This window comes from Falco rusticolus, chromosome 6 (assembly GCF_015220075.1).
Source record: "Falco rusticolus isolate bFalRus1 chromosome 6, bFalRus1.pri, whole genome shotgun sequence".
In the NCBI taxonomy this organism is placed as follows: Eukaryota; Metazoa; Chordata; class Aves; order Falconiformes; family Falconidae; genus Falco; species Falco rusticolus.
The window spans coordinates 63,698,840-63,770,928 of NC_051192.1; the positions used below are offsets into that span (position 1 = coordinate 63,698,840).

Sequence of the window (72,089 nt, forward strand, 5' to 3'; positions counted from 1 at the left end):
GAGGGGTGATTGGGTTTCAGAAGCAGACTAGAGGATGGTAGCACCACTTGCTTAGCAGCACCCCATGCGGCAACACAATTCAGGACCTGCAAAATGGGTGCAGCCCAGCTGCAGGTGCAAGGGGCTCAGAGTCCAGGGAAAACAAAATCCCCCTTGCTCTTCTGGAGCTGTTGCTCAGGGTTTATCCTTTTTAGTATTTGTCCTGGAGGGTTGCTTAAGGCATTACTCTAACATAAACAATTATTAATAATGATTCAGCAGCTATGTTACTCTGTGTAAAAGAAAACAAAACCAAATAAGGCTAATCTTTTGCAATACTAGCAGTTTCCTATAGGGACTGGTATATATCTTCCAGCCATAAAATAATTAAATCTCACTGCTTTTCAGTGGTGAAGGAGCTTGAATACACACAGAGGCTTTGATCCTCACATGTCTGATATCTTTGGGGATCTGGGTCCAAATATTAGGATAATATTTTACAAAAATGGCTTTTGATTTTTTTTTTGTTTGAATACTAAAACAAAATAATATCAAAGCCTGTTCAGTGTCAGTGCAGTGAACAACGCTCATAAACCTGGACTCTGCTGCATTTGTTCATCACATTTGTGGAGTGAAACAGTGACCATTTTCTTCCTCTGGGATATGAAGCTTACGACTGAGCAGTGTGTCCAAGCAGCTGCTGACCAGCACCTATCTCTCTGTGGAGCCCATCTGCAGACCGTGCTGTATCCGTGTCTGCTGTCTCTTAGGGGGCTCACATGGAAAAGACCTCATGTGCAGTTTCCTGCTGGGGTTTCTCCCCCAGCACTTGATGTTTGCCCCAGGAGCATTCTTTTGTAGTAATGCAGGCACAGTATTGCCGTGGGTGACAAATGAACTATTTGCTCCTTCCCTGATGGATATCGCGCTGTAATGTATAGAGCTGTTCAATTATAGCAGACACTGCTCATCAGTAGGTTCACCAAGATGGTCCAGGGAAGCATTCCACTTCTGCGCTTGGGAATAGGAGGGAAAGTTAAGTCTGGATGGATAGTGGGGGAGGGTTATAGGAGATGTAGGGTTGTGTGGCTGTGTCTTTTTTACCCTTGACAGTGTTCTGCTACCACAGACATACCTCTAACTCTAAAAAATTTCCTAGTGTAGCTGTCTGGCCAACAAAGGCTTTTCATTTTGCTTCTGTCAGAAAACAAGAAGGAGTTAACCCAAGTGCTGTCATCATCATAAATACAGCTTGGAGAGTGAGGCAGCTAAGTCACTAATCCGTTCTGAATTCAGTCTGGTGATGCAGAGAGGAGAGAGTGTGTGTCCAAGAAGAAAAATATTGTGTATATCAAAACACACATGAAGAAAATTAGCTTGAGAATGGGAGATGCTGAACATAAAGAGAGGAAAGCAAGAGAATAGAACCCAAGATAATAAAAATAAAAAGCCACAGCCAGACTCAGATGCTCTCTCTGCCATTAGAGATGACTGAACCAACATGCATTGCCTCACTGGAAAAGTATGCAGGCAGGTGTGACTCAGGATCAGTCCAAATGTGGCCTGTTGTTCTATCTAAGGTGAACATTAAAATATAGAAATGAATAACTGTATTTTGTACCTGAATTAGTAATTGTAAGGGACTGATTCCAACATGCCTTAGGGATTTAGCCATGGAAATCCCACTGACCTTCAGTAGTGCTTATGCACCTACATTCCTTAGGCGCTTTAGAAAATCTGTGTGTATGTACTGGGCTCAAGGGAAAAGTCCACTGCTATTATTATAATGTGACTCTGATTTTAAGATGTTGTAATGTACTCAAATTTATACAAATTTACCAAAGAAGTATTTTTCAGGTTGAGTTTGTTACCATCAAAGCATAAATTTCAAATGGGCGTGAATTACTGAGACTTAACATTGTACTTTGAATTATGCCTTTTTATATTTACATGAGAGTGTGCTTTCTGAGTCACACCTGGGTTTTGTGCTGTTTACAAACTGCTCTAAAAAGCTGAGCTGAGAATATTTGCAGTCAGTTCAGTATGTCAAACAGAGGAATAGAATTTAGCTCTATTCTTAAACCATGATTATTTATGTAGCAGGCATGTTGGCCAACAAAAAGAATGAAAGCTGACGGGCATGAAAATAACCAGTCTGCTCGTACATGAGTCTTGCTTACAGTGGTCCCAGCAGGAGCTTGAAGAAGACTGTGTAAATTGTGAAACAAATGCATAGTTAACGCATGCCAGAGATGACCATTTGTGGGCCTACTTAACGCTACAAATCCCACATGGTGGTGAGGCTGTGAAAGGACAGAAAGAGCTCAGGATGCTACAGGAGTGTGTGTGTGTCTGTGCTCTGGGGACATAGGGCTGTTGACACTGAGTGTACCTTGGTGCATCAAGTTGCCAGTTTAACCTAAAAGTGTAGCATAAGTATAAAAAGACATGTAGCTGTTTGGAATATGCACACCCAAAGTTAAATTAAGGGAAGACTAAATTTAAAACAAATTACGGTTGTGAAATGAGGTAATCAGAAGTGGGAATGCATTGGTATTGCAACAGCCACATGCCTTATCTGATGCCTACAGGCATACATACCCACCGGTACCTGTACTGTGAGAACTATTACTTGATCACATGTAATGGTTTTCCATGAGATGCCTACCTTGTTTATCAAAAGGCATAGACAGAGATTTCTGGATGAGACATGATAAATACTTAGTTTTAGCCTTGTTTTCCTAAGAACTGAGTCTTCTGTTGTTTTCTGCTGGCCAGTCCTCTCTCCAATGACTTTAAGTCTATTGGACAACCTAATCTAAACTTGACATGGGGAAGGGGGGATAATGCGTGTCCTCAGAACCTCAGCATATTAGACATCAGAGAATCACTCAGAGTGAATCAGGTTCAGTTAATACTGCATTTCACAGTCTGTTTGGGTTTGTCACTCATAGCACTCCTCATATGCAGTCCCAGCAGCAGGCATACCCAGATAAGGAATTTTCACAGTGCCATGGACTTTCTTCTGGCAACTGCTACTCTATCAGCTGAGTACCTTGCAAACACAAAGTAAGCTTTACAGCTGTAAAGGGGAGGATAAATGTTATTATCTGCATGCTATGGAAGAGTATCTAAAAAAAGAGTATCTAAAAAACAGTGCCACCAGTTTTGGGTGCTTCAATGGACATTTGTGTAAAATGGGACACAGCTAGATTTTTCTGATGTGCCAAGCAGGGGTTGTTCTCAGACAGAGCTGAGACAAGTTAGAACCACTGACAGGACCATCCATCCTGTGGATTCAGGGATACACATCTTGCAGTGCTGCGCTTTTGCACTGCTGTGTTGTATCTCTGCTAGAACCACATGCTCTTTGGTGTGACTTGCCTCACTCCTTGTAAATCTACCTGACTCTACATAATGCAGCCTCAGCTGTGGCTAGAAACTGAAGAAATAGGGAATATATTATTGCATTTTCAACACAGAGTGAAAATTGTGGAAAGGTGAGAGTCTTGGCACTGAGAGCGTGAAGAACAGCTTACTCAATAGCAAGCTATTATGAAAAGCAGTTTGTCTGCTGTCAGTATCTTGAAGTGTCTCTTGCTCTCCCTCCATTCACCTTTCCGAAACTCACATTCCTGAAGCCCTGCAAACTCCTCATCTTCCAAGATCCACCTCACAATGTCAAGGCAGGCTGATGGAGTAAAGCAGAACTTTATCTTTTGGCACCTTTTTTTCTTATATCTTCCTTTCTTTTTCTTTCTCTTTCCTTTTTTTTTTTTTTTTTTCTCTTTCTTTTTCCTTTTCCCCATGGGAAGGACTCTTTGCAGCAAATATTTATCAGGCCTCTCTAATGGGCCTTTCAAAAGGGGAAAGGAAAAAGGAATAAACCAGACAAAGCGTGAAAACTTTTGCAAAGATGAAACCAGGAGGGCCTTTATTACAGTAAAAATGTGATAGAATGGACGAAAGGATCACTGTGGTTCATACCTTGCTAGTATGGCCATCTCCTTGATGTCAGAGGTTATTCATTTGTGGAAGATTGTATGGAATTGGGATAGAGAAAATTTTTCATATTTTGGCTACTTCTATTAAGCCTGTCAGCTCAAACTTACCAGGGTTTATGAAGTGATTTCTAATTGGTCTAATTCACTTACATATACCATAGGGTCATCTATAAAATCTACTAAAAGGTATATTATATATAAAATCTTGTTCTAAATAGGCAGTTGGAAGCTGCAGTATGAAGCTTATCTGCCCTGTTTCTTATACAGGAAACCTTCTGGTACATGATTCTTTTAATTGCCTATATAGCATTCTGTCCCATACAGACTCAAATGAGCAACCTTGTAAGAAGTATAACTGTATAAAGTAGAAAAAAGGAGAAAGAACACTGCAAATATTTTGCTAATATGATGATGAAACTGAAACTCCTCTTGCAAAGCTTACACTGAGCTATTTCAGGGTTTAGATATACATAACATTGTGCAGTCAAAATGAAGGTGCCTCATCCCATATTGCGCGTCTCTTGTTATAAATAAAATTTATCTGCGATATTTTATTTAATTTTGTAAAATTAATCCAAAAGCAAAACTGCATGATCTTGTATGGCAACATGACTTTGTATTCATGGCTGATTTTTTCCCCCTTAACACAGAAAAATAGTGTGGGTTGATGCAGTGTCCTAACACAATAGGGGCTAATGAATAGAGCTTGCTGCACTCAAGAGACTGCAGTTCAATTACTAGTGGTGCCAATCAAGTCAGAAATATTAACCATGGTAACAGCAGATTCGAGTTTTGTGGAATGAGGCAGTGGCTTCTTGGGGAAGATCGCCTCTTGGGAGGGAAGGGGATGCTCACAGCAAGAGCTGCAGAAGGTTGGAGACTGCTTCTTTGTGGCAAAGGAGAGCAATGCTCTGCTCATGCTACAGGGAACTTTGTACCGTTTGTGAATGTTTTCATTACAAGTGTGCCTGAAAGGTTGTAACTAGTAAGCACGACTAACTACGGGGCCCATGTTATGTGCATAACCTGTGGAGCTGTATTTCCTACATATAAGTGCACAATGTATTAGTTAATGACACGAAAGATACATTTCAGTGCAGGTTAGGTCCTAAGCAGGAGTAAAATGTTGCTGAAGTCAGTGTGGGCTGAATTACACCAGTCGAAGCTGTAGCCTTTTATGAGGATTTTCTTAATATAGTGCATTTGTTCTGCTGGCTGATGATCAGAGTGAGGATCCCTTGATTTGATACAATGGCAGTGTTATGTATTAGCAGCATGAACAGGAAGCAGCTGGCGTCCTGTTCAGAAAACAATCTCAGTTTTTATTCCAGAGAACAATATTGAAAAAACAGTGTGTGTGTGAGGGGCCTAATCCTTAAAAATGTGGGAGTTTGGATACTGTCCCTTTTCATTGACTAGTCACTTCTGGACTAAATCTAGATTTGTCTCTTTTCACAGAAAGCTGTTCTGATGTCGGTTCTTTGGAATACAGAGAAAACCAGCTAGAGCCCCAAAATGGCTATTTTGCACCTGCCTGCTGCCTCTCCTCCTCTTCCAGCTGGTGAGTATGCTCAGTTGTGGAGTGCTTTTCCCTTTCTCTTATTCATGAAGAGATGGCACATCTTTTTGGTCAGCATCACTGAAATATTTCCTATTCTTTGTCTTGGATGCCATTAAAAAAGCCAGCTGTTAGGGATGGTTACTATGTTGTGGGAGCTTAGCTCTGTCGTTAACTCAAACTTCTGTGAAAATATAGGATGGGTTTCTTAATAACTGAAGAGTACTAGCAGCCTGTAAGTTAATTTGAATGTGTCTGCAGAGCTGATGAAAATAATTTGTATGTAATACCTCTTTCTGAGGACTGTGGGATGTGCAGTAACTATCATGATGTCTCTGTAGGGCAAACAGGTGTAGCGCTCAGACAGGGCGGGTGAATCATAGAGGTTCCTCTTGTATAGTTCAGGCATCAGAAATGTAGTCATCCCAGTCTTCTCACCCTAGGGCCCTCTTATAGTCAGACACCATGCAATCTGGGCGGATGTTTCACCTCAGCCATTTCAAAACCTGTCCCAGACTGAGAGGAAGAAAGGTCTCCACTGCCCAGAAATGGAGCTTGGGTACACTTTGTCAACACATGTTTGGACCCTAAAGCCAGCGTACATGGACTGACTTGAACACGTCCTGACAAGTTAGGAAAACTAGCCACAAATGAAGTGAGGGCAGGCAAGGCCATCTAGTAACTGAGGCTGTGTCCTGGCTGCCAGGAGGTTGAATTTTAATTGCACTTTTAACACTATGGTCTATTTGATCTGAGACAGGGTCACTTTCCATCATTACCTCCTTTTTACCCCTCTTCCTCCTCCTATGCTTTGTCTGTCTTCAGTATTGGAACATTTATTCAGTGTGGGAGACAGTCCCCCTTTTCTCCTAATGAAGACTGAATCCTGATGTCTTACTCATAGTAGAAAATGTGAGCCATCTGGTTAAGATACCCTGGTAAGACTGCTCTTAAGCCATTTCTGTTTCAGTTGCATAAGTGACTTAATCAGTGGAGGAGGTTGAGAAGCCACGTGTCATGTTTCTTAGAGCGATGCCCTAACCAGTGGGCTAAACTGTAATTTACTCACTGGACTGACGAATAACCAATTATTGTGAAAGACCACCAGAAACAGGTTGAGGAAGCTAGTGCTTAGGTTGATTGACAGTCTGTTGTTAAGACATGTGCTTAAAAAATGCAAGAACCACATTCAGGTCATGTTATGACTGATTCAGAACGGTCCCTGAAGCCAAGGTCACCTACAGGCTCAGCAGCCATTAGGCTACTGGGCTATTTTCTTGTCAACTCAAGGAATGTTAAAATAGTGGTAAAGAGTGGCTGAATACTCTGAATGCCTAGTTCAATGTCTAGGGCATTCTCTTTAGAGAAAAGTGGTTTGCGTTTGAATTGTGTTTAGTGAAGGGCAAAACTGAACCAGGCTCATGTAACTGGGCAGAGTTCTAATTCCTGGAAGAGAGTATGAAAACAGAGTGATAGATAACTGTAGAGGAATGAAGCTGGGTTAATTAGCATTGATAATGTACAACCGTGGGCTGGCTTCAGGGGCGGTGGGTTGGCTGATGTAGGTAAGGTGCAGCTGTGGCTGGTTCTGGTAAGGGGTTGAGAGCCAATGAAGGGAGGGCAGCAGAGGAAGAAGGAGAGGGAGGAAAAAGGAAGAGAAGAGAGAGTGGGCCCTGGATGAGGTGAGATGAGGAGAAGGCAGCAGAGGGACTGTATGAAGATTATGCTGGTATGAGATGGTAAAAGACCTTGTTACAGCTTGATAGTTTGGAGGGTGCTGTGACAGATAACAGCATTATCAGTATCCAGCTCTTAAACCCTTAGTCCGCTTGTTTGGTGCAAATCCAGAAATAATTCTGGGATTACTGAAATTATACATTCTGGCAAATGCTGCATGTTATTTCACCTGATCTTTATTTGTCATGTATCAGCCCACAGCACCTATTGACTTGAAATAAATGACTGATTGCATAGCAATGTGTGAAATACAGGAAACAAAATTGGAAACTATGCACCTGAAACTGCATCCTTGGCTCTGTTGGCTTCAGTGGGAACATGCTGGATTATCCAAGATGTAATTCCTTTACTTCTACTTTTCTCCTTCTCTAATGAATCTTTATCAAATAGTATCAGCCATTTTGGCAGGCCTATAATCGCACTGTTCTCTACAGTAAATGTGGCTAATAATCTGTAAATGAAAAGGGCACCATCTCCAAATTGTTCTTCTTTTCTCTCCAAGAAATGCAGTTAAAATAACTTTTTTTGGAATCCTTCCCCCTCACCTGAGTGGAAGTGTAGGAAAGGGAATCTGTTTAATCTTCATTCTCATGCTTTCCTGATTCACCTGGCTGCTCTTGGTAATTTAAAGGAAAACAGTTCAATAAGGCAGAGGAAAATTACAACCTAAGTTTTATGCAACGTTTTAGGATAAATGAGGTTCCACTGTTATTATCCCTTTACCATTGCCATGCCTCAGCTCCTGTCTGCCATATGAAGAAATGTGCTCTTTTACTTGCAAAGTATTTGTGGTAGAATATGGATTTAATAACAGGGTAAGTTTTATTTCTGACCTAATAACTAACGTTAGTTGAATGATATTTGGGCCAGATCTACTAATAACAGTATATCCTTTGTTTTTAACAATATTGAACTCTCTATAAAGAAAGAAAATATCTCCGTAACAAACAAAAAGTCCCAACAGGCCAACCAAAACAAATAAAATTGAGGGCCATGAGTCTAGTATAAGCCTCATAAATTATTCTGCATGGGTTTTTTCTTATTTAGAAAGGTTAAGACAATAGTTTCCCTTCCAAAAATGTTTGCCATCAAAGAATATGAGCTACTTAGTTATTTCCTTGTCTGAAACCGCAACTCACGATGTCCAATATGATTTTGCTGGGCCTTTTAAATGATTGCAGATTATGAGCTATCGATAACGCGCACCCTTGTAATAGGCACAGACCCACTTCAGCTTTTTTTGCATGTCGATACGAGGTTTCTCACTGTGTTGTGTCTGAGTAGTCATTTACAGTAGAGTCATCTTAGGATGGCAGCAATGTGCTGTGCTTGGTGGAAATACGCAAGATGGTCCTGGGTATGGAGCCAAGTCATTCTTTCAACAGGTGAAAGTGAATTCTGTGGTACAAACGAAAAAGAACATGAACTTCACAGAGATTATAAACCATAAGCTCAGAAGCTGGTGGACTCTTGCCCTCAGCTGGCATAAAAAGGAAAGAAATTGTCTTGAAACCAGCATGAAGAGCTGAAATGAACTTGAGGCAGATTAGAAGAATGTGGAAATGGGAATTACCTTACTGCTGTGACAGTAATTTACCTGTGTTGTAGGTACCCTAGGAAAATAGGATGGCAGAGCCCCATGGGAAGCTGCACAAATTTAAGAGGGCAAAGCAGGGTCTATTTGAGACAGGAGTGGGGCAAACTACAGGTTGCCTTTACCTTATCCCTCGGCTTTCACAGCTGAAATGCCTTGCCCCTCGCCTTAGCGTGCTTAGTGTTTTCTCATGTCTTTATCTGACCAGTTGCGGATGTGACATAGATTTATGTCCAGTCTACTGCAGAGGAACTGGGAACAGAAGAGGTGACATTGTAGCCAAGAGGAGGAAAACAGTACAGAAGACAAAGAGCGGCCAAGACGTATCAGGAATTTGAAAAAGAAGAAGATACCAAATTCTTCCATTACCATGGTAATCATCGTGTACATTAACACAAATTTCAACACCATAGTCTTTCCTATTTAATAGCTAAGATTGGAATATGGAATGGTAAAGAAGGTGATGAATTGGATAGTGGAGAGCAGATCCCAATAGAAAGAGTAAATGCAGAGATTTGTGTGCACATAGATCTTCCTCAAATAGACTATAACCTGGTTAGCAATGAGAAGATTCCTCAGTGCTATTATCCTGCTGAATATGAGGAGTTAGTTCAGGCTGTTATTTTGTTATGTGCCTGAATAGTTGTTGATCTTTCCAAAACAACAGAAACATGATCTAGTCCTCAGAATCACTCAGGAAGAGTGGTTTGAAGACTTGTGGAGGTGTCTAAATTCTAAGCTGTTGTAAATGGCAAGAGATTATTCTATTTTTAGAAATGTGGCTGCCATTATTATTGTTTGTATAACAATCCTGCATTTTTTTCACAATTTGTACAGATGTGTTCAGTTTCAGTCGTTTGCCCTATCAGTTTTTCCAATACATGCTACATAATTTTTTTAAGATGCCTAAGTAGTGTTGATTAGTGGTGTGTGATGAATGGAAAAGGAAACTTTGCTTTAAAAGGAAGAACTCTGTATCTGTTCTATATGTGAAAGTAAAACATAGACTCTCCACTGTAAATTATATGTTGCTGTCTAGTTCCTGCTTCATGTTATGCTGAAGCACCACAGCCCAAACAACATTCAACATGTGCAATGGCCATAAGATATTGAAGTAGGAGAGTCATATATCAGTGTCAACATCAGTAACACCTAGTCAGTTAATCTCTAGGAGCTTCTGGTACAAGCCAGATTACTCTGGAAGTATGTGTGCAGTCTCTCTCTTTTAGCAGGAAGTTGATGTAAGCATGACCTTTCTGATGTGAAAACAGGGATTGTACTTTAAAAGCACTAGCAATGATGTTGGAATGCTTCAGCTCATTTGGTTTACTGAGTTTAAAGCGATGACTGTTGAAATGTTTAGCTCTGCCATCTCTTAGTGACTCTGCAAAGGAAGAGTAAACCATGATATGGTTTTCATGTCCTTCAGGGTGCAAGGATCTTGCTGTGAAGAGCAGCTGATCACTGATCTACTCAGACTGGAATATCAGAAGGTTAGGGGGACACTGGCATTAGCTTCTCAGTCAGTACAACAGAGCTGGTCTAGGGATGTAAATAGCTGCTAGGTGCACACGATTTGCAATTTATCATTTCCATTCAGAAAGGTCTTCTATAGTAGCAAGTACTATGAGAACAGCTATAGCTTGTAAATTTTGGTGGTGATGCAGCTGTAGGTTAACAGGTTGAAATATTTCTGCATTGTGCCTGTGAAACTGCAAAAGTGACACATGGTATGGATAAATAAAGAGAAAAGCCAAGCTTTGACAAACTGTATCCAGTAATGAAAGGTGGATAAGTTCCATTAAGAATTCTGCAGATTCATACAATTCACCTTGATTTGCTTTTCTTCCCACCAAGAAATCAAGTAATTTAGCAGAGGGTGGAATCACAAGATCTAGACAAATCACAGAAAAAAAAAAAAATGAGTGAAAGATGTACCTGTATGCATACTGCTGGACTAAAATTTATTTCATTAAATGAGGCAGGCTCAGAAGTTGAGAGAAGATGACAAGAAGGCACCTTCTCACTTCTACCTCTCCTAGGAAATTTCAATGTCTTGAAATAAATGGAGAAGCATCCCAGGACATATAAGCAGCCAGCTTGGTGCTCCCTAAACACAGAAAAATCTAATGTTGCTTCTCCTTAGATTAAGTTAGTGAAAAATAAAGCAATATGACGTGCTATTAGCTACATGGCTGCTTCCTCTGGCATAGCTGTTTCCAGGATGTAGATGATGATGAGCAAACATCACCAGTATAATAATAAATAATTCACTAGTTTTGTAGTCGCCAATGACTAGTGGTCAATCAATGAAGTCATGGGTGGTGGTCTGCAGATGAAATTTGGAACTATATTAAGAATTATTTTGAGTGTTACCTTCAAGTAGAAGTTAGATTAGAAGAGTGCAGAGTAATTTTGATTAATTTGAGTGACAACAATGATCCATTGACTTTAAATGTTTGGGAAGCAGCTGCTGAAAGGCTGTCCGCATGTAGAAAATGACTGAGGTAGTTAAGAGTTTGTGATGATTTGGGTTAAAAAGCTTATGAATGATGAGGAAATTGGAAGAAGGGAAGTCTCTGTATCAGAATTTCTGGTTGTGGAAGTAAAGCTAAAGAGAGTTAGAAATGTGGCAAACAAGGATGAAATCCACTGGTTGAGGGACTGAATACTACTACTAATAGTACTGTGTCATCTTGGAAAAATGATGTCACCTTTGGAATCCAGGCAATTAGTCAGCTTTTCTGGCACTGCGATATTATTTCAGTCTCATTACATTTTGGGAATGAGCTAGATTTATGGTGTCTGCATCCATTTTCTCGAATAACTAGCAGAATACTCAATATGTCACTTCGTTTTCTCCTTTTCTTTCTCAGAAATGTCAACATTTCCCTAGATAAAGTTGTTTATGCATGATGAAACTTGTTCAGTATTCTTCTATCTCTTTGTGCTTGAGACAGAAACCACTGTGAAGCTCTGCTGTGATAGTAGGTACATGTGTGGAGTTAGATAGTACTGGAAAACACCCACAATTACAGCTACCTGGGCTTCACACTTAAGAACAGAGACATCCACCAGGAAGGAAGAGATGGCACTGCAGAAAAAACCTCTCCAACTTTCTTGTCCTCTTTTCTAAAAAAAAAAATGGGTAGATGATAGAAATCATGTTGGCAAGCAGTTCCTTCAACAGCTTTATTAATAAGTGGTTTTTGTCCTTGTAACCATGAAGAAAGGTTAAACAACCAAGTCATTAGAGATGGAGGTTTTCACTACAGCAGTGAATAAGGATTGTGTGCCCCTTTCCTTCAGCCTTTTAAAACTATCAATAGCTTTCCTAATAAGAAGAAAAAATAAATTTAATGCATTCAGTGTTTGTGATAAGCCAAGTTTAAGTTTAAAATGAGGTATTCCTTGCAATCAGAGACAATAAAAAGGTATGTAGAACGGTAAAAGTACCACGCACACCACTTTAATATGGCTTTGTGAAAGAGATGTTTGCCTTGCGAAACACTTAACTATATTGACAGTGGAGCTGAGATGCCTTGCAATCAGGCATTATTTGATCAGGCAGTTCTTGTTGTACTGTACATAGCTACAGAGTTGCTTTAAATACAATAAATAAAAGTAAAATCTTACACAAGGCAGCACAGCTTAGTAATTGCTGTTTTGGAGCTCACGTCGCTGCAGTTATTTAGCTCAGCATTTCATCTCCAGCTGCAGCACAATTTTTGCCAAATATAGATAAATGAAGTTAAAGTTATTGGCAATGACTAGTTCTGTATCCCTGTTTTGAGTTCATAGATTTCATAGGAAAGGCCTTCCTTTATTTTTGTAGCAAGCAATTGTTTTGAACTCCGAACTTCTTCACGTTCCAGTACAGCAGTGTTTTCAGTTCTACTTTATCAGACAGATACTGGTAAACAGTGCGAATGAGCAGGTTCCCTGTTTGAGAAATATACCACATGAAATGTGAGGGAGGAACAAGCTCAGAAACTGAACCTCACTCAGCATATTTTAGTGCTTTAATGTAATCTTGATACTGAATTTGCAAACAGTTCCTTTCAGCATGCAATGGCTAACTTCACAGAGTGCCAATTTCATTCTTTCTATGTAGCATGAGGTGACCTAGCAGCATGGTCTGTTGCAAACCGCCCTCCTCACTACAAACTACATACAGATGACTTTCTGGTTCCTTCAGACCTTCTGCAGAGAACAACTCCTTCCATCCAAATTTAACAAGTGAGGCAATACAAATACACATATATGATGGATACGTACTATTGAACATGTTCTAAATAACTGTAGAAACTTTTATTATTAAATATTCTCAAGAACTGTAATTTTAGAAATATGCTATGTCTTCAGATTTGTTCAATTTTATTTCCTTCTCACTCGTGCAAACATATTACACTGTTACTTTTACAGCTATCTTGTGTTTATCTGTAAACAAGTAAGGGGGCTCAGGAAATGCTGGTGTTTCCCTCTGACCCACCTGGCTGCTTTTCCTTTGATCTATGATCCCTTCTGCTAAAAGGCAAGCAGAAATGACTACTCTCCAGAAAGCAAACTCACTCGTGGAGCTTTTATTTTGAATGGATATGCATGGCAAAACACGTCTTAAGAACTGCTGTGAACCGGTCTAGATATGGAAAGGAGAAAGCACTTCCTTCTTTATGTCCAAACACTGGCCTAGAGTTTCTTTCCACAGAGTTTCCATATTAAAAGCATGTGCAAATTTTTTGTCATATGCTACTTCTGCTGTGATAACTTCACTTGGGACCATAGCTGCAGAAGTAGTAAACTCTAAAATTACATTGGGAAGATGCCTGAAGTTTGCCAGTGAGATTTTAAAGGAAAAACATATTTTCTGAATTAGTAGAGCAAGCAATTTTTTTTATTTATTTTTTTTGCCTGTGAAATTTGCCTGATTCATGCAGAGTGACTGGTTTCAGCCAAAGAAAAAGCTTCTCCTTTTTGTGATTTCTCACTAGCTTTACCAACACTGTGAGTTTCACTTCATAGATCCTATGTCACCCTTTTTTTCCAAATAAAACTTAGGAGGTTCAATGAAGTTACAGGCTTTTAACTGAAAAAAAACCCCAAACAACAAAGCCACAAAACACCCAAAACTACCTAACAAAATAGTTGCTGCTGATAACACAGCAGCAAATGAAAAACAGATATTTGAATTTGCTTGCATATTATGGAAGAGGACAAATATGTTTCATTAGCTAACACAATGCTTTTCAACAGAAATTATAAAGTGATCCATTTTTCAGATTGCACTCATTTTAATATTACTTTAGAAGAGTTCAGCTAAGAACATCTCTTAGCTTTTTTGAAATTCAGGGGGTCTCACTATATAGGGTGTACAACTTCTTCCTACGGTATAAATATAGCATTTGCTCTTATACTGGGCTTTTTCATTGAAACAGCTGAAGCATATTACAAGTAGAGTGAATTAGGAATAATGGGGGGGTTCATATAAGAAATGTTGGTGAAAATATTTTTATTACAAGAATAAAACTTTATTTAAAGACATCTTTTTCCTTGAAGGCTGTCTTATGGGGAAAAAAAGATACCATTGCCCATGGAGAAAATGAAAAACATTTCTGCTTCACTGAATGCCTATAGCACAGCAATAAATTTCCAACACCAAATTCAGGATTATCTTAATAAGGACCACTATTTAAGCCTCATGTTCTCCCTGTAATGGGAGAATTACACATATTTGGCAAAGGAGTAGACAGAGATGTTGCTAATTCTTTGGGTTTGTAAGGTGAATTGGTGCAGTCACAACAGAACCATACATTTTACATCCCCATCTCCTGTTCACAGTACTAAACCAGCCAAAAATAATACTTTGCGATATGAAGAGGAGAAACCGGAGCTTTCTCCAGTAAGATTCTCCTTTCTCCCTATGAGAGCAACAGGTAATGGCAAATAACAGTTTTGATGTTCCAGCCAGTTTCTATAGGTTTGTTATTCCTGTTATTAGTATTGTTGAAACTTTTCACTTGTGGGCTCAATGGGCATTTTTCTGAACATTTTGTGTGGAACTCTAACAAATGCAGGTATCCCTAATTTATAGCAATAAATGAGGTAGGTAGGGAACAGGCTCATTACTCTATACTGAAGAGATTTCTTAGAGCTGGATGAGTATCTCTGGTTCCTACTGTCTCTTATGGGTTGAAGTCATCTCCCTGATAACTGTACTTTCTAGTGGCTGCTTGTACATGCCTTTTCCTGTGGGGTCCAGAGTGTGTTTTGGAACATCTGAGTCTAGCTGGCTTTTGCTGAGAAGTGCATCAGGCCATGCTCCCCACATCTCTGCAGACACCCACATATGGCCAGGCCCATTTTGGTGCCACATGGTCCGAGGGTGAAGTTTCATAGTCAAATGTAACCATTTCTCATTTTGCTTATTTAATTTATAATTAATCAACTTGACTGGAAGGCTGATCCTGTCTCATCAGCTACATAGCTGGAAAGCAGAGAGAAACACCAGAGCCTTTCTGATACCATGGCTACATTCCTTTGGCATATATCTCCTGGAGAGAGGTTTACCACAGGGTCCCCTGTTTGTACATACAGGGCTGCCCTCCCCCTCCGAGTGACTAACAACAACACGATGTGAAAATAAAGCGAGAAACTCCCAGGAATGTTCCTCTCCAAAGCACATGTGCACGTACAAATGCACACGAGTGAGCTCATTTACACACTGGGGCAAATGCAGGCGCCTGCACGCGTGCAGGCTCGCGCCCTGTCACATTTGGCTCGATAGCCAGTGTGGTTAAATAATGTCAATAGCAGAAAGTCTTACAGCGCTGACACTTCCTCTGGCTGTAAAATATTTACTGTTCCTTTAAAACTGTGAATAAAAAAAAGGTCAGTCTGTATACTGAACAAGGAGTAAAAAAAAATAAAATAAAAAAAAATCCTTTTTTTATTAGAAAACACTTGAAACTTATCATGTGCAGCAGATGGGAGTAGAAAATGCAGCTTGAAGACAGTTATATAAATATATCCTTGATGTCTGTTTTGCTTTTCAATTTGCAGTGAAAAGTACAAAGGTAGAGTAGTGCGCCAGTCAGGGCTGCACTGTGTCTCTTGATATCCATTCCAGATGTTGGCTAGACTTTGTGGAGCCAGGCTTATGGCACTGAGGCTGGAGCTAGTTGTCTTTTCCTCCAGGTGTGATGCTTCATGCTGATCCCCCCACATGCTAGCCTGTCTTATCCAAACACACTAAGCTCTGTGACAGGCATCTACCACCTTTTTGACCAAAATTCACCTCCCTTCCCCCCCCACCTCCACGCTTTCCACCCACCCCAACTTCTTTCAGCTTGATGGGCTCTGCAGACAAGCCCACTTGTCCCTGCCTATCATTCTGTCACTTCAAAAGCAAGTCCCCCTAAAAAAATGAGCTCTGACGTGGTTCTCAAATAATGCTAGTCAGTTAGTAGCTGCTTTGAATATTCCTCTTTGTGTTTTGAGAGTGTCTGGAGGTACTATTTGACACCGAGTATGTCTGCCAAGCCTCTAATGGTAGTTCTCTGTTTGTGCATGCTTGTAAAGGATTTTACACTGTAATATTTTAACTCCCTGATTAAACATTGCTAAGCACAGAAGTATATCATAAATCTCGCAGGCGCCAACTCCATTTATCTGAATGTTAGTTACTGTCTACGGTGGGTAAACAAATTACAGCACAGTTTATTACAATATATGGGGCCACGATGTAGCTCTATTAATATCTTGTACCCCCTGGAAATATATTGTTGGCTCACAGTCTGAATTTTCTCTCCTGAACAATTAAAAACAAATTCTGAATGGAGGGTGGGAGGGTGTGTGTGAGAGGGAGGGGGAAGCATCAGGCACTTTCAAGGGGAAACTTGCTGGGAGTAACAATAATGAGCTGCAATATCAAATTACTACTATCCTGGGTTTGAGGTCAGTACATATTGAGCTAGTTGTAAGATATTAAAGTAGAAACTTTTCTAGTTTGGAATGCATTAATGCTGCTAAAGCTGCCAGCAAAACAGCTAGAAAGTGTTTGAATCAGAGAGGGCAGAAACAAAAGAGAACGTTAACAAGCAAGAGCATCGGAACCTCTTCCTTTCCCAGCTACAAGCAGGACGTTTGCAGGGATCATTTTCATTAACACTAGCAGGTCTGAGGTGCACAGATCCTCCACTTGTTGATAGGAGGTGAACACTAGAGAAATTTGAATATTTCTGAAGCCATCTACAGAAAGAGTCACTTTTCTTATCAGTTTTCTTAGCCTACCTACCCAAATAATCCCAGTTATGTGAATTTATTGCAGTCGGTGGAAGCTCTGTCTTCCGAAAGTGCAGAATAAGTGACTGATTAAAGCAGGAAATTCAACCTTTGTCAGTTCTACCAGGAGACTTTTGGGAGGACTAGTTTAACCCCATTTAAGATGGTGTGTGATACATTTCAATACAGAAGTAGGGGCAAAGAAAGAAGTGCAGTAAGTTTTTAGAAAATTAATGGCAGCGCTTAAAAATAAACTGCTAAAAAAAATGGAACAGGATCAAGATCAAAATAGTATGTGTAAATCCATGTTTACTTTCAACGTTGTAAAAGCATCACTGCTACTTGTCCTGGTACATGGAGTGGTGGCTAACAGGCTGACTATTAATGGAGCTATACCAGTTGGAGATTACTTACAGTGGTGCGGTCATGATGGTGAAGTAAAAGAATGGTTGCTGCCCTAATTCTGCGCTAATGCCTGCAGCAGGGCTGGCAGTGCAATCTCTGATACAAACTGAGAACCCTGACATCATTTTCGGTGGGAGCAGGCACAGCGAGTTGCTATCTCCCTTCCAGGAAACCACAAAACACCAACTTTTTACAGACTGGAAAAGAGTTCATTACTTGCAGGGGCAGGGCAGGATAATGTTCCAATGTTCTTAGCTGGGCTCCAGTGGCCAATAACACAAATACCATCCTTCATAAAAGCAATCAGGACTTGGTAAAAATAGAAATCCAAATATTTTTAAAGTTTGTGCGTATTGTCAATACTGTAAATCATCACGTAAGATTGTATAGCAACTGGTGAAATTGCGCCTGTAACTAATAAAAGTAGAGCCATGGACTCTTACCTAAGCAGTTTGTCTTTACATCAAAAAAAGAAGTAAGGCTAAATTAATTGCTAGCCTTTTCCTACTAAAGCCAATGCATTTAGGCCAGGGCTGAATTCAGTTACAAGATGCGTAAAGAAACGCAAGTGCTATGTTTGTGTCAGTTTGTAAAGATCTTGTTTATATACACACTCATTGCTTGATTCAACAATGTGTTCGGCATTCTGGCCTGATCCACCAAAGCATTTAATCACGTGTGCAGGCATGTAGGCGATTTCTTTCACATCAGTTAAACTATTTATGTGCTTAACGCTAAGCACATTGAGGGGCCAAGCTTGCAGTGGAATGATTTTTTTAAAAAATGCCGTGCAGGAGAACCGATGCAGTTTGCAAAGGTGCTGTCAGGGCACGTACCATCTCATCACTGCAAAAAGAGCCTGAAGGTGCCGAGCCCTACTTGCTCATGCTCTAATTGACTCCATGCAAGTAAGGATCTCCAAGTATCTCCCACAAGGTGTTTAGGACACATCTCTTGATCACTGAGGTGGAAGGTTCAAATAAAGTATGTCCTGACTTCTAAAAGAATAGGAACCTTTTAGGAATAAAATTTGATTCTGTACCCTGAAATATTTTGGGTAATCAAACCAAGACTTTGGAAAGTGTTCTGATCCTGGGAGGACTCACCCTGTACAATCCTGTGAAGTAGAGGAGTGTTTGTCAGAGGGACGCCAAATAAACCAAAGTGTAATTTCCTGTGGTTGAGCATTTGCACCTCAACTGGAACTGATTAGGAAGGTTTGAATCTAATAACTGGAAAAAGAGGGGCAGGAGGGGTCACAGGCTTGCAGAGGTTCTTTGGAGAAGTCAGTTAACTGGTGAGGGGTGAGGGGACCCTATGGGGACAAGAGAAGATATTTTATCTTCTGGGAGAGCAGGATGGGAAAGAGGGGAGGAGATATGAACCTTCTAAAGCTGAACTAGAGAGAACAGCAGAACTGAACAGCTGAGTGCAGGAAAAGGCTTGGGGCAGAAGAGTAAGAGGAGGGTTTGCCTGCAGGCTTCTCACTGGAGGAATGGAAAAGCAGAAGATAGACTAGTTGGTGTATTAGCCTCCCCAAGAAGCTCCCCATAGCAGGCTATGAAGAGCCACCAAAGAACTTGCATCTTAACTGGTCCTGGAGAAAGGAGGGAAAATGTCATGGTGGAGACTGAGGTGAGCAGGCAAAGGTAATCAAGGGGTGCAGTCCATCTTAAAATATGAAAGCTTGAAAAGAACTATGGGAACCAACAGAAAGAGCTGGTACTTGGGATATTGTATTGAAGAATATGCTGGAGCATATATGCGCAAAGGTTGTAGACATAGGAAATGGCTTTGTGTTGAGACTTCAATAGCCATCTGTTAGAGAAAATGAAAAGGCTCCCAGTAAGGATGGCTTTATCCTATGGTATCTGATAAAGACATTTTGGAGAAAATGAAGAAGGGGTACGACAAATGGCAGACCTGCCAGACTGATCAGTTGTGACATGGATTGTTTGTCCTTTCCACCCCACCTTCAAAGAAGAGAAAGAGACTGATCTGTCTGGTGAATTTCAAGTTTGGGTGTCACCCATGGTATGAAATGCCGATCTCTCGATTTCATATTTGCAGACTCAATGACAAGAGATGAGTTTATCAAACATCAAAAGAGGTTTGAATGACTTTTTGGGCCTTCAGTGATTCTGCTACTTTTTGCACGATATTCAGTGGCATAATCATGCACTGGTGAGGATGATGTAGGTTGTCAAAAGGGAGTGTAATGTTTATCAGTATGATAATACAAAACTGTTCTGACTACGTACTGGATTTCTGTGAATATTCACCGAGCATGTTAACAGCAAAAGTATTTTGATGCACATTGTGTAATAACCATTCCAAATGTCATCAAATTCACAACTATTTGGATTTGCAATGAAAATACAATTATTTTAATTAAATCAGGGAACAAACCTCAGTAATATAGGATCTAATGTTCAATCCCAATTTATATGACTTTTGAGTTTTCAGGTGCCCTGAGACTTTCTGGCATCTCTCAAAACAAAATCACATTTGAGCTAGTGAGTATCAGTTGGTTTTTGCTTAGTCAGCAATGGGGGTTTGGATCAAGCTTTAGAGCACATGCACAATTTGAAAGATACATTAATTAATCTTTTCATTACCACTTTCCCAGGGGTTTTCTGGAGCAATGCTGAGTTTTAAGATGGGGAGAATCAAATGAAGTAATAAGTAAAAGTTACTTCAAGTGTGGTGGCCTGCATGGTAGAAAGCATGGAAATGCTCATGAGAGAAGGAAATGAAATGAGCCCATGGTCTGAACCACAGATGTAGTGACCAGTGAAAATCATGAGCAGAAAATCAGTCAAACAGTACTAACCACAAAGTTACAACATCTGGCTTATGAAGTCACTTATCTACATTGCACTAGAAGCTGGAATGATACAGTAGACAAAATATCACATTGTTTTCCTAGCACTTACACTTTCTTTAACCATCTACTTTTCACTGTGCTAGACGGACCTTTGGTTTGACCTTTGTGCTGCTGTTCTCAAGGTCAGTTATGGGATCTCAGTGTCACACAGATCTCTTCACAGCATTTGGTGACCAACATATTGGTAGGTGATCCTCACCACTCAAGAAACTCAGCACTAGCTTAAAAAAAAAAAAAGTTAAAGATTAGTTTATGTAGATTAATTGTGTGCTTGGAATACTTTCTTCAGCTCTGTGTTTAACTGTAAACTCATTCTGTGTCTTTGTGATGAATTTTCTACAAATGAATTTCTCTTATGGCTTTTATTGCTTAAGCCTCTCCTGTACTTTCCAGGGGCTGTGTTTGTAGTCTTTCCCACTGGATATGATTAAACTGACATCCCTTTTTTATTATTTCAGGAATTTAAGTAAGGTTTCTGTGTTACAAGCTATGTCACCTAAGTTCTGCTCATGCTGAATGCTGAAAGATAGACATGTTGACTGCGTGGTGCAGATCTTCAGTGATTTCATTAAGTCTCCAGAGGGAACTGTCTTTCTCCACAAAGATACAGGGAACCCCCAGGGATACTGAGGGAAAATACCTCAGCCAGCACTGGTGAAGAAAGGCACAAAATGCTGTTCCACTGATGCTATGGTGAGAAGAGTCCCCAGTGCCTGCAGCCAGTCTGAGAGAGGGACATTGTCTGCACCCCTCATCCATCTGGTCATGCTTCCACGTGGTCATGAAATGTGAAAAGGTGCACTAGATGGTTTTCCTGCTGCACTCAGGGAGTCCACAGGCTGCGTGAGTCCCTAAGGGATGCTTAGAGAAGGTTAAAAAGGCCCCTCCATATATTGTACCTTGGCATGATCGACATAAGCAGCCAAAATTCAGGGCTGTGTGAAGACTGACTGTTGTGAAAGGGAGAGCGTGTGACAGAATTACTCTCGTGACTATAACAAGAGGAGCCAGTGTGCTAAGAAAAGGAACACATAGCTGCAGGCTAGATGAATTAATTTTTCTAGGACCGTGTGTGCCACAGCCTTGATAAAACTCGTTCTCTTTGTACAATCCAAGCTGCTGTGTTTGGGTAATATTACAAGAAATCTAAATGTTTTAAGCTTTCTTATGTCTCAGTAAGATTTAGCTTCTCTTTCTGCAGACGACTTTGGTATGGTTTTTATCTACTATTGTTTTAGAAAAGCAAGACTCCTACAGCCCATTACCTCCTCCACTACTTCTCCACACATATCTTTTCCCAGAACTCCACGTTATGGTCAACATAAACTTGCAGTTTCTCCTCTCAAAGATATAGGATAGCTGAGGTGAACAGACAGGTAGCATCATGTCCTACTTCAGCTAGAGTTAGAAGTACACGTCTGTGGACAAAACATTTCCACATTCAGACTTCTGCTTCAGTGTTCTCTTTACCTTGGATTGTTTCTGTCCTTGGGTCAGTTTTCTGGGTTGTCCGTGGCGTTTCTCCGGTTCCTGGTCTGAACACTGAGTTTCGCTCTGTCCTGTCTGCTCCATTTTTCTTTCCTCTGAAGTGATCTCAGAGGAAACGACTTCCTTGTCCCTTTCCTATACCTCAGATGGTCTTTAAATAAGGTGTATCAGATGATCTGTTTCTCAGTAACTAATCTGTAGTTCAATTGCTATCTTTCCTGGGAATCAGACTTGAAATAACCGTTTTCTCTGAATAGTTGCCGTCTTTTATCCAAGTGTGCACCATTTAAATGGGGGATCATCAAAATTTAATAGCTCACTGTTTTTAGCCATGAACCAGGTGCAAGCAACTTTTCTACCACCTACGGTGGGTTTTATGTCAATATGGAAGCAAAGGATTGGAAGAAGGAGCTGAGTGTGCCACATTCCTGCTGGAATTTGCATCTTGACAGATGTCCATAAGAAAGATTCCAGTGTCAAGAAGAAATCATAGGTAGAGAAATTCCCCAAACTGTCTCAATCTGAAGTGCTGTTTCACCATATGTCTTGTTATAATTAGCACCTGTAGGATGCATATATTCAAGATCCGAGTTGATAAAATATATTCATTTTGATAGGATGATTTTATAGAAATCTAAAATATTTTCTGCCTGAGTGTGGAATGCAACTGTCCTTGCCAGTGATATGAAGTCAGTCTCTTTGAGATGTAAGCACAGCCGCAGAAAATGGTGCCTAACTTCACTGAACACAGTGCTCTCCTGTGGCTCCACCATATCCCCATCCCTGCCAGCAGTCTGCAGGACTCTTTAGCTCAACGTCCATCAGCCAAGAACAGGTCCAGTTCACTCCTACCATCAGTATGAGGGATCCTGTCTGTGGTAGAACTGATTATCGCTTGCTTCACAGGAACATGCCTGTTCTTTATTTATCAGTGATATGAATACATATCAAACAAAAATTATTTTTGGGTGAGATAGGAACAGTTTCCAAATTAAATTATGAATTACCTAATCATTATATATGCCTCACACTTGAAAGTGTGCAAAGCATAGGTGCAAGCTTGATGGGTAGTCCATGGCCTCAGAGGGACTGGAATTCACATCTCTTTTACATACAAGGTTTGGGAGGAACGAACTTCAGAAATTCTAGTTCAGCAGGTCCAAATCCTGAAAAATATTTTGTCTGGGATTATAGTGGAAACATATTGAGTGAGAAGACCAGCTAATTGTTATCGCTGTCATTCTTATGTAAGAAGTGCCTTTGGCTGCCTATGTGAAAGGAATTAGAACATAAATTCTTGACAACTTTAACACATGCTACCTGAATACCCATCTGCTTAGCTTAAGAACAAAAAAGGGGTTCATTAATGTAGTATTGAATAAATTAGACGCGCTGCTATATGTGTTGAAATTTATGTGTTACAATATTTAGCACTGCTTTCTTTTTTTTTTTAAAAAAAAACCTGTATCTTAAAAAGCCTGCTGTATTTTTCATATGAAAACCAAACAGCAAATTGGATCTGCATCTAACAAAAGAAATTCATGTTTTGAAGTTGCAGAGTGGTGGCTGACCACTCATACACATGGGCTGACTAGAAATGTTGCTTAGAAACACCACGTTATCAAAGAGAACCCAACATTAGGTTGGAGTGTTTCCCAGACAGCCGGTTAGTGGTGATAATTTGCAATGGAAAATTCTAATATCTATTCCAACAATTCTTTATTTTCTAGATCTTCTTATTTTTCCCTGTTCAGATTATTTGTCATTTCACTTCACAATTTTCTTCCAAACTCTGATTTGGAAGATAGCATAGAGGTATGTGAACTATGTTTTTGGATCGGAAAGTGCTTCAGTAAGTATTAAGAAAATGTTGTTCAGCAGAGTGAAATATATGGAAACTCCATGATGAAGGAACTGGAGTGCAAGTTAACATTATTGACATGAGGACTGACTTAGCTAGATTTAAATGTGTTCTTTTTTCTGCATACCTTAATAGTAACCACTTATCGTGTTTTTTTGGTTGTAAAGATTATAAAAGAATTTACAAATTCTGTACAAATACAGAAATTATTTATCCAAACATTGCAATCATCTCCTGGATAGAATAAGAGGATGATTTTATATTTTCAAACAGAAAAGTTATGCAAGCAGAGCAACTAAAGAACAGTGTTTGTCTCATCCTGTGAAAGAAGATTTAACAGGCTCCTCTCATACTCCAAGGCAATTTCATATTGCAATAACCTGTTGCTGTGACCCACAGCAAATGTCACTCGAACACCATGGCTGGAGTTAGGAGGAAATGGGTTGCACTGGGGTATATGGAGAAAGGTAGTCTCCAGGCAAGTTGGGTTCTAGGTTGTTTAAGATTTATACTTATTTACAACGTGAATATATAAGTTTGTGTGTATGTATATACATTTTGAATCCTATGTCTTATAGAAGAGATTTCAACCCATCCCCCTTAGAACAGCTTCCAAACCAAAGCTGAGCCCCTGTGTTGACTCAGGGGCAGGAGTGCCATCTACTGAGTCTCCCATGTGAGTTCACACTTCATCTGCCAGGGTTTCTTTCAAGGTCCTTAGGGGAAGTACCCAACCAGAGTACAGCTAATTCTCTTTTTCTTAAGAAGAAAACGTTTTATTAAGCATGCACTGTAAGTTGCAGCCCTTCTTACTGCCAAACCCAAGTCTTTTAAGTCTTTCCCTACTTGCTGCTTTTTTTTTTTTTTTTTTTTTTAAATTTGAAGGGAAACATGAAAAGTGGTGCCACAGTGGTATTAAAGTGGGTTCCCTGATCAAAACAGGTGGCAAGACTCAGATACTTCTTTGCTTCTCTCCTATCTTAAAATAAGACAGTTCTTTTCCTTGAAGCCAACATTGAATCACGTGCAGACAGACCTCAGCCCTCTTCTGGCCCTTCATTTGCATTTCAAGTTTGTTCTGAGGAACAAAATAGAAGTTTAGGTTTTATGGGCAAACAGGAATGGAGAGAATGGCAGGAGTGTGTACGTGGGGAGTTTAAGGGACCATAGGTCCTGTGTACAATACATTGTGTTTTCAAGGCCACACAGGGGCATGCATTTCCCCATCACTCCAAGACTACTGCAGTTTCAGTATAGTAAGCACAAAACAAAATGTTTAGGTTACTTACAATATAAATGTCCTCTGCCAGAGATATCCTTCATGTGGGAAGGTGAAAATGAGTTGTGAAAACAGAGCGTAGAAAACGTATATGACAACAGAATGTGAGTGAGAGAGATGCCACAGATAAATAGTAGGAAAATGCAGATCCACATTTAAGATTTCCATATAGTCTAGAGTACTAAAATGCAATTGGTACAGTCTATACCATAGATTAAGGTATATTAATGTTCCCAAAGGAAGTAAGGGGAGGTGAGTTACCCTGAAGGAAAACAATCAAAAAGCCTGTGTTCCACACATGGCAGGAGCCCACATGTCTTTCCGTACAGCTCACACATTGTCTTAGTGTCCAAGTGCTGAGTCCCATGGCTGCAGAGGAAAATGAACTACCTGTAGATCTTTTATTGCTCTTGCTGCCCACATGAGCAGTAGCCGCCCTGGGACCGCATCCTGTCCTTGTGGTGCTCAGCTGTAGAGTTAAGAGCAACACTGGCATCATACAGCCACCACTGGCCAGCAGCCAGGCTGAATCTGCTCCTGTAGTTGTCACAGAAAGAGATGGAAATTGCAATGGTGATGGTAGTTTTAATTTTCTCGAAGAAAACAGCTGGGTGATACCTGAGTGGAGAAGATTTCACATGAAACGGCAAGGTCTGGGGTAGCTTCACGATTGCATGTGGTACAGCAAAGTCAGTGATAAATTGGTCTGGGATTAGCAGGTATGCCAGTCAGTGTGGTACTGATTCTGTTTTGCTTCCTTCACATGAAGCACGGATCCCTTCATGGTGCTGTGCTGCACTGAAGGACATTTCATCTTAGAGCAGTATTAGTTCAGGCAACTTTGTCCTGCCTTGATGCATAGTGTAACTATGTCTTTGGTCTTATTAAAGAGAGGTTATCCAACCAGGGAAGAAACACCATCATATGCACTTCAGATCACCATGTATCCAGCTCAGGTTCTGGCTCTTACCACCGACCTCAAGACATTTCCAGTGAATCTTCGGATCCAAAACTTTAAGTTGAAAGAAACAAACCCCAAGCATTTAAAAAAATGGACAAATGCCAGGGGAATAATTGAGATCTATGTACAGGAAGATGCCAGACAGAAATAAAGAGACAAAAAGTCAAACTGATGACAGCCTTGCTCACAAGAAATAGGGTGCGCGACTCAGCCCTGAGCATGGGAATGCAGTACTGAGGATGTGACAGCTACAGTCCTGCACTTGCCATGGCTCTGGCCCCATCCGCTGGCCTTAAATAGCTTCCTGCCACTGCTGCAGATTGATTTATCTCTGATGAGGGTTAGAACTGCTGGTAAGGAGAAGCAGGGTTTAGGCATTTCTGTTTTTTAAAAAGGATAATGTAATTATTTTTTATGCTTTTTTAGCACATTGTGACAACTGCATAACTTTGGAGAAGCAAAGGACCCCATTGTACAGTCATCATCACAGCATTCTTAGGGCACCCATTTTACTCTAAGGTCAATCTACACTTACATATACATACACATGGAAATAAAAATACATATGCACATGTAGGGATACACACACACACATACATATGTGCATTTTTTTAACTTGGTTTGGTTAATGAAAGTTTTCCATTGGCTTCAGCAGGAAAGGTTAAGGACTTAGAGCCTATCTAATCTTTGTGTTCATTGATGCTAACCTTTCTTTTGAAATTTAAATTCTATGTGTTCTATATACGCTCAAGTTTTGGTCCATCTGAAGTATTTATGTCCATAACGCCACATTCAAATTTAGTCATGTATTGAGCAAAAGCTTCTTGTACAGACAGCAATAAAATACTGAAGGAATAGCTAAGATATTTCAGTGCTTGGGATTGTGACATATTAAAAAAATGTGTGGGTTTTTTGGAGGGGGAATTTATTCCCGGCAATATTTGCCAACGTGGGGACTTTGTGTTGTGTGCAATCCTACCAGTTTTTTACATTCAAAGAATACACATCATTAAAAATACCGTTTTGATCAGAAGCAAGCCCAATTACTCTTAAAACATGTATGTTTTTTCAATTAAATCAGAGTCTTTTTGCTGCAAGGGATTTTAATTTAAACAATAATGGTATGTTTTCAAGTAAGCAATTAAAAAATATCTTCCCTTTAAAAGGTTAAGTATTGGTGAATTTCTTAGTCATGCAAAAACCTTCTTTCTAGTACTTTCAATCCTGTTTCAAAAAAGTCTTCATCTCCTGTGAGCTTGCTCATGAATCATTGAAAGAACACATTATTCTAAGAATAACTCTCTTTGAAACAATTTGCAAATAATTTAAGGTGTAGAATAGATTATGTAGATTAGCATCACTTTCTCAGTATTTTAAAATGCTTCTGTCTCATATAATTTTAATTTTAAAATGCCGAGGCTGGAATAGTACGTGGTTCTTGCAGGAAATCACTAGGTGGTGCTATTATATATGGTCTGCCAAGGTCTTTCTCTGTGTTCGAGCAAATGTTCAGTCTCGAGAAGAAATGCATAACACATGATACTCTGTTGGAGGGGCTTACAGGAGAGAGGCATTTGCTTTATGCCGCTCTGATGCCCTAAAGGTTTCGGACAAAGTTGCTTGCTGCCAGCCAGGCTTTTGTATTGGACAAAGAATTCTGAAGCAAGAGATATGCAGTACCTATATTCCATTCGGCCTTTACTTTTTCAGTGTTTGTGCACGTATGGAAGTAAATATGTAAACTAGAATATTCCCAGACTGTCCCTGACTTTTTAATTCTTATTCACTAGGAAGATGACCTATAAAGCCCTAAGACATTAGTGCTTAGAAAAGGGAAACATCAGCATCACAGTGAGACACCAATAGCCGTTCTTAAACAGAATGATGTAATGTAGACGTACTTGCTCCAAGTGAACCTGGACTATACACATCAGCAAGACCTATATGTCCCTTCTCTAAAAGGAAATAAAATCCAGCACATAGGACATGTCAGGCATGTCCAGCTACCTTTCTTTTCCCCAGAAAAAAACCTCAGTGCTGTTGCAGGAACCACAGGTACAAGAAGACTGCAAGAATGACCCAGGGTTCAGTGGCTGGACAGAACAAGAGTGATGGTGCTTAGGAGCATGGTTTAGTGGTGGACTTGGCAGTGTTAGGTTTATGGTTGAACTCTATGAACTTTAAGGTTTTTTCTGACCTAAATGATTCTGTGATTATATGAGAGAAATGAGACATTTTCCTCCAAAAGTTTGATCCTAGCTCAGTTTTGCTGAAAATACATATTTCTTTGCTCTGCAATGCCCTTGTACAATGTGTATAACATTTAAATAGAAAATATTTTTTTAACTGTAATGCTCGGTTGCCTCTTTGGCCTAAATGAATGAAGTTGGTACTGTGGATTCGCCAAAGACCACACTGGTAACCAGTTCAGTTCTGTATGACAGTAGTATTGGTTGTAATTTTATCTGTGGAGCATGGGAGAGAGAGGAAGAATTTTAGCATAATGAATAGAAGGTTGAAAAAGGAAGAAAATACCATTTTTAAGTTTTTTTCTACGTAACTTTAATTCAATCTCTTTCTATTTGTAAATTATGACAGCCTGTAACACAGCTAACTAGAAACCAGTGGTCTGTCTCTTACAAAGCTTAAAATTTTCCAATAGAAATTTTGGTTCTAGTCTTCAAAAATATTACAGTTTCAGAATATTATAAAAGAAATGTTTACAGATGCAACATGCCTCCATACCAGTGGATTTTTTTCCCCAAAATTGAAAAGGTATGATAGACCATGTTTAATTACAGAATATTTGTATCTTTTATTTTAAAAACACCATCACCTCTGCTCTTTATTTAAGCAAGTATGTAATTTTTTTCTTTCATTTTTGCTTCAGAATCAGTGTTTTATTTAGTGCACCAGACAGGGTATGAACTTTCTTGAAGGGTGTTAAAGAACATTCTCTGAAGAACCTCGTCCTACAGGTGTGCATGGACAAAGAGCATGGGAGCTGCAGGAAAGACGAACACCTTTCTGGCTCAAGAGGTGCAGTGTCATGCAATTTTACTCTGTGACTACAGTTCCCCACAGAGTTCTTTTGTGACTAAGAAAACATTATTTAAAGCTACAGTTTTACTCTTGGCCACTAACTGTGCCTTCCTAATTTACAGGGAGCTTAATATATGATGCTGTTACAGGTTTACAAGAATGCCGACTGCTAACAGACACAAATAATACTAATTGTTGCTGTGTTTGAATGCACAAAGATCTCTAAAACATAAATTATTCTGAGACAACTGGTTCTAAATGTCTCAATCTAGGATCTTCAGTTAGCAAACTCTTCTAAAAAGAAAATTTTATCTTTAATATCTCATTTATTCCTAACTTGTGGATTAACAACAACAACAAAATAAACCCAACAACAACAAGATCTAATGCCCTAGAGGTGTCAGACTAGATATAGTCACTCATGTTTGGGAATAACTCAGTTATTGTGGTGACTAGCTGGACAAAACGCCCAGAAGGAAATTAAATAATCCTACACTTAGCACGTGACTTCGTGCCATCACATAGTGAGTGAAGAAGTCAAAGAGAATGAGAAGAATGAGTCAAGGTGCTGTGCAAAAATAGGAGGTGGTGCAGTTATACCGTCTTGTACCACCTCATGATGTATATTCCCAAAGGAAGATGATAAGGTTTCATGGACAATACTTTATGTGGTTTGCTATTTTTTGAGTGATAGGTTGTGTAATACTGATGTCTTTTGTGTATAGTTGAATGTATTCATTAAGAAAATATAATTTGAAAGCTATGTTACAGTGTAGTGTGTTCAGCCAGCTGTGTGTCCATCTACATTTCACAATGCAATGTAGATTCAGAATTACATTTTCCTAATGCGTGCATGGAAAATCTAAACATAAACCAACCCAGGAATAGTACTGGTTTAATGCTTTTGTCTAAAATCTAATTTCATTGCAAATGTTTTCTGTTCAAAGAAATTTCTAGGAGAAAGAAGTGCCAGTCTCTATATGAAAAAAATAAAAATCTTCATGCTAATGAGGAAAAAGCCCAGCCCCCTTTCTTTGGGCTGAGGAGGAAAAAACCTCAGCTGTTAGTGATCCTAAGATTTCCAGCTTATTGAAGCAAAGAAAAAAGTTTCAGACATGACTCCTCTCCCCACACACCTTATTCATTTTTTTGCCAGATGCTTGTAATGGAGAGGAAAAATGAGGAGAGGAAAGATGTAGTTATCTAGCTCAGTGAAATGTGGCTAGTTTATTCCAGATTTTCCTCATTTCTGCCCTTTCATTCTGATAACACTTGCACATTCATTTGTATTTCACACAGGCCCTGGAGACCTGTAATAACAATATGACTGTATATTGTGCAGCTGACAGAATTTTTTTGTGTGAGATGCCTTGTTTGCCCTGTACAAAGCAAACTCTGTTCAAACGAATGTGCGTATTAAAGTTTTCAAGCCACACTATGAGTGGTAACAATTTGGACAGAGACCAGCAACTTGAATGAATGCTCAAAATTTCTTGTTTGTCATTGCTATTGTTACTCGAAACCACATTTCCAGAGGTTGGCACTTACTAGTCAAAATATTAAGGACTACATTGTCTTATCAGCAGTAACTTTAATCTGTTATAGAGGCAGGCTTAGGGGGCACTGCTATTTAGAGAGACAGTTGTGAGGTGTTATGTCTGTCCTCTGATTTGCACTAACTTCTAGTAGTAGTAATTGATTGCTGGCCTTTATATACATGGGTAACTGTACACATATGGTTAGCTATTCTGGCATGCAAGTGAAAAATGGATCCACTGCTTGTCTGTATGCCCCACAAAGGGAATATGGAGCGTAGTCATGTTACAAAATACTCTGCATCTGGAGTTAAGGCAATAGTTGCTCACAAAGGGGTGCAAGTCACACAATAGGCTACTTTTCAGTAATTACTCTTGAGTTATTTAGGCCCCCAGTGCATATAAAATGAATTAAAAGAAATAAATTTGAGTTGAAGGTATTATATCCCTCTCCTCTTAATTTCTGTGGAAACCTTTAAAAAATCCCAGCACCCTGCTGTTTTGGAGAAACAAGCCTAACAGCACTGAGCTAATATACACGAACCAGAAAGAGAGATTGGCTGGTTTCAGTTCAGTCACAGGCTGAAAGCTCTGCAAAAAGTGGATGAAAATAGACCCAAAAAACCATAACTGAGAAACAGGGAAGATTTCAAACTGCTTTCCTATTGTGGCTTTAATAGGTAGGATTTGTGCCTCTTTTTCTTCAGGAAATCTTGATTTTTATCATTCTCTAAAAAGTGCCAAGCCTGAAAGGCTGTGTGCTAAATTTTTTTGCTTACTGTCTTACTTCTTACATCACGTAACCTATCTTGAGCCCATGTTTTTCATTCAGATTATGAACCTTTTGTGGCAAGGACTTTGATTCTTAGACATCAGTAAAACTTTCAGTGCCATGTAGATAATACACATTTAGAGAAAGATTTTGTAAACACCATTTGTTTGCTGGAGTAAGCGTCACACTGGCATAACGATATGCTTCTGGATGAGTGGGTATGAAATTATAGCCAGACTTTCATCCCGTGCTTCACTGTACATCTGAAACATATGTATCTGACACCATCGCTGCAAAGGCAGCACGTGAAAGTGCTGCCCGACTGGTAAAAATGAACTGGCACAATCCCAGAAGTGTGGCTTTGATGTGCGTGTACCTTGGTGTGCAAGCCTGCTCGGCGTGATACTACGGAGATCACACTCAAGACTCTTACTGTGCCTCTGCAGGTCCAGATCAGAATCCTTAGGTCCTGGAAATCAAATTAGATTATTATTTTTTTTTCTTCCCATAATTTACTGCCCGTGGTGAAGGTGCAGAGGTACATATGCCAGCAGGTATATCCTCTTTTCTAGGATCCCCCAAAAATGGTCTCAGGGATGGTCCCAGGTTGAACGGATGCCTTCTCATTCCCCATGGATCATGCCTGTAGATGTGAAACAAACTTTGTATTATCCTATGTGTATTTCTGAGTTACTTCTCTGTGCCTTCTGTGCAGCCTGTCCCAGCCAGAAAGCCATGTTTACTTCTGAGACATGTATTTTCATTCTGAAAGGTATTTTTTCTCACAAGCCTACAATAAGTGACCAGAAATGGATGAAACCTGTAATTTTCGATGAATGCCTGTTCAAGTTAATACCTCACTTTATCATTGTCTCCTTTGCACTTTCTATGCATGTCTCAGCTCTTTTTTATTTGTGAATGATATTTGTTATATCCTGTCAAACACAGGATTACGTGGATTTTCTAGAGACAAATTTTAGCTTTAGTGAGCACTGTATTTTTATATACGTAATATAAAAATGCATGGCAATGAAAATCTACAGCATTCATTCTTGCTAGGACCATAATTTGGTATGAATATGATTTTTTTGCTTTGAACGATGATATATGTGGCAAAGCGAGGACTCGGGATCTCTGCCATTTGCTGCGGTCCTGGTACCCGACATGGCCAGCTGCAGAGGGAAGGGTCCTTTCTCTCTTGCATTTTTCATTTCTCTTGCAGAGATCCTTACCTGAAGGTAAATTCTTTACTTAAGCTGTAACTGTGGTTAGCCAATTTGTGAAGAGGAGTAAGAAAACTCCTTTTGTTTCTTCACAGGCCTGTTAAAGATTTTTCTGTGGAACTCTGAAAACAATTGAGTTATTGTGGACTTTTGTAAATGCCACTCAACAGCTTCGGGAGTTTTGCTGTCTTTCCTCATTCTAGTTCTAGGGTCTCTGTAAAAAAAAATTGGTTGCACCAGAACACTCAACCAAAACTAGGTTCATCTCATATCCATTGGTTTTTTGTTTCCAGCACAGGAGTCAGCTTGGTTTGGTAACTCCACAGTTCTTCTGGCTGGGGGGAAACTGAGCTGTAAATACGAAACAACAGACTCTGAATCAATCTGTGGACACTGTACTGTGTTTTATATTAGGATATTGAATCAAGTTAAAAAGACAGAGGTGTATATTGTCATGAATCAGACTGAAAAATATCTCCTGGGACTTATTCCACTCTTTTCCCTTTTCTATGTAAGCAGTAGGTTCTCAAATATGCTTTTGAATAGCAGTTAGGTGTCCACGTTTAGTCCTCCAAAGTGACCATCCAATCTAAAAGATTATTAAAATTATCATTATAATTTATCCAGTGAGGTGTATCTTGCAGGGCAATCATTAGATATACAGCCCATGCAAATCAACTAATCTGCAGCCTGTGCTGGCTTTGGACAGGGTCAACATGGGATTTTCTGCTCTGTGTTCCCTTGGAGCCCTGGAGATCAGCATTCAGAGACACCTGCATGGGTCTGCATGGAGCTGGATGAGGTCCAGGTATGGACAGGCTTACATATTTAGTTTTAATACTACCTTTTCCACAGCTGATAGCAGAAGTGATTTAGATAAATAGAAGGCTCTGACACCCATGGAGCTGGGGAGCCCCGTGAGGCACAGAAATGGCAGGTTTTCTAAGTGAAGCTCCAGTAGTGAGAAGTGGGAAATGCTGCTTTCCATGATGTAATGCATCACAACTGTGAGTCATTATCCATTTACAGTGTTCCTCTGTACAGTATTATGATTTCACAGTATACGCTAGAAGGTTAGGGTTAGGAAAACAATAACATTGAAATAACGTTGATTTGATCAGGACAAATCTAAAGACAAATTTTATGATTAAAAATAAAGGAGTTTCAAAGCTTATAGTTAATGGTTTTATTTGAATTAGAGTCCCCTAAGATTTTGTGCAGAGGTGTTTATATACATTAAATATGATTGATGGCTGATGTTCAACAGATTATAAAAGGAGAGTGGACGAGCTTTTTTGCATAGAAATATGAATTCTAGCACTAGAAAGTGGATGGATTTCTGCAGTGTGGATATTGTGCTTTTGATTCCTGCTTATCCGGTCAGACCACTTCAAACTGTTGGTGATCAGACCCTTGCCTTAAAAGTCCCATGGCAAGTCTCTCTCCCAAACCAAAAAGTGTCAGATTCTAGGACTGGCCTGTGACTAAGGATGTCTTTGTTCCCCAAAACAGACTGACCAAAGAAAGCTTCTGTAACCTAGTGTACATGAAGCCTCTTAGTCTCTGTTTCCTAGAAAATTAAACAGTTTCAGAATACAAAACCAGGTACCAGAAAATTCAGTTATCCATGCTGCCAAATTCTTAGGCTGGTCACAGTCATGGTATTTGCCGGAGTTAACTGGCACTCTCCCAGACAATTTCCAGACAGGAATGGGGAGCTGACTTTATCCAGAGAGCATTTTAGATGCAACCACCTTGCTTTGGAGGGTAAGAGCTGAATATGGACACAGACCATTCCAAGTTTTCTGTCCTCAGTGCTAAAGGTCCTGGGCATGTTTGATTTTGCAGAGATACCAGGTGAGCTAATGTGTATAACTCACCTCCTGTGTTGAAACTGTACTTGGATGCCTTGATGCAGCTTGATATGCCTGAAAGATCACTTCCTCTGATGTGCATCCTATACTATGGCTTTAACTTCAAAGAAAATGTGTGACCAACAGCTTCACTGTACACAGAGTGGGAATCAAAGGTGCCTGATGTAACATCAACCCTAAGAGATAAATCTACCTTACTTAGTATCCCAAGCTGTGAGGCTATATAGTGGTCCTTAGACTGGACTTAACTTGGGTTAAGTCCTCTTTTTGGTGTCACTTCCAGATTTTTTTTTAATCTGGTGTTTTTTTAGATATGTCTGTATTCATGACATACAGATAAGTTTATATTGGTGCTTTAGCCATTCCTCACGTCTTTTGTCAAAAGACTGTTTCTGCATTGTTTCTGCTCAAGGAGTTACCTGGCACACAGAGGTTCAATAGGAAGGCTCCACTGACTTTCTAGAGGGCAATTGCAAGAGGCTGTTATGACTATTACATGAAAGGTACCATTTAAAAGAGCTTAATGAGTCTGGCATTACTGACTCTGATCTCTTTGAAGAACAGTATTTGGTTCCCATTTGTCTGATGCTGACAGGACACCCTCAAATAAAAACCTATCTACAGAAACATTCAGACTTTGGGCAGTGGGTTAAAAAGGCTGTGGGGCTGCATTAAGATCTGAATGTTTTGCTTGTTCTACCCCATGTAATGTGCAAATTAAAGCTTAAAGTCCAAACGCTTCCATACTTTGTCAGAGTATAAAGTGAGTCCTGAACTTTGCTGTTCAGACCTGTCTCTAGTTAAGAATACAGTTTATTCAGGGAATGTTGTATATGAAATCACTCTTGGAATATGACACAAAATCAGAGGAAAATTATATTATTTTAAACACAAACTGGGCAAGAAATAAATTGCTCCTGACCTGTTTCTATTAAGGAGCTCAAACTTGATTAATTCTTGGCCTGGATGTTCTCTTACCTCCAGCAATTACATGCCACTATTACAGTGATTATTTTATAAAAGCTAATAAACACTATCTGGAGTTAATATTTGCTCCTGAGGAAAGTTTGCCAAAAGCTTAGAAGAAGTTTACAGAAGATTTTGCCCATTAGGTTTGTGTACAACATTTGAAATGCCAAAATCCTTTTAGCATCATTAATCACAAAAATGCAATGTAAAAACAGTTGTACCTAATAAAGCTGTAATCTGATACAAAAATAGGCAAACCCTCAGGAATTTAACACAATAGGCCAAACATTGTCCATTCCAAATGAGTTCCAGTAATGCCACTATTGACTCGGCTTTGAATAGCCTTCTGCTCTTTTAAAACAAATACATATAGATAAAATAGGATTTTATTTTCTACAGTACAGATGCAGCTGTTATTAATCAATTGTTTCACAAAGGATACTGGCTAATGCAGTCCAGGAAAGCTTTTTTGTCCAGCTTGCAGCAATTTCTTCCTTGTCCTCTAAGCTTACAGCTTGCTCTGTCTTGATGTCACTGGGGTTCTGGCTGCCCCTGACTCATGAGCACGTGTGGGGTTCACTAGGGGCTGAGTCTGTCTGGCCATGGGGGGAAGTGAACTGTCTCTCCAGATTTCTGACCATGGTATAGAGCAAATGTTGTGGGGGACTGACTGGGGTCATGCTGTGGTGCTGCCAGGAAAGGGAGCTGGGGCGGTGGTGCGAGGGAGCTGGGCTGTATAGGAGCAGGCGTATTGCCTCCCTGCAGTCTGATCCCTGCATAGTCGCTCCCCAAACCTGGAGCTCCAAATGTCAGAGAGGAAGCGGCATTTTAACCAACAAAGCATCACTCCCTTGCCTCCTGCTGTACTCACCTATTCTGTGGCCATCTCAGCTTAACTGAATATCGCCTGCAGTGATTCATTTATTATTATGTACCCTATTTTTCAGTTTTACGTGGGCTGGCCTGTTAAATCAAACACACTTAAGAATGAAAGCAGTATAAGTTTATTCTAGCCAGGCAATGGGTTAAGCTCTTCAGTAAAAGTTAGGAAGACATTAACAAAAAGTAAAGAAAATGTCAGTTCAGTTGTAGTATACGTGCATAATAAGACCTGTTCTTATTTGTTTAATCTCCCTCACCTTAAGCTGTGTCTCAAGAGACCATTGTTTACCTCATGGTCTGAATGCTGGACCTTTGCAGGGCCTAGATTTAAAAGTAGTACAGAATCCTGACGGGCTTCCCTTCAGAGTTCACCCTTCACTTTCAAGATGGCAATCTTTCTGCCCTTTTTTTCCTTCCTCTCTCCTGCCTTTTAAATTAAGTTTCCTTCGATAGAGAGCAATGTATTTTGATAACTCATATTTTATCTTAGCCAATGGCAACACAGTTTTGACAGCTCATAAGCCAAATTTGGTTTTAAGAGTTATTTTGACTTGGCTATCTTTCATTCTCAGATTCTGACTCTCCCTACTTCTCACCTTCTCCAAGTCTGCTGCTGAAGCCTTAATTAGCTCATTTTTCTCTGGTGAGGATAGTTTAAAAACTGTCTTCACAACATTCCATGGGTTAGATATGATAAACATTATTATTTTTGCAATATTGCTGTTAGTCCCACAGCTCCAGATATTGGAGACCACACGCGACACACTAATAATGTGGATGACAGACTGTTAACAGCGTGCATTTCCAAGCTAATTCCTTCCATTCTTTTTTCTCTGTCATAAGGATTTCCTTCATTTCAAGAGAGATGAGAAGACTGTATCCCTTTCCTTTTGATACTGACAAGAAATCAGGAGCGATGCTGCATTGCCAGGTTCTTCTTGCATGAAGAAGGAAGTAAAAACCTTTTGTTTGGCTGAGAAGAAGGCTCATACAGGCAGTTACAACTCTCATCCTTTTTGTTTTTGCGGTCAGAGTTGGAGATACCCATTCGGAGGAGCTTTATGGTTCTCCTCTGCTGATAAGCATGAGAAACTTGATGCATGGGAAAATTGGACTTGATGATAGCTTGACACTTTCACACCTTGAGAATCAAACTTGGATCTGTTAGAGACGCATGCTGTGAATATGCTGATGAAACATATCCCACACAGAACACATCACAACCCTAGTTAAGAGGCTTTATATTTGTCTACTACGAGTTATTCTTTCATCCAGACTGCACTGAACTGCATCAAAGAGTTCTATAATAAGGCTCTGACCACATCATAAGGACAACATAGAGTGGATGATTTGACACGTGAGAATATGACAACACGTAAAACCTTCTGCCCTGTTGCTGGCCCTGGGACAGCACTGACTGACTTAGCATATCAACACTTGGGTCTCCCACACACTCTACCAGCATTTCAGGGTTAATAGCGACAGGTCTTCATTTGCAACTTTGTGGTTATGTTGAAATCTTTAGCCTACCTGATGTGGACACAGCTATGTATATTACTTGTTCAGCTGGAAAGGCTATCCAGTAGTCAGCATTAAGTGATGCTCACCAGCAGTTATGTAAATTCAGCTGTCAGCCACAATCTAAAAGAACAGATAGAAGGCTCCTCTGTTACAATTCCCCCATTTCTAGCATTTAAAATTCTTCTGTGGAGTTGGATTTTGGTCTGGAACAGTGCAATAATGTCAGTTGATAGCAAGCTTGGAGTGCGCCAGAAAGTGAGTGCTTAACCCAGAACCAGCACCTCTGGGAGTGAAGACTTCAAGAATCAGATGTTCTGCATTTACATTGCTTCCAACTTCATACTGGGGGAGGGAGAGGGATGATGGAAACCGTCAATAAGTTCAATTTTAATTTCTTCTTTAACATTTCTTTTTTCACACTTTATCCAGTTGGGAATTTCACACAAAACATAGGACCATGTTCTTAGCCTCACAAGCTGCAGACTAAATAGTTAATGAAATGCAGCTCTAATTTTAGAAGTATCAGTTCATTTGGGGTCTGTCTGGCAGGGACAATGGTGCTAGGAAGCTACAACTGGAATGAACCTGGAACAGACAGCAGTGATGCTTTTTGTTTTCTGTGTGTGAGACTTGAGATTCCAGGGCTGCCAGATTTCACGCATTCCCACATCTTAACTAAGTGTCACACACTCAGCCAGGCTGTGGGGATTGTTCGTGTTGGTCATCAGGAGATTGTATGGTTCTTGACGGGTCTTATCTGAGATATGGTCTCTATCACATTTTTAATAGCACCGATCCATTCAAGTATTATTTTCTCTGAGATTCTACTGTCCACATTGTAGACAATCTACGTCTTGTATCCTCATTGAGACATACTTACTTCCCCTGCCCACCCCCACCCCCCTAATTTAAACCAGAAACTATTTGATTTGATACTGAAAGGACATGCTTGCTTTTAATGCATGAAAACATAATAGAGAAACAATATTCTTGTTTTACATAATACTTTTCTCTATTTGAGTCTCTTGCTCTGTGCAGTTCTGTGGATGAAGAAATATTGCCCTGTTTGTTATTTGTATTGTTGTGACACCTAACACTGACAGTTCTTGACTCCATTATGCTTCACTGCACTGAGAGAATAGGGATATATCTGTCCCCAAGAGCTTGCAATTGAAATACAAGGCAAGAGGCAATGGGTGGATACAGATGGAGAAGCCTGGAGAAATGAGAATAAAATACTGACTGGCATGATGGGGAAAAGAAGGGAAGATCACACCTTACCCAGTGCTTAACTGCTGTCAAATCTTTGGTTTCAAGGAATGGAATGAAGTCATTTTTGGATGTTTACCGCAAGACCTTTTCAAGTTAAACAGCAGTACAAATCAGGCATCAGAACGTGTTTGTAATCCCATAATTGAGTTTAGGACTGTTTATCTAACATGATCATAAGAACTACTTAACACTTTCTGAAATCAGTGGTTTAGCAATGAAGAAACTGCTTTGGAGGTGGTGCAGTTGAATGAGAGTGTTTACATTGCCCACTTGTAGCTCTGCCTCCGGAGGCACTCTGTATAGTCAACGCACAAAGGAAAGGTCCTGCAGGGAGGCAAAGCACCCACGTTGAATGTGTAAAACCAACCTGAAGTAGAAAGCATGAATAAACCTTGTAAGAGCTCATATTAAAGGATCTTGACAAATACTGAAATCTTCCACATAGTTCCCTTTCAAATCCTTCCAGGAATATCTCACCAGAATATTTATAAACTGTTCAAGGATATAAAAATAACATAAATTAATAGAAACTTCTAAACCAAATTGGACCTATTTAGTTTACAAGTAATGTATGAAAGTGTTTCCACATGATTTTAGCAAACATTTTAGCAAAGATGTTACTACTCTACGTCACTTCTGTTCATAGTTTTTGGTTGTTTTTTTTTTTTTTTAACATTATATCTAGGGGCCTGCTCTCTGCTGTCTTCTTTCAGACATCTATTTTGGCTGCTTTAAATATGAAGGAAAAAAAAAAGCAACCCACCATAGACATTCCTACAAACAAAACCTTGTTTTTGAAAAATGAGGTGTCATGTACAGTTTAATTTAATCTTTGTGTGGTTTTCTTTGGCATGTTGCTCACACTTGGGCTTCATATAGTGTATCACAGCAGTTCAGTTTACAAACCCACTTGGGCTACAATTGGTTATAAAAATTCTAAGAAAGTGCTGCAAAAGATCAAGTTTGCAATCTGGAGAGAAGTAAGTGACAAAGATGTTCTTCAGAAGGGGTAAGGTTGGATTTCTGGAGCACATACACTGTGAAAAGACCTTAGACAGTAATTTCACTAAATAATAGATTGTCTGTTTTTCCTTCTGCCAATACTTTCTCATTTCAATTCTCTGTCTTTTGGTGTCCATCAGTGGAAGTGTCAGGTCACACCTCATACATAAGGAAGATGTTACACTTCCGAAACTCATATATAGTGCTGTCAGCTCCATTTTTCACCCAAGAGCTTGGAAATCATGTTGCACTGGAGACATGAGGGCTTGTTTTCATGATGGCTTTCAAGCAATAGCCCCCGCAAAATATATGGCCTTTTGTATATGAAAAAGGCAGTTTACACAATTGTGTAGGAAAGACCATATTTTCTTACATTTAGGAACAAAGACATGTCAGGCTTTATTGAGCACATCACTAACTATATAACTAGCATTAAACACTCTATTTGCAACTGTGTCTGTGTATTTTGTGTGTGATTATCACCCCTAGATCTGCATCCTATAAAAAGATATTTCTGTTTGCTTAATTATAAAGCTCTTTATGAACAGGCTCATCTGTAAATAGCTTGGTGCAGCTGAAATAGAAATATAATTATAATGAAGGCAGATGTTTCTGAGATACTTCTCATGAAACTTGTTCTGAATATACAAAGGAGGAAGGCTTTTCTAACCGGTGGAGTGCAGGCCAAACGTGGTCTAATCATCCAAATGTGGTGGGGGGTTCACTATGCAGGAAAAATCTAAATTATAATAACAACAGCAGTGACAATGATGACGACAACAAAAACAACAACAATAATATTTCTAAACCCATATATAACTACCCTTTCCTTTGGCATACTACTTTCTTCCTGAACCTTGAAGGGGCAATGAAATAGCTTTTGTAGCTTATCTCTATGGACTGGTTGCCAGAAAATGCTGGATTTTTCTTCTGCAACACTTTGTTAGATACTGATGAAACTCTCATGGAGTTTAGGGTCTTCTGTATATAAATATAGCACTTCTGTCTGCCTCATTGTCTCTGTATGTGCTTTAAATTATTTAAACGGTGTCAGTTAAATAATAAGGCGATTATTTTTTTTTTTTATTTTGATATCCAAGAACTTATAAAACCACGGAATCCTGTTTCAAATGGAATTATACTCTTTAGAAAATCTCATCTCATCTTTCAGTCAAATCACAGGCTTCTGTACCCCTCCCTCCCTTTCATCACTAGCAGTAAATGCGTGATCCAAGCCAACAGTCCTCATTTCAGTGGAGCTGCCTTCCTGATCAGCTCCCATTTATCCCATCTTTAATGACTCACCAGCACAGCCAGTCACCGTTCCAGTCATCTTAGGATGGCAGCCCAGGCAGGTACAGCCATCAGGCAGGCTCGTGAATTGGAAACGGCCAGTTTTGTTCATGATGAACTACTACAACCTAAGTTACGCTGTGGAATAGCACTCTCCAGCCCAGCTCAGTCTCATTTCACTGACAGCCTGTGCACGGGGGTCGTTTCTGCTGGTCTGCCCGTCTTCCTCACCTTGGTCTGCACAACTAAACGAGGAAGTATGGAGCTAGGCTGCTTTAAAACGGGGAAAGAAGAATGTGAAACAAAACAAAGTGTTAAGGACGAGTTGAATGGAGCCTGTAACACTCCCGATGTCCTGGTTGTGAATATTTTTTGAACATAAATTTAGGCCTTTCATTAAAGTTTACAGAAATGGCATATAGGTAGTTGTTCAATGAGACATCAGGGATTTGATTTAAAAGGAATTGCAGTGATTTTAAAGATTGTGGATCAGGTTTTGAACGTGACTTTGGGTAGCTTATATTAATTTGTTTTACTCTTCCCCTTTGATGGCAAACTAGCTGTCTTAAGGTAGCCTCTCCTGGGTGTACAAAATTGCAGACCGCATCTCCTTTGCAGACAATGTATCCTCGAGCATAAGGGAGCTGAATCCAGTTCAGAGTGATTCCTCTTGAGATGTAAACAATTGTACTTCCTTCTCTCTCTTGCACTGAACAACTTCACTGTGTCAACATCAGCTACACCTACCATGCCTGTCTCTTGTGGTTATCTTTGAATAGTCCACTGCTCAGGGATTCGGAAGAAGTTTTCATTACTAGTGTATATCTAGCATATTTCAGTTAAAGGACACATCATAGTTCTCATTTCAAAAGTCAGCTCCCAGGTTGCTCCTCTGCAAAACACGCACTGGACAGAGATTTTCTAGTCTGGTTGGATAATTTTGGTCTATATTTATGGTATTCTTTAATGAAGGAACAACAAAATATCTGGTCTTTCGGTGTATGCGCATCACTTCCATTAACGAGAACAGAGGTTACATATGTGCTGAAGATGAGAATGAAGCTCTCAGACTGTACATGCTTGTGCCTGAGGCCAAGCCTTGGGGCCTGACAAATCAGCCTGGCTTTCTGGTCTCTTCTGATCCCAGGGGACTTAATGTAACTTGTCTACACGTAGGGAATGGGAAAAGACAGGAATGAAAGGTCTTGTGCTTTGCCAGAAAAGAAGTATTCAGCAGTAACTCAAACATAGGAACTGAGATTAAAATTGATGGAGTGCTTAATGCCACAGAAAAACCACTGTTAATGAAATGAAAAATTGTTTTCAGTTTTATGCAGAACAAATGCACTAAGGAGGGCATTGACAAATATTTGTACATCAGGAATCATACATGTTGTGAAAGGAAGACAAACTACCCAATTGTTTCTTTTTTTTATGAATGGGAAACTGAGTCATGGAGATATGATTTACTTGAGATCTCTCTTTTTCTCTCTTGCACACACACAGATACAGACAGAAATGCTAAAGGAGAATGGGAGGTTTCTTAATTTTTGACTCCTGTGTAATTTTTCTACACACACTCTAAATTTTTGAACTGGACTTCTCAGATTCCCATATCTATAAAAATGCCATCCACAGGACGGCTGCTAATAGAATCTGCCAAGTCGGTATCAGTCATTTAACCTACCAGCTGTGAGGAGCACCTATAGCATCTCCACCCTCACCTTTTTGCCTGCTCTTCATTGTCCTTGTCAGCCTTTTTCCTCTGAGAAGAACTTCTACTGGAAATTGTATCTTTATGCAGTGGTCTCAAAGGCTACCCTACCTACAGACTAAATGAAACAGTTTAATGGCTAGCCCTTGTTCTTATTGGGGAACAAGGTAGAAAACATTGTATTTGAATTTGGACATAGATGACAAGTGTCTGAGTAGTTTTGAACGAAAGGGAAATATTAGCTGTTTTCCACATTTCCCCACAGTTGCCTCTCTGAATTGACACTGAGGCATTGCTGCCTTCATTATCTCTCTCACTCTGTTAGATCATGAATGTAATTTATTTCATGTTAGTAATATGTTAGTAACAATGTTAGAGCATGTTAGTAAAAAAACCAAAAACACAAAAAGCTTGATCAAGTTATTTTGTAGTTTGCTGCAAATTCAGATGTATAGGGCAACAATGTAATTTTTCAATTTGTAAGAAACCCTAAGCCTGTCTCACTTAAAATGTTTTGCTGTCATTTTTTATTTTCCAGTTTCTTGTTTTCTTTTCTTACCTTTATTGTTCTGATGACTGAACAGAAATGGAACAACTTCAGAAATGTCCTCTATGAGATTAACAACACAGTTTTGCTAATATGTGAAATTAGGAGAAATTTTTGAAATAAAAGGGGGTCCTTCCAAGGTAAGTTTATTATTTGTTGCCAGGATGCACAGAGGGGCATTTAGGCAGGAAGAACTACATGGTTTCCGGATTACATTGTCTTCTTTAAAAGAAGACATAATGGTCCTTTGCCACTTATAGGGATTGCTATCTGTGCCTTTCAAAAATAAAACAAACAAAAATCTGTTCAAAACACTAAAATATATGTTGCTGTATTTTCCCTGTATCACAGAAAATCAGTTTTTCAGATCTAGAAGTTCCTCATATCTAGAGCTGCCTAAAGTGATGATGATTTCAGACATGTTTCTTAGTTGACTCCATGTAGCCAAATCTCTGATCTATATAAAGTCTAGATGATGGCATAGGCAGTCTTGTAAGACTGGACTGATTCACTATTTCTTTGTCTAAACAGGTGTTCCTGATACCTATAGCTGCTACTTGTGGCTCATACATTCCAGTGAATTGTCACATACCCAGCTGGGGATCAGCCATAGGTGGTGCTAGGGCTTACTTAGCCAATGCATGTGGTCAAGATGGATGTGGAATGAGAGGATATATGGTAGGACAGCTAATAAAACTATTGAAGCACCTTTAACAGTCTATTTAACAGTGTATAACAGTAACAGGGAAATTGTGGGTGGAGATGGAGTAGTCCCAGTACTGAAAACCTGAAGACCTTATTATCTTGACTGTGCATTTTGACTTTGGGTATGGCTGACAGATCAATATTGAAGAGCAGATACTTTCTCCATATACTCAGTATAGAATTATTAGAGTTAGAGGAGTGGTGAGCCATACATTTAATCTTGTTTTGGCTTTTCCCCATCTCCGTCTAAATAGATAACTGAACATTTTAAGAGAAGACTATAACAAATGATGTACAATGAGCCTTTTAGCAATTCTGGAGAAAACAATTCAAGTGAAAAAGTATCAAACTGTGATTTGTGAAGTTTTTACGTATGTTCCGCAGATACCTAAATCATGTAAATAATGATTTTAAATACTAATGTATTTAGTAATTTTGTTTGAAAAATCAGTGATGTTTTTCTCTTGACTTGTAATAATTTGTATGCAAAAAAAAAGAATATAATCGGAACCTAAATGTTAAATTCTGTGGACTGCTGGATTCTTTTTATGCCAGTGCTTCTTTGCATTGGTTTTACAATGTGAAGTGGACGCAAGGTAAGAAGGATTTGGAATGTGCTGTTAGAATGGGATAAAGAAGCCTGAGGGTAATTAAATTAAGCCAGTATTTTGGGGTCAACTCTCAATTAAGGGAGCTTCAGTTTCCTGTACAGCATCCTTCCACTTGCCATATATAAAAGAAAACCCTAAAGATATTGTGTTATATTGTGCATTTTATTATTATATCTTGTTTATTTATGTATTTATTCTATATAATTGTCTAATACTAACTTTCAATATTAGTTATATAATATGCAATTGTTACAATAAAATATTGATATTGTGTTATACAATATAGCATGTATCACAGCATATAATTATTTAATATCCCAGACGCCCGACAAAACAACATTAAGTCAGATTTTTACCACTGTAAACCTACTACAGCAGGAAGGTTTGTCTGAAATCTGGCTGAAACATTATGTCCTGTAAAGAAAACTGTTTCACCAAGGAATCCGTGAGCTACAATTGTAAATTTTTGCACTTGTAGGACACTTCAAGGAGATAGGATCTGGACCACAGCCTTCACTGGTAATGGGCAGAGCAGCTGGGAAGGGGACAAATCAAAGAGGTTTTGCAGTATGGGATCAGGAGGATTGCAACAGCTGGGGAGGGTCAGGCAGGTTATGACATTTGGGGGAACTGTTGGGTAGGGAGCTCTTCAGTGAGGAAGGATGAGAGTTATGGCAGCTGGAACTGAGTTGGCGTTGAGACATGATCAGGAGGAATTGGGAACAGTATAGCATCTGGAAGCTGATCAGGCAAGGGGCTCATATCATCTGGGGGATCAGGAAGTACACAACAGCTGGGAAGGGTCAAGCAAATACCCAACACACGTGGAATTGAACAGCAGGGCCTGGTGCCACATACGGCTTCTCACATTGCTTTTTTATGTATTGCCGCTCTCTACCTTTCTGTAAATATCCCTTAACTCATGTTCAAAATGTGTCTTTGTGCGAAAACACGGAGGCAGAAATAAACAATATGAATTTCTAAGAAAAAAAATATGTGGATAGCCCTTCCCAACCACAAGGTGGCTTCCCAAAGTCCATGTAATTCTAATTATTGGCTAGCGAAAGATTTCCTTCTTCAACCCTATTGCACCCACTGCCCTACTAACTGAAGATTTTTATGAAGTTTTTTCCAGAAACTCAGTTGGTTAGAGGACATTAACTTTCTCCTCCAGTGGGAGCTCAGCATGCAAGGGTTCAGGTTTTGTTGATATTGCTCAGTGATTTCCTGACAGACACTGCTGGTGTAGGAAGAACAGCATTCATGTGTCCTGCTTGGCTTACACCAGCTCTGGTTGAACTGGTGTTTTTTCTGTTACTCAACAATTATTTTACTTAGTGCTTTCCCTGTCTCAGATGTTTCTCTTGTCTATTGTGCTATCAGATACCACAGATGTAATTGTACATTTTGCATTTTTTTCCTAGAGAGTCCACTTCCTATCTGAGGTTTATTATTTCTTACAGTCACGTCCTTCACCCATGCCATGGCTGTCCAGGTCCTGTCTTTTTGTCCATTAATTTTAAAAGTGAGATCTTTATGAATAAATAGCCATATCTCCTTACTCTCTATAGCTTTAGCTTCCTCTTTTTGTCATTTCTTTATGACCTTTGCTGACATCCTAGAAGACAAGTCTCTTTCATTGTGCTGCCTTGTATCTGCAAACAAGTGTTTTGTTTCATGCTACATTTTCATTGTAAGCTCATTTTTCAGGGGACATTTTTAATTCTGATTTAGGTAAGTGCCTAGCATGATGCAGTCCTTCACAATAGGTCTCACAGGTACTAACAAGAATAATAAATGCTAGCAACGAGTTCTGTGAAAGCCCTGATTCTTTGCAGAGCTTTGACAAAGTGGGAAATGATGTCATATCCATCAGGCAGTTGTGACAAACACACTTAGGGTGGGAGGGTAAATTATTTTTCTACCTCTAGAAAAATCTGTAGTACTCTCTTGTGTTTTCCATAGCTGCTCATATTATTTTTTTCTTCTATAAGATCTTACTGCTTTCCAGACATGCTGTGCCTTGTCTTTGCCAATTGTTCCCATCTGTCCTGATGACATTGTGATGGAGGTTGAGTGTGTTGCTAAGCTTCTTAATAATGTCACAGTGTCATTTTGTGTTACCTCTGTCACTCTACTGCTGTTACGCTAACTTGCCTTCCTTCATCACTTCTGTTTCACGACTCTCATACTCAGGGCAGTTTAAAAAAATGCCCTCTGGATTTAGGTTCTTCTCTTCTTTCCACCATATCTAATATCTCATCTGTTCTCTACAGCTGCTTTCTGTGTTCTGTATTTATTCCAGTCATATTCTATATGGTAGAAAGTGCTGCTTGTAGGACAGATTTTTTTAATTTCCCCTTGGCATTTAGTAACACCCTATTAAGTGGCTGTGTTTACACTGCAGTTGTCAATGATCTTTTCCGGGTCCTCTGCTCATTAAGCAATAAATTCAACTTTCCTGGCTAGCAGTGTTTTGAACATTTCATGTGGCAATATGGAGCCAGTCCCACAGGGAATGGTTTCCTCTTACCAGACTGCTCCCTCCACGTGCTATACTCCCTGTTGGGTTTATCTAACTATGTCATCTCTATGAAGGATACTTGAAGCAAGCTGTTGCCTCTTTCTTAGTCACATGCAGGTTGCCAGGGAGCCTGGGGGACCCACCATCTGACATTCATAGCACTCAGCTTCTATCTGAATATGTTTGAGAATCCCACTGAAGCGTGGGATGACAAGTTCCCTTTTTCTTTTTGCAGAATTACTTCTCATCCACAATTAAGGTAATAAAATGTTTCTGCCAAACTGTTATTGTGTTAGCATTCAGATCACTATCAGTCACTGCAGAGGTATAAAAATGGCCTAGAAATAGTTTTCAAGGACATCTCATAAGTGACTTTGTTTTACATTAACCTCGGAGATCATGAAATCTGAAAAGCCCTGGTGACCTGAGTCACAGAGAATGTTCAGCAAAAGCAGCAATTACTTGGGCTTTCCTTGCCTGCCTCTGTATTCTGCTTCAACTTTGACCTAGGTAGATCACACCCAGGAGTGGGAAATAATCATTGCACGATCTGGTGCTTAACCTGCCTACTAAGATTGAGAACGAGGGTGCCAATTAGTGCCAGCTGTAACCATGCTTGGGGGATGTGAACCATCCACCAGGAGTTGGACCAGGACTACAGTTCATTTCAAAAATGAGTCTGAGCAGCCATCAGAAAGGTAACAATTTTCAGCCACACTTGAATTACGACAGACTTAGACTTAATTTGGTAGAACAGACACTACTAAGGGTACTGAGGGTTAACCCTAGGCAGAGAATGATCTCAGAGATAAAATGGAAACAAATACAGCAACAGAGAAACTTAATAAACATATTGTCTTTAAGCAAAAAGGGTGGGGGTGGGGGGTGGGGGTGGGGAAAAAAAAGAAAAGCTAGACAAAGAGCCTAACAAAAAAGAGGAGTGGGTTACAGTCATGCTGGGGTGTATGGTGGAAGGGCAGAAAACAATAAACTATGTTAATTCTTGATATCCTGGAGGGAGAACGAAATCATATAAATAGAAAAAATGTCATCATATAAAGTACGATCTTTTAGCACTTATAGGATCCAAACCCCAAATCTCAAATGCAGTGCTGAAGCTGTAGATTATTAGTAATCTATGCCACCAAGTTTCCTCCCCTATACCCGTCTCCCATGTCTGATCCTAGTTTCCACTTGTGTAACTTGGTGGCTTTGCTCTCTACCTTGTTATACCCATCTACATCCCTGCTTAATTTTCATGAACAGCTTGTTCTTCCTTCCTTCATAATCTTTTTACTCTGCACCATCACTAACATTAACTGTTCATACTGATGACCCATCTCATGCTTAGCTGTGTGTGCTTGATTCAGCTCTTCATTCACGTTCAGCTTTGGTACAACGTCTGCATCTTGCCAAAGGGCCATTCACGTAGACTCAGTCACAGAATCACAGAATGGTTTGGGTTGGAAGGGACCATAAAGATCACCTCCTTCCAAACCCCCTGCCATGGGCAAGGACACTTTCCACTAGACCAGGTTGCTCAGAGCCCCATCCAGCCTGGCCTTGGACACTTCCAGGGATGGAGCATCCACAGCTTCTCTGGGCAACCTGTGCCAGCATCCATCACCCTCACAGTAAAGAATTTCTTCCTAAGCGCTGGTGTAAATCTATCCTCTTTCAGCTTAAAGCCATTCCCCCTTGTTTTATCACCACACACTCTTGTAAAAAGCCCCTCTCCAGCTCTCTTGCAGGCCCCTTTAGGTACTGACAGAGCTGCTATAAGGTCTCCCTGAGCCTTCTCTTCTCCAGGCTGAATAACCCCAGCTCTCTCAGCCTGTCCTCACAGGAGAGGGGGCCCCAGCCCTCTGATCATCTTCATTGCCCTCCTCTGAACTCGGCTCTGACAGGCCCATGTCCCCTCCTTGGGGGCCCCAAGCTGAACACAGGTACTCCAGTGGGGTCCATGAGAGTGGAGTAGAGGGGGAGAATCATCTCCCTCCATGTGGTGGCCACGCTTCTTTTGATGCAGCCCAGGGTACGGTTGGCTTTCTGGGCTGCAAGTGTAAGCTGCAGGGCCATGTTGAGCTTCTCATCCACCAACACGCCCAAGTCTTGTCTCCTCAGCACTGCTCTCAACCTCAGTCTTCACATGTTGTTTCCTTTCTGGCCTCTCATCACATACAAGGAGGCTATTTCAGAATTAATCAGCTTGACCATCTCTTGGTCTTACCTCAGCACGACTCTTCCACCTTTCCACCCACACAATGTAAGGCTGCCTTTCATGGTTTCCAGTGCCATCAATATCGTTGCCCTCTCTTCAGCAGAAGTTAAGTGCAGACCTGTTAGTGTGCTATAGGTAAAGTAAGTTAGAAAGCATGAATTATGAACTGCTCAAGAAATAGCAGCTGTTGAGCTTGTGTGCACAGCGAGGTTTGACTGCTGCTGATCATAAAAATCAGACTCAGTAACTATGCTACCAGAGAGACCATCTGTGGCTAGAGAGCCAGAAGCTTGCTGACCGGGATAGGCACTGCTGGCTTGGAGGAGGAGAGGGACAGACAGGTTATATTCATATAACCACCAAAAGAGGGACATATTTAAACTATCAGCGAATGCTAGCTGCAATCTGTGGGCAACAGTAACCCTACTGCCCTGCCTAGATCTCCGGGAGGAGGGGTCTGGAAAGCTGACAGTGGAATAGTGGCATGTCCCTTTGTTATGTTGTTAGTGTGATAAAGTAGCATGGCTAAAAAAATGAGGTTTATTACTAAAGAAATTTGATAGTAAGGGACCAGATGGGAGTAGAGGGACAGAACCTTCTGTCTTCTCTTTGAGAAACAAAGGTAATGATAGCTTCTCTGTTATTCTTCCTGTGAACCTTGTGTTAATGTCTCCTATTCAAAACAAATCAGCCTTGTCCCCATTTCCTTTCCCAGTTACTGCTCCACTTTGCATTTCACTCCTATGTATGCTGTGTCCTGTCATTCAATTTTCTTGCCCAAGCCCAGCATGGACCAATTTCATTCAGTCAAAATTACTCTTGTCAAATTTCAAATGCACCCTTCTTAGCCAAATCTCATACTCAGTACTCTGTTCTCTCAACCTAGTCAGATGTCTTCGACATGATCAACTAACTATGCTCTTCTTAAATTCCCATCATCCCCTGGCTTGCAAGGTGTCAACACTTGCTGGATTTTCCTCTGACATTTCTGATAGTTCCTGTAGTCTTTCCTTTGATAGTTTCTTTTCATTGATTATCCCTAGAAAACTAAATCTTTTTCTCATTCTCCATTCCTTATATATTGCATCTCTGACTAACACATGCAAAACCAACTACTGTTTCTTTGCAGATGACTCACAGACAGAGCCCTCCTTCAGATTTCTCTCCTTTTCTACCAACAGAAAAATCTCAACTATTACACTACATCTTTGTGGATGCCAGCAAGTCTATTTAAAGGTCAGCCTGAGTAGAAACCAAGTTCTAACTCTTTAACAATTCACATTTTTTCTTTCTTCATCACTGTGACATCGTCCTGCTTGTCACTGATATCACAGAACCATAGAATCACAGAACGGTTTGAGTTGGAAGGGACCTTAAAGATCACCTCCTTCCAACCATCCTGCCACAGGCAGGGACCTTCCACTAGACCGGGTTGCTCAGAGCCCCATCCAGCCTGGCCTTGGACACGTCCAGGGATGGGGCACCCACAGCTTCTCTGGGCAACCTGTGCCAGTGTCTTGCTCCCCTCACAGTAAAGAATTTCTTCCTAATCACTGGTGTAAATCTATTCTCTTTCAGCTTAAAGCCATTCCCCCTTGTCCTATTGCTACAGGCCCTACTAAAAAGTCTATAATTCAGTGTTGTTTTTCACTTGGGCCTCTCTCTGTGTTCTGCCATCTGGGGTATGGCTAGGGCTTGTGGATGCTCCTTTAAGGTATGTAAGGTGTGTTCTTTCTCATTCTTCCACACTGTGAAAACTTTTGTCCAGACACATTTCATTACACCCTCATTCCAAATTAATTCCAGCATCTTTAATGTCACTTAATAATAAATCACTTCAGAGGTACATATTTGCCCTTCTGTATCTATCCTCTCATGCTGTAAAGATAGTTTCCACAGATTCTTGCTTTGACTGTGTCAAGGAGACTATGTATCATTTCAGTGGTTTCCCTTTTTCTTTTGAATCAATGACTCTCTTGATCTTCAAAGCACTTCACAAGTTCTCCTGACTCCATTGGTATTTGCTGGTGAGATGTTGATTTCCGGCATTAGTTAACACTTGATGTAAATTTCTGTCATGTCCTTGTTCAATTTTTTTTGTGTTTTCTCCTAAGGTACACGGAGGAAAAAACCCATAATGAACGACAGTACTATTTCCTTCTCCTCCTCCAAAACTTCTCTGTAAAATTTTCCCCTGCTGAAAATTGTATGGAAAACATAGGAATAGTTTGGCAGCTAGAGTGGGATACACCTCCTCAAATGTTAGTGCTTCTTATATAGAAGGTACATCTGAACTAGTCCTGACTCCCTCAGTAGTCAAGTCAGACAGGAGTCATGGATTTATATCATGCTTAAGTTTACATGCATCTCCCTACATTGCTGGTAAAGAGAAGCAAGCAGATAGTTCCTGTGCAGATATCATATGTATATGAAACGCATTAAGTATACCTAGGATTAGCTTCCGATGCTATTTTATTCTGCTGTTTTCTGTTATTTCCATTCAGGTACTTGTATTGTTTTTCCCTTGAGTTGTCAGCTCTGGATAGCAACTTCCTTGTTTTCCATCTTTGCTCAGCCCATAATATACTATGGCTTACTTTCATAGTTCTTCCCAGGGATAATATACAAATGAGCCAGGGAGCTCAAATAGGTGACTCGACATGTTCATCCTTCCTATGAAGCACTTACAGAACTGCTCAGTACTTTCAGCTGTTCATGAATATGTCAGACACGTTTTCATGGGAAAAATATTAATGAAGCAAATTGTTGTTACTTTGGAGCATTTCTTTTGGCTTGACTAAAATGGTAGGAAAATGTATCTGCTGATTTGATCCTAATAAATAAGCAAGTTAAGTGAAGAAGCAAATTATGCGGGAAAACCCCAGATTACTCAGACCACAATAGTCAATCTCATCAGCCTAAGAAACATTACATTCAGAAATAAGTGCTTTCCTATGTCCGAACGTGTCAGAGTCTGCTTTTTTACTAGAGTCACAGACAACTTCCTTAAAATAAAGAAGAGATAAGAGAGCAAAGAAGGAAATAAAAATAGTAAATTGTGCATGGTAAAAGAAAGGAAAATAACCACTCTTACACACAGAATAAGAAATAGCATGGCAATTTGTTTGGTCTGATACAGCAATTACTGTGCTAAATTAAATGCATTAACCAAATGCCCCGAGTGGCTGATGACATGTTGTAGTCAATTCAACATATGTGAGGTCTTCTCAATTGCACCAACATATTACATTTACACAAGTTGCATTTTGTGTCATTCTATATTGGAAACTGAGGGCTGTTTTTTCCCAACTAGAAACGGAGAGATGAGCAAAACACATCTACCATTTTACCAGCTAGCAGCATATACGTCCCAGAAACATACCATCCATCTGTCTTTCTTGTAATCTCACTGTGTCTGATATCAATTTGGGTAGATAAATAGTTATCTTGAAGTGTTTTTCCATACTCCCAGATGTGTGAATTTTTAATTAGCTCTAATAATTGCCCTTTCTATATTGTTTCTATGAACTATGATGTAAAGCATCTAATCTTTATAAATCACATCTGAAGTAAAAATTTCAAAATTCACTGCCTATAGTGGGTTATATTTATTACAAGCTGAATTGCAGCTTTCTTGCTATAGACAGAAGTGCACCTGGGATAAAAACCTAGTCATACAGTGACTGTCACATCTAATGTTAAAAAATAAAAATATTAGGGCTGGAGACCTTTTGTAATGATTTGTCTTAGTAGGATCTGTAGCAACATCGTTGGCATTGCTAATCATACTAATTTGGGAATTAGTTCCTCAAGGAAAAAATGGGTATTTTCCCCAGAAAAATACTTTCATCTTTCTACTTTGACCTTTAGCTTTCTCTCTTCAAGTAGTGTTCAATCAAATATTCTTTCTCCCTTCTCTGCTCCAGGCACATTTGGAAGATGTAGACTGCTGAGAAAGTGCTGAAGAATCACAACTTCACTGCATGGAGAGGTCCAAAGGTGCCTTGCAGGGACATCATCCATCCAGAGGATAGTTTTTAAAGCATTCCCCACTTGAAGATGATGAGGAAGAAAAGGTTAATAAAAGTAATAGGGATATGATGAGCTTTGCTTTAAGGTGTTCTAAAAGTTTCATGGCTTTCCTTGGAGTACTGTATATTCACTGAAGGGGACAAGAATGTTTAGACCTTAGACTGACATTACATCATGTAGAAGCTTACACAGATGTACATAGAGGATTAAATATTTCTACAAAAATTTTCATCCATTTGACAATTCTTTCTCTATTCTTCTGTTTTTCTCCATCAGCTTTGTAAGGAGGGTGACATATGTCTTTCTTTTTTTAGTTACTTTTCATATTTTATTTTCCTGCAATAATTACCTTTATCCATTTACCTTCCATTGTCCATCTTCCCATTGCACTGAAAGCATGCCTCAGAAAAACAAGGACCTATCAGTTCCTTTGAAGGTCTAGTGGAATATAATTTCTTGGTTTGCACTGGCATTGCGTCCTGGCTCTCCTTCTTTTAATCTTATTACAAAAATATTATTATTGCAGAAGATTACAGTGAAAACTTAGGGAAAATACATTAAGGCTCCTGTGAACTCTAATGAAATGCCATTAAAGTTAATGCTGAAAATGCAATGGTGAATGGAATGGCGATAAGGAGGAAACTAGCTTAAGGTTTGACCAATGCACCTATCTGTGTACCTGAAACATTGGCAGTTTCCTTAGTAAGTGTCCAAGTATCCTCCTTAGTTAATAAAAGGAGTAATAGATCTAAACCACCCACATGCCCACCATTTAGTGGCTTTCAAGGAAAATTATAGCATTTAATGAGCTATAAAAGAAATTCAGTCACTCATGTAGGAGAACCACTTCCCAACACAGCTAAAATGGTGCTGTAGAAGTGGGGTGCCTTGCAGTGCTCTTTCACCGACCAGATAACCTGGAAGACTATTTACTGTAGGCAGCGTCAAATCCTAGCTCTGCTCATGTCAGTGGCAATACCATGTTTTTTATAGTATTTCAATGTCTATTTATACTGTAGTAACTACCTGCATCATGAAAAGCAATGTACCAGACACAACTTGATAGCTCAGAGGAAAGCGTCAACTGATGTCTCTTACTGACCCTTTTTTGACACGAGGCTAAAGACCATGATGCTGACTTTTTGTCTTTCAGATGCCTTTGATATTGTGCTGGTTTTGGCTGGGGCAGAGTTAATTCTTTTCATTGTAGCTAATACAGGACTATGTTTTAGATTTGTGCTGAAAACAGTGTTGATAACACAGGGATGTTTTTGTTACTGCTGAGCAGCACTTGCACAGCGCCAAAGCCTTTGCAGGCTGGGGGTACACAAGGAGTTGGAAGAGGACACAGCTGGGACAGCTGATCCCAACTGACCAAAGGAATATTCCATACCATATGGCATCATGGTCAGCATGTAAAGCTGGGGGAAGAAGGTGGCAGGGGAAGTTTGAAGTGATGACGTGTGTCTTCTCAAGTAACTATTAAGCATGATGGAGTCCGGTTTTCTTGGGGATGCCTGGACACCTGCCTGCTGATGGGAAGTGGTGAATGAATTCCTTGTTTTGCTTTGCTTGCATGTGCAACTTTTTCTTTACCTATTAAATTGTCTTTATCTCAACACAGGAATTTTCCCAGTTTTACTCTTCCGATTCTCTCCCCTGTTCCACCGGGAGGGAGCGAGCTAGCGGCTGCGTGGGGCTTAGTTGCCAGCTGGGGTTAACCCGGCCTTTCTTTAATTCCTGTGACTTCAAAATTTATGGTATCATTTGATTAGTTATAACTTTGCATTATGGGAAAAGTGTGTGTGTGTGTAGTGGTGCCCTGAGTGGTGCAACTGAATTTTCTCATGGTGCCAATGTAAGTATTGGAGTTGATTTACTGTGGTTGCAAGGCTATGACAACTCTTCTTACAGGAGAAAAAAGTAATACATATGGATTTTGCTCTCTGCTAGTAGTCAGCACAGGAATGTAGGAGGTCCTACACAGTCCTACATGAATTAATTTGTTCTCCACTCCAAAGATGTTCTTTTCCAAGCCTCAGTTAAATGAAATAAAAGGAGGAAAGGCTTGAAGAAAGCCCTGAGACAGTCCTTAAGGATTTAGAGATTGCTTATGCTTTTTGAGAGCTCAGATTGTTAACAGATACTATTATGTAGTAATCAATGCTTCCATTCTCTACAAGAGAATGGAAAAGGAAGGATTGCCAAAAACCCCGACCCAAACCAAACAAAAAAAAAACAAAAAAAGAAAAGAAAGAAAGAAAAAAAAGCCCAGAAAGTCAGTTTCTGAGTATTTTTGGTAAACATATTTATTAATATAAGAGCCACTGGTTCCAGCGTGTCTCAGGGAATGATTTAGGTTTTCTTCTTTATTTGGTGGACATTAGACAATTATTTTAACAAAACAGTGTGCCTAATTGTGTACCACACCCTATTGGACTCAGTGTTTCTTGAATGTAACAGGAAATGTTCAGTCTGTAAAGCCATAGAGAAGCAGAGTTTTTGCCTATGGGCTTCTGAAAATGATAGTTTTTGCAATTCTAAGTTTCAAAACAAAACATCTTCTGGAGCATTTAACAGTACACAGATCAGGAAACTGATATTGTGGATTTGCTAAAGACACATACAGACACAACTCGACCAAAATGCAGGTTGCAAAAGCAGATCTTAAGTCTGTTGGTGGGTTGTATGCAACAGCATACTGGGTGTGACCTGGGTTTACATGTGTTTTTAATAGATAAGTCTGTATAAACTGATTCCAATGAATGCACATCATGTGGAAGATAATGTTTTAGTGCTTCTGTTGAAAAAATCTGTTATTTTCAGTAAAAGAGGATAAAGCGTCACTACCCATTAAACTACACTTTGTTTATCTGACCTCTATTATGGATGGTTTAATGGGAAAAGAGTGACAGGTCAATTCTCCTTCTTATGCTGAGGAATTCTTTTGCAGATTCAATTTTTTATTAGTCTGAAACAGAAGTTACTTTTATCACCAAATTTTTATGTGACTGAACAAACCTGTCTTTATAAAACAGATATAACATTTTAGGGCTTTTAATCATGTTTGGTTGGAAATTAGCCCATTCTTTTTGAAACAGTCCTGAACATGTGGTTCATTTCTTTTTTCTTTTTTTTTTTTTTCAAAAAAAGGAAGTTCCACTTCTTTTAACTATGATTTTGAATGTAAAATAATTCATATCAGTTATTCACTGCTAACAGTAAACTTGTGGGGCACGAAATTATCTGCATTTTTTTCAGTGCCTATGTATGCAATTTAATCCTCCAGATACTACTGCAATACAATAATATAATGAAGTGATAACACAATGAGCTAGAGCCATCCTTATGTCATTGAAATCTGTACAAACCATTTTCAAATTGCATTCAGAAAGCAGGCTCTACACTGGATGTAGCACTGTTGTAAAAAAAGGCAATCAGGAGACCTCTGCTCAGCTTGACAAACTACCACACTTTGGAATACATCCCTTTGGAATGGATACTTCTGCTGCTCTAATTTTTTTCTTCTCCTTTCTGCATCTATTTATCTGTTTAGCAGGGGACCCAGAACAACATCGTCCAGCTTCCGTTAAAGTTTCTTGATCACAATACGGCAACAATTACCAAAGGCAGGAGAAGCATTCTGTGAGACATAAAATATTCACAGGTTATAGTCAGATTACTATTGGATGTCAAGCCTGTTCTGGCTGCCCAGTTACCAAATGGCTAGGCTTGCGATTTCCATGTCACGTTCTCTGTTAAACTTTAAGCAAAATTCTATTTTTGTGGAATTCTTCCTTATGCAAAAGAACTCTGTTTTTCTTTGTACAAAGATTACTGCTAATATGGAGTTGCAGTTGCAATTTAATGAGGTTGTTCCTGAGGGCATATGACATGAAGACTTTGAGCAATATAAAAGAAAAGTTAATGGGGAAATGAGAGAAAGAAAAGTATTACCTGGAATGATTTCAGCTATTTTGTAGAACTGTCCTGTGAACAAATGCTCAGTTGAAAGACACAAATCTATCAGTATGACTTATTACTAAAGAGTATAGCTGTTATATTCTGCAGGACTTTAGGGGTGAAACCTGTAAAGGTTTCTTATTTTACCCTAGGAGATGTCAGTTAATCAAAAAGTAGCACAAAATAAATAAAAAACTTCATACTTGTCTTAATTTGCAAGAAATTAGGGAGCGTTGCTTCAGAAAAATCAGTAACAGTAAGGTACTACAATGCCTATAGTTACCTGTATGTCAGTTTGGCTGTCACAATGAAAAAAACTTCAGCTGCAAACTCTTAACCATCTGAAATACATTGCAATTAAAACAGAGGACCAAGTAAAGAGTTTGGCTTGACCTATGTGCACTACTTTTACTGTAGCCTACAATATCCCCAAATTAGAACCATGCCCCAGTTGTGCTAAATGCTGTACAAACCCAGAGAAAAGCAGGGCACTTACTTAGGAAAAAAAGGTTAATAGCAATTATTAAATTATTAAATTCTTCCCCACCATTTTCTATCTTACTAACAGTAGCTTTTGGGAGGGCTATTTCATGTAAACTTTCTTTTATCTAAATACCTAATATTATGGAACAAGGCTGGATGTTGCTACACTTTCTGTGTCTATACTAGGGCATAAAGCAGGACCAGGGATGTTGTTTGTGTTGCTGAAAGCTGCAGCCTTGGCGGGACTGACTCCTGACAATGGTCCCTGGCACTAAACCATGGCTGGGGATGGTCTATAGGAGATGCCAGCTAGGCATGGATCAAAACTTTTCCAGGGATGCGCCAGCACTTTAAAATGAGGCATGATGTCTTTGGCTCCATTTCATTTACTGCTGGAGATGTAGAAAAGTGTCTGAGGCACTGTCCTGCTCTGAGTGTGCTCCTGTGCCATGTGGGTGGGAGCATGAGACACTCCTTGTGGTGTTTTCAGTCCTAGACATCTTACCTTCTTCCCTGTCCTCACTTCAGGAAGTCTACTATGGAAAAGTACCGATGGTAGGTTCAGGAAGGAGTTACATCTCTGCCAGTGAAACCCTGAGTATTTTAGCACTGCTGAAGAAGAATTTGTAGACAAATGGACACAAGGTTTTAACAATCTGGTATTGCTTGTGTCACACATGTTGAATTACATTTGTAGTTCCCAGTGTTCCTTCTGCATTGTAATTCCTACCAGGCAAGACCCATGTGCACACCGTATTCCCCTGCTATCCACACTTGGGGCTCTAGGAAAGATGAAATCTGATGGAAAGGAGTCATGGTGATCTCTAAGCAGATTTTACAATCTGGTCTATCATGATATGAGGGCTGCAGGGCACACTGTGGGATCCCTGTAGTAAAGACAGAGCCTTACAAGCATGGCATCCAGAGATAATTATCCTCCAGTTACCATGTGCCAGTGGTAATGTGTTAGTCTGACATTATTAATAAAATGTGCCAAATTAAAAGTTGAGAGGAAGCGGATGTTGTCAGTGAACCAAATTTTCAGCCTTCAGATTATTTCTAAATGATTCTGAACATTGCTAGAGGCAATCTATGTACTTGCTTAAAAATATTTATACTTTTAAAATACTGAACATCCTGCAGTGCCTTTGTCAACAGTAACTGAAAAGATGAACCAAAAATGTGCACTCTGTTCAATTTTAACCAATTTTTAAATATGCAAACCCTAATTAAGCTTAACATAGCTCCAGACAGTTACGAGTAGTGCATTAGATTTCAATGGTTTGTGTAGATTATTATGACAGAAAAATGGGACTGTGGTTTCAAGTTACTTGAATTCTCCCTTGGAACTGCTCTTAATATTAATCACTTTCCATCCTCCTACTTTACTAACATAATTTAATCAATACTGCCAAGGTATTCCTTGTTATGTATAATTCTCTTAATATATTTTTTTTCTTATTGTGAGAAGGTAGGATATCTAATGAGGCATCTTCGGTGCAAAACCAGAAATACTCCCACTGCAAAAAATCACAAGAGGCCATAAAGTTGATTTAGAAGCACACTGTGAACTAAGATCTTGAAGCAGAACCTCCTGGAATCTATGCTAAGATACATGAAAAATAAGGAGGTAGCTGGTGACAGCCAGCAAGGCTTCACTAAGGGCAAATTGTGCCTGACAAATATGGTGGCCTTCTACAATGGAGTTACAGATTTGCTGGGTGAGAGAAAAACAATGAATGTCATCTACCTGAACTTGTGCAAAGCATTTCATGGTGTCCTGCACGACACCCTTGTCTCTAAACTGGAGAAACATGGATTTGATGGATGGAGCACTTGGTGCATAAGGAATTGGCAGGATAGTTGCACTCAAAAGAGTTGCAGTCAATAGCTTGATGTAAAAGTAGAGACCGGTGATGAGTGCTGTTCCTTGGGGGTCACTATTTGAACCAGCATGAATATCTTTGTCAGCAATGTGGACACTGGGATTGAGTGCACCCTCAGAGAATTTGCTGACAACACCAAGCTGGTAGCATGATCAACAAGCTGGATTGAAGGGATAACCTTGACAGGCTTGAGAGGTGGGCTTGTGCAAAGCTCAGGAAGTTCAACAAGGCCAAGTGCAAGGTCCTGCATGTGCCTTGGGGCAATCCTAAGCACAAATATAAGCTTTAATCTATTCTTTAATAGATTAAATAGAAAGAATTTTTAGATTATAGAATAGATTATAAGCAGTGCTGAGGAGAAAGACTTGGGCGTGTTGGTGGATGAGAAGCTCAACATGGCTCTGCAGCGTACACTTGCAGCCCAGAAAGCCAACCGTACCCTGGGCTGCATCAAAAGAAGCGTGGCCACCACATGGAGGGAGATGATTCTCCCCCTCTACTCCACTCTCATGAGACCCCACCTGGAGTACTGTGTTCAGCTTTGGGGCCCCCAAGGAGGGGACATGGGCCTGTCAGAGCAGAGTTCAGAGGAGGGCCATGAAGATGATCAGAGGGCTGGGGCACCTCTCCTGTGAGGACAGGCTGAGAGAGCTGGGGTTATTCAGCCTGGTGAAGAGAAGGCTCCGGGGAGACCTTATAGCAGCCTGTCAGTGCCTAAAGGGGCCTGCAAGAGAGCTGGAGAGGGGCTTTTTACAAGAGTGTGTGGTGATAAAACAAGGGGGAATGGCTTTAAGCTGAAAGAGGATAGATTTACACCAGCGATTAGGAAGAAATTCTTTACTGTGAGGGTGATGAGATGCTGGCACAGGTTGCCCAGAGAAGCTGTGGATGCTCCATCCCTGGAAGTGTCCAAGGCCAGGCTGGATGGGGCTCTGAGCAACCTGGTCTAGTGGAAAGTGTCCTTGCCCATGGCAGGGGGTTGGAAGGAGGTGATCTTTAAGGTCCTTTCCAACTCAAACCATTCTATGATTCTATGATTTTTCCACTTTTATATCGTTCTGTGGAAGGATCTAGAAATCACTACATAAGTCTTCTGAAATCTTTTTTTTTCCTCTTTTGATGTTTTGCTGGAAGGTAGAGGGAGGTGATCCTTTGCATCTGCTCAGCCCTTGTGAGACGCATCTGGAGTTCTGGGTCTGTTGCTGAGCTCCCCAGTACAAGGGAGACATGGGCATACTAGAGTCCAGTGCAGGGCTATGAACAGGATGAAGGGATTGGAACATCTGATATATGAAGAGAGGCTGAGAGATCTGCAACTTATCAGCCTGGTGCCAGATACTTCTCCGTGATGTCCAGTTAAAGGATGAGAAGCAATGGGTACAAACTGAAATAAAGGAAATTTAAATATAAGAAAAACTTTTTTACTGTTAATGTGGCTGAGCAGTGGAACAGGTCACCCAAAGAAGTTCCAGAGTCTTCATCCTTGAAGTTATTTATAACGACCAGGACACAGTCCTGGGCAGCCTACTCGATTATACTTTGAGCATGGGGTTTGGACTAGACAATCTCCAAAGTTGTCTTCCAACCTCAACTATTCTGTGACTCTGTAAGTCTGTTTTAATTGAGAATCCCAACAGTCAAGGATGGAATCTCTTCCTTCTTGTGATATTGATGTTTTAGCCTTGAAACAAAATACCATGCCTCTTGCAGTTTCCATATATAGTTTCCATAATGCTGCTGAATAGCCTGATATTGCCAGTTCATAATTTGCCTTTTTAGGACTCCATGATAAACACAGCACATGCACATACAGAGTCTGTATCTATGCTAGCAAATTAATTGTGTGTTTCTTTGGCACTGAGGCAAACTGGAATGGAATGATCGGTGTTCACACTGTTCAACTCTTCTACCTTCCAAACAGGATGGCTCCATCCCAACTGCCTACTGGAGTGGTCCTTGGCCAATGCTCGCTCCTGCACCATGTCCAGGAATTGTCTGGGATGGGGCTTGTTGGCCTAGGCTAGAAATGTACTGGGACCATTTTGACAATTTAACAGTGTAAGTGATCAGTTGCCAACCCTTGGGAACATTTCCTGGCACTGCATAATTTGTAAGTGTAGAGTTAGCCATACCGGCCTATGTTGTGTTTTTTTAAACATTGTTGTATGTAATAGAAAAATAGAAGATAAAATTGTATTGCTTCAGTAAAAAATCCCCCAAAATTAAGGCAAAAAATGCAATCCCTATCCTCATTTCCCTGCTGTACACCAACAGTTTCATGGTCTGGATCATTCTTCAGGCTTGTGCTGGAGTCTTCTTGGAGGCTTTTTTGTAGATCAGAATCTTTTCCCTACACGAGTTTTCTCAAGAATCACAGAGGTTTTTCTCTCTCCACCAGGACAGCTTCTCTTGAATTTGGCTTGTTCCTCAATGAGCTCAAACTGCCTCCTGGCTCCCACCAGGAATGACTGAATTCCCATCTCTTCCTGTCTTCTGCCCAGAAACTTCCTGTGTGGGCCCATTTTATATGTCCCTGTTGGTGCCATGGATTCTTTGTTTTGCTTCTGAAAATTCTCCACTCTCAGAGGGTTTTTTTCTTGCAAATTAACTGGCTTCCTGATTTAGGCTTTCTCCTTTGCATACTAACTATCTAATGAATATAGCCATTAATTACCTTCTATTGTACCCATCAGCCTGGTGCGGATTTTCTGGAGCAGTGGTTCTCAACCTTTTTTAATCCATAAAAAACTGTTTTAAAAGGAATCAAAAGATGTATTAACCCTTTCAAAAATATACATGGTTCACCTTATGCAGTACTACCATAACAGCTCTTATTTGCAAATAAAAACATTAAGCTAAAATAAACAAACTTTCATTGCTTTTATTCCCTTCAATTTATTTGTCTGGATGGAAACATATATATATATATATTTTCCTTCCTCAAACTCAAATGCATTATTATTTTGTGAAATACTTTCTGATGTCCTTTCTGATGGACAGTCAGTTACCAAAGATTGGAAGAAATTTTTTTAGAATAGTTGGAACAAAAATGAAGAAGTACACATGTGCTTGGAGTATTCAACTAAATGTTGTACACAGGCACAGAACTGGATGTTTAAAGATGTTCTGAAGTCTGAAAGTCCAAATAAAGACCTATGTTTAAAAATAAAGAACTGTTTAAAAAGAAGTAAACCAGGAAAAATTAAAGGTAAAGGTAAAGAGAAAGGGAACAAGAAAGAGACTAGGAAGAGGGAAAAGCAAAGGGAAAGGGAAAGGGAAAGGAAAAGAGAAAAGGAAAGGTAAAGTGAAAAGATGGGAGAGATTATAAGAAGCAATAGTTCTTCTATACAGTCTAGATGGCATCTTTTCTAAGTATGTGTGCATGTCTACACAAATTGCATTTGTATGGGCAAACAAATATTTACATGCAGAACTGAAAAATTCAGAGTGCATTTCAGGCTGTTTTTAAAAATAACTCATTCATCGTGGTTATCAATAGTAGCTTGGTACAAAGTCTACTCCTTCCAGATTCTAGGTCAAAATTTTCTTGAAAAAAATTTTGTTTGTGAGTATTTGCTTGTGTTATAACCACTTTTTGATGTAACCATATTTGTAGTCTTTGTGGCAGTTTGGGTGTTCTTGGTATCTTGTTATTTATGGTATCTAAAAATGTCAGTTGGTTCCCATTTGTTCCTCTTAGCTTTAAGCTAGCTCACAGGTCTCTATCTCTGTTTCTCCCATCCTTTAATCTCCAGGGTTTTTATCTAGAGAAAAGGTTTGTGTACACCTTTGGGATAACTAAGCTTGAGGCTGAAAACATTTAGAATTTCCCTTAGTACAGAAAACATGGGATGTGGCATTCCATTCTTAAAGTTGGATACTCTTGGGACATGAAGGCCTTCCCCTACTCCCAGTATGCTGAAAGTAGGTGATTCTTGTATGATTCATGGGGATAAAGGCTGGGAAGTCAACAGATTTTCTGAGATGCGGGCTGTTGGAGTTGAGAATCTATTATAGTTTAATATTCTGTAGAAAGTACAGTGTGGTACTGCCTCAAGTATGTTCACTGACCTGGTAGGTGAGGTGAAGTTGCTGAATAACCATGGTGTGAATAACTACAGGAAGCCAGCAGATCAAAGAGATATCTGATGTTTAAAAAGCTCTTCTCAGGAGAGAAGGAAGTAGAGAATGGGTCAGTTCTGAGATGCCGATCCTGTTGTGAACAGACAGTGATGGAAGAGAAGGGATCCTCTGGTGAAGGAAACCAAAAGTGTTTTGGTTTTTGGTGTTTTTTTTTTTTAATCTTTTTTCTTCTTTTTTCTATTTTTTTTTTCTTATAGGGTCTGCTCAGTGCTCTTCTTTATTCTCCACCAAAATAAAAACTTCTTTTGTGTCTTCAGTGTCTTCAGGCCTTACATGTCTATATTATTTACATTTTTAAAACAGTTTCTCTTGGTACCAGGAAGCTTGGTGTCAACCCATTACGAATAAATGCTAAAAGTGTACTCCCTCTGGAAGAATGAAGCACTGTGGTTTTGTACAAAGACAGAACTTCACTCTCTCACCTGTCTAGGCTCATGTATTCTCAGACTTGTACCTTCTTTTCCTCTGTGTGTGGGTGAAAAGGTCTGAGAAAAGAAACTGTGTTGTCAGAGAATCTGTTAGTAAACCCCCAGTATAGCTGCACAAAATGATCAGCAGCTGTAACCCAATTAAATGCAGCAATTTCACAGTATACTACTGCTCACCAGAGAGTATATACTGATATTCTCCGAGTAGTCAGCCAAACCATTTTGTACCAGTGCTTGCAAACTTCTCCTCAGGAATATTTAACATTTGGCTAGAGCTTCTCAAACACAAAGGGAAGATGAGAGGGAGGAGAAAAAGCAAAGGAACATAGTGCAACGAGAGCCAATTAGTAAGTAAATCCACTCTGTCTTTTGAACACAAAGTAATAGCTTCGCAGGTGTGCACAGAAGTTGCAGTTATAGCGTAACTAGAAGGTTAACTATTTAAAAGGTCACCTCAAGGAACGTTTAGAGTAGGGTAGCCTTTCTTCTTCAGTTCAAAGCTCCTGCTGCTGGTTTATGAGGCCAAAGTGAGGAACCAAGCTATTCCTTGTTTAATGTGATTATTTTAATAGCTAAGCCATTTCTAACTTTGCTTTTATAGATGGTACGGCTCCACTTTCCACTGAACTGGATGCTCTTTTGCTTACCCGTATCTGTGTGTCATAAAAGTAACTTTTTGGCTACCAGTTACTGGGGTGAGGATAAAATACCCCCAAAACACTCTGTTGCAAGGCTGAGGTTATACATTTTGCACCAATGCATTCAGTATTAGACATGCTAGGAAACATTTTTATTCTAATAAATCGTTTTCAAAACAATGTGACAACATTCATACAAACTTCAGGTTATGTGAAAGGAAATTAAAAAAATCACCTTTGTTCATTAATTTCCTTTTATAGCTGGCACTCCATACCTTACCTAAGTTTATGTACTGTGATTTTTGTCCTACTCATCAGCCAGACAATTAATCTCAGGAAGGTTCAACACAAAATGTGAAAAGCAGGACAACTGCATTTCCCAATAATCAAAGATGACCATTTAAAGCCATGTATCTTTGGCTCATGTATGTGCTGCTGGCATCACTTACTGGCAGTCATCTTGCAAACACGGGACTCAAACAGAGGATCATAGAATACTTGTGCAAATTACAAATGTCTTCATAAAGGATATAGGTAACATTCTCCTGTGCTTACTGTCCCTTAGCATACACTGTCTAGGATTGCAGCTCTCTGCAAAGACAATTTTTTTGGCTGTGGTTATGTGGCGTGACACCATATATGAAGAAAAAGACATAAGGAAAGAGCCCAGATCACTGCAGGTCTCTGTTGCTTCATTCTAGTTGTCTGAGGCAGATACAAACCAGTAACCTCTTAAAACTTGTCAGAGCCTTGATTGCATCAGTGGTGCTTGGCTGCTGCTTAATTGACATACTTTATGACATTCTGAATGCCACATGGACTAGGAGTCACAATCTTACATCTGGGGAGATGAAACACCAGTGGACAGGGCTTTCTGTCCTGAATTTTGTTTCTGTAGAGTGTCCTTGTTCTATAAGCGCTCATTTCTGGAAATAAATCAAGTAACACTCACTTCCTAATAAACTGGTATTTACCAGCCTGAGGTTATCAACACTATGGTTTTTCCTGATTTCTTTACGTCCATATGGTAAAGTCCTAGTATAAATTTTATTTTATCCTTTACAGACCTCTGTTTCAGTTCATTTTAAGTGACTAATTTGCCTAAATAGCCTTCAGTTTGCTTTGGAACTTTTTCAGCTGAACATGGTAAGAAAATAAAAGAATGTATATGATCTATTTAAATAATTGCCCCTTAACATCTCTAAAACTATGCAGAATATTTTTCTAAGCAGCAATAATGCCCAGTACTCATTTTCTGCCTATTTTTGTCCTTTGTCCTCATTTCTGTAACCGAGCCCACTGTCATCTGGTAGAAATATTTACCAGTTGGATCTGAATTGGCCTGGTAACAGTGAGAACACATCTGGAGTCTAGACTCAGCGGCTCTATGGGCAGGGTCATATCTCTGTGCTACATCAGCCCCAGTGCCTATTTCTGTTTACATAGGTGGTGTGCGGCATCATCTGTTTCAGCTGTCAGACACCGCCAGGCCCCCACCCCCCGCTCCCCCGAGCCGCCAAGGGACCGTCCCCCTCCCCTTCTCCCTGACCCTCCGCCATCCCACCACTATCAGCTGGAGACAGGAAGCAGGGGACCTCTGGCACACACAATGGGAGAGGAGGGGGAAGAAAATCCCTGGAACTTATACAACCTGGCCTTATCGGTGTATTGGAGCTGTACTTCAGCTCCATGGGATTCAGTTGAGGGGGGTACCTGTCTCTGATACAGGAGGAGGCTGCATCACAAGGACAGAATAATCTCTTTGAACACAAGGAAGTGTGCTCTAAATTCTTTAAAAAAACTTTTCTTGATATTTTTTTTCCTTCTAATTTTGTATGCTTAAACCCCATGGACTTCAAAACTAGAAAGTGTACTAATGTTTTTCTGAATACGGCTGTTTACCTCACGGCAGGGACTAAAACAAGCTTAGAAACTGGATCATGATCCAATACATAGTCAAAAGAGGTTGCTACAACAAGAATTTTGTCTCGTAACAGCTCTGAAGTACTTGAATTTCTGTAATGTGTGCAGCAGTTTTTGTGTGTGTGTTTGTATGTGAGTCAGGATGTTTGGGGATAAGAAGAATTATACAGAATACTTCATTACTGCTTCTTTAAAACTGCATGGTGGAATTTTCTTCTAATCTCTCTTTGCAAAATAAACCAGTCCAAAAGAGTAGCAACTCTCTCATCCAAACAACATTACATTTTGGTGGGTTGACCCTGGCTAGGTGCCAGGTGCCCACCAAGCTGCTCCCCTCCTCAGCAGGATGGCGCCAGCGGGGAGGTGGGGGGAGAAAAAAGGATGGAAAAAACTTTTTTAACAAAGTGAAAGCAAAGGCCACGTACGGAAGCAAAGGAAAACAAAAGATTTATTCTCTACTTCCCATCAGCAGGCGATGTCCAGCCACTTCCCAGGAAGCAGGGCTTCAGTACATGTAGTGGTTGCTCCAGAAGACAAATGTCATAATAACGAATGACCACCCGCCCCCCCCCCCTCCACCCCACCCCCCCTTCTTCCCAGGCTTAACTGCACTCCTGATTTTCTCTACCTCCTCCCCTCCCCACAGCACAAGGTGTGCAGGCAGCTCATCACACGCTGTCTCTGCTGCTCCTCTCTTCTCATTGGGGATTGCTCCCTACACTCTTCTCCTGAGCCAGAGTGGGTTCTCTCCCATGGGAGGCAGTTCTCCATGCAGTTCTCCAACATGAATCCTTCTGACAGGGTGCAGTTCTTCACAAACTGCCCCAGCGTGGGTCCTTTCCATTGGCTGCAGTCCCTTAGGCACAGCCTGCTCCAGCGTGGGTCCCTTATGGGGTCACAAGCCCTGCCAGCAAATCTGCTCCAGCCTGGGCTCCTCTCTTCATGGGTCCACAGGTCCTGCCAGGAGCTGCTCCAGGGTGGGATTCCCATGGGTCACAGCCTCCTTCAGACACCCACCGGCTCCAGCGTGGGATCCTCCACTGTTGCAGGTGGATATTTGTTCCAGCATGGACTTCCATGGACTGAGGGCACAGCCTGCCTCACCATGGGCTTCACCATGGGCTGCAACCAAATCTCTGCTCTGATGCCTGGACCATCTCCTGCCCCTCCTTCCGCACTGACCTGAGTGTCTGCAGAGTCGCAGCTCTCACACAGTCTCACTCGTCTCTTCTGCTGTAGTGTTTTTTTCCCCCTTTTTAACTGTGCTATCCCAGAAGTGCTACCTCTGTTGCTGGTGGGCTCAGTCTGGGCCAGTGGTGAGTCCATCTTGAAGCCATCTGGTATTGGCTGTATTGGACACAGGGGAAACTTCTGGCAGCTTCCTACAGAAGATGGCCCTGTAGCCGCCTGCCTACCAAAACCTTGCCATGCAAACCCAGTACAAAGATAACTGCATATTAATGTGATGCCCACCTCTATAGAGTCCGGTGGAGAAGTTGCACAGCTCACCTCTGGGGCTTTGTCACAGGGAGGTATTAGTGATATATATATAGTGATATATAACCTGAGCTAATCACTCAGACTGCTGGTGAGAGGGAGGTAACACATTGTATCTACTGTGGATCGGCACAGTATGGCACTTATAACACACGCTTAATGATGAGTTATGGTATAGTACTGTTGCTCTTAAAGCGATGAGCAAATATTTGTAAGCACAAAACAGTAGTGTCCCTGTTTCATTCCACAGTGTGCGAGCTAAGAATTCAGTTCACAGAGAAAAATAATAGACCAATTTATACCATCACAATTCTATCAGAAAACATCATGTCTTCTGTGTATACTTGGAGATAATCTGCTTGAATGAGAACAAACACAGTTTTGTTAAAGGGGAGGAGTGTTCTAGTCTACTGTTTTTCAGATCATCAACATAATGGGAAACTAAGCTCTAGCTGCTGGGCTAAATTCTGTCATCACTGAGACTTGTGCAATCTTCTTCAGTGCAAAGGAGCTGTGTAGAGTTAATGAGTTAAAAAAGGGCTTGCAAAGTATTTTGGTATCGGTGATGTGGCAAAAATCAGAAATAATCCTTGACTTGATTCTCAGTCTGCAGAACAGTTGGCAGGGCAGGCAATATTTGTATTTTTGCAAAGATATTTTTTTTTCTCATATACTCTGAATAAAATTTTGAAAAGTGAGGCTTGTTAGCTCAATTCAGCGTATGCTGGAGATGGTGTTAATACATCTTTTTACTTTAATTGGGCAGAGCATACCTAATGCTAAATATTTTTGACAATGTCTCAACATCACTTTAAAAGTACCACTTTTCAAAACATTTTTTCCCCAATAAAATGATGATGTTTTCAAAGTTGAAGGCCATAAATTATTATATCTACAAAAGACCTGTGTATCAGGTTTGCCTTTTCCTTTCAAACACATTAGTTTGTAGACACCAACAAAACAAAGCTAGTTTGATCCCTCATATAGGAGAAAATTTAAATCAGATCATATGTTATGGCTCTTGGATGTAATATTTTCCTGTATAAAAAGGGTGAAAATTTCTCCTATTAGGATACAAGAGACTAATTTGCAAAAATATAATACCCAGAAATTACTTGAGCCTGTTTTTTTCATTTATCGTATCATCACAATATTTCCATGAAAATGACACTTGGGTGTGTGAAGGATGTACTCAAAAAATTGCAGAAAGTAAAAGGAGAATAGCTAAAAAATGTTGTGGGTTTGTTTTTTTTTTAATTGATACATACATACATTTAATTGACATGATATTGTGTAGAGCTAGCTGAAGGAATATAATTCAGTCCACAAAACTTACTTGTGATAAAGATCTCAAATTGTTGTGAAATACTGAGAAATACTTATTCCCTAAGACAATTTTAGTATCACTGAGAACACTGCCAGGCGAGGGTAGAAAAATATTGGATCCCACTGGAAAAGAAAGCGGAATGTATTTGGAACTGATCTTTTAACTCAGTCATCTGTGTTATCCAGGCACTGCAGATGATGTTAATAGCATCACAGGTAAAATGGGATAACAGTGGTATTTGACTAGAAGTGCTCTGTGGATATAAATATATCAGCCTACTCATGCTCATCTTCTTCTTCTGTCTATTGTTTTTGCTAGTGGCAAGTATGAAAAGCTCTCAGGATCAAAACCAGCTCTTCTGTCTTTGAGTGAATGAAGGTGAACATACTTCCTTCCTGCTTCCCTAATGTTAGAAATCACATTAAATTTGCTTTTCTTTTGAAAACACTAACGTTTGAATCTTCCCTCCTCCTTATCCTATGATAGAGAAACTCAGACAAGTAAGAAACCTGCTGTACTTTTTGAACCACATCTTTCAACATCTTCTCAGGGAGGGGAAAATATACTTTGCAATGTGTGAAGGTAAATTTTCCAACAGGTCTCAAGGTCAACTTTCTGTGCTTGATAAGGGGCCACATTTTCTGAAGTACGCATGGAACGTTGCAGTACTCACTGCAACATCTGTGAACAGTTTTTTTCAAAAAGGTTGGCACTTAGGGTGCAACTAATGCCAAAAAGTCTGGCAAACTGTTTTGGCATTAAAAAGGAAACTGAGAAGTTTAGAAATCTGACACTGAGAAACTGCTAGAAAGTATATACTGGATATTTTGAGCAGGAATGAAAAGTTACCTTGCTTGCCTTGCAACTTCCTAGAAAAAGGGTGGCTTTAAAAAAAAAAAATGCAGTTAAAATTATCCCATAGAAGTAGGGGTGGCTTGATATTACTAAAATCAAAAGCCTAAACCAGAAAATAGTAAGTAACATTTCATCAGGAATAATCCTTTGGTGGTGGAACTGCACAGTTATGAGATGGGTACCTCCATGATCTGTCTTCAGAGAGTGAGCTCAGGTGATATGTCTGCAGGTCTCAAATGTTTGGAGAGCACTCAGGAGACACAAATTGAATGGACAGGGAATATGCTCTGAGTTTCAGGTCTTCTGCTGATGCAGCTGACAGCCTTCAGCCAAGTTACTCCAGCAAAGACTTTAGATGTTCTAACCTCAACTACATACCCACATATTTTTTTCACAGGTGGTATGAGAAACGTCGGGGTGAGCCACACAAGGGCACAGGTTAGTGGGAGGGAGCTACCATTTCGCTTTTAGGAAAAGAGGGTTAGAATAAAAAGCTGAGAAAACGGAAAGCTTTGAAAAGAATAGCCGTGAGCAGTCAAATTGCATAACAGTTAATGGTCTCATTTGATCAAAGGCAAAAGAGTGCAAAACAATTATAATGAATAGTTGGAGAGGGAAATCATGACTTTCTAACTTGATGGTCATGGCATGGTAGGCACGCTTATTTCTAGGCCACCACTGCGAATCTGGCTGAGCTAACAAGGGCAGAGAATCATAGCTGTGTACGAATTCCTTATGCTCAGAAATTACATGAGTCAGAGATCTCAGTCCGATTTCTGTGGGTAAATCCCTGTGTCTTTAAGCCTACCACCACAAAGGACAGCACATGGCACTTGGCACCCATCCCATACTCTAAGCGGGACACAGGGACGATCTTAGCATGGTGACTTCTAGAAGTTGTCATATATTCTGGGTTTTTGCTCAGTCTGGCAAAAGTGGAAAGAAACTTGGAAGTCAAAGCACCCAAAAGGAATGAGCTTCCCACAAGACTTCAGATTACTTTGTTACTCTGGCAATTTTTACTGTGGATAAATTCATGAAATGGAGAGGAGGTTGTGAAGATAGTGGATGTGGCCATAATTTTGGCCCGCTATAGAAAGTATGGACCAGATGTGAAGTTAATGTAGGAAAGGAACACTGAAGGAGTATAAACAGATGGTGAATAAAATAAGAC

At 40.0% G+C, this 72,089-nt stretch overlaps 1 long non-coding RNA gene across 2 annotated transcripts; it reads left to right on the forward strand.

The window, feature by feature from the left end:
* Positions 1–7,225: 7,225 nt before the first annotated feature.
* Positions 7,226–54,015, forward strand: LOC119150518. Of its 2 annotated transcripts, none has more exons than XR_005105094.1 (4): positions 7,226–7,270; positions 9,120–9,245; positions 33,315–33,413; positions 53,667–54,015. It is a non-coding gene; the product is annotated as an uncharacterized LOC119150518 (long non-coding RNA). The 2 variants fall into 2 exon arrangements; XR_005105095.1 differs by lacking the exon at positions 53,667–54,015 and adding an exon at positions 37,174–41,082.
* The last annotated feature ends 18,074 nt before the right edge of the window (positions 54,016–72,089 follow it).